This window comes from Perca flavescens, chromosome 12 (genome assembly GCF_004354835.1).
Source record: "Perca flavescens isolate YP-PL-M2 chromosome 12, PFLA_1.0, whole genome shotgun sequence".
In the NCBI taxonomy this organism is placed as follows: domain Eukaryota; kingdom Metazoa; phylum Chordata; class Actinopteri; order Perciformes; family Percidae; genus Perca; species Perca flavescens.
The window spans coordinates 15,239,851-15,311,939 of NC_041342.1; the positions used below are offsets into that span (position 1 = coordinate 15,239,851).

At 39.3% G+C, this 72,089-nt stretch overlaps 3 protein-coding genes across 3 annotated transcripts; all 3 read left to right on the forward strand.

Annotated features, from left to right (window-relative positions):
• The first annotated feature begins 25,999 nt into the window (after positions 1–25,999).
• Positions 26,000–27,258, forward strand: foxq1a (forkhead box Q1a). Its single transcript, XM_028593940.1, has one exon. It carries the CDS (start codon positions 26,147–26,149, stop codon positions 26,978–26,980), a length of 834 nt encoding a protein of 277 aa, XP_028449741.1. The 5' UTR covers positions 26,000–26,146; the 3' UTR covers positions 26,981–27,258.
• Positions 27,259–28,768: 1,510 nt separating this feature from the next.
• On the forward strand, positions 28,769–31,980 carry foxf2a (forkhead box F2a). The gene is made up of 2 exons (XM_028593866.1): positions 28,769–30,010; positions 31,463–31,980. The coding sequence occupies exons 1-2, from the start codon at positions 29,050–29,052 to the stop codon at positions 31,624–31,626; spliced, it is 1,125 nt and encodes a 374-aa protein (XP_028449667.1). The 5' UTR covers positions 28,769–29,049; the 3' UTR covers positions 31,627–31,980.
• A 6,931-nt stretch (positions 31,981–38,911) lies between these two features.
• foxc1a (forkhead box C1a) lies at positions 38,912–40,899 on the forward strand. Its single transcript, XM_028593854.1, has one exon. The coding sequence runs from the start codon at positions 39,226–39,228 to the stop codon at positions 40,645–40,647; it is 1,422 nt and encodes a 473-aa protein (XP_028449655.1). The 5' UTR covers positions 38,912–39,225; the 3' UTR covers positions 40,648–40,899.
• The last annotated feature ends 31,190 nt before the right edge of the window (positions 40,900–72,089 follow it).

Consider the following 72,089-nt stretch of genomic DNA (forward strand, 5'->3'; position numbering starts at 1 on the left):
CGCCGCATTTCAACCATGTAAATAAACAGGGCCACCCAAATTTCCAATTAGAGCTGGTGTGGAAGCAGGAAATGGGGTAGACAAGAGGAGACCACACCCCCTTCTCTCACTCCTGCGAAGCGTCCAGGTCCCAGGTCCAGGTCAGGCCAGGCAGTTCTTTTTCACTATTCGTATATACACCTAGGAAAAGTAATATGCTATATAACCCAGATAATCGTGAGCCAGGATGTGCGAGCTGCCTCTAAGGAGGAAATCAGGTGATGTAGCATAAAGAGCAACAAAGTAGGTCTAAGGAGGAGGTCGTTGGACATTCGTAGGATGACGCATGGAAAATTGTGCATAACATTTAGTAAGATATTAAGATATTATCGATATGTTGGTCAGGGACATGGGACAGAAGCAGAAGAAGGGGACTACAGCATTCAGCACCCCACTTAAGGCTGTTTTTGCATATCCCTCTTCAGCTCCACTATGCTCCTACTCATTATCCTTTCAAGGATGGGACTCACAAAGACTTCCACAATATTCAGATATGGGCATGGAACGAATGTGTGGGATTTGATAGTATACCTATGAAATCACTATAATCTTGGTAATGCATAAGATTTTTGTGTCTCAACCTCATGAACATTTAAATTACTTCATTTTGAGAAGCCAAGCCTTACACCAGCTTGCCTTATCAGTTCCATCAAGGTTATCAGGCCATTCCGATCTGGCTGAAATGAAGCATTCTCTCTGTATTCCACGTCTTCTTGGAACAGCTAGGCAATGTTATTACGCAACTAAGCGCTGAGACCACCCAGGAGCTGTGGTCCAGTTGTGCGAGGCAGGGTCCTTGTTGTGATAAGAAAGACAAGCCTTGGGATGGTGCTTTGATAGTGTAGCAAGGTTCGCTATCGCTGCCGGATCAAAGTCTGATAGAATCGCCTGGCACTCACTAGGTCGAACTCAATCACTGTTTCAGCTGTGGTCGATTGGCAAACATCATGGGGCCTATTAGTTAACATAAACATACAACTTAGTGAAATTACCCCAGAGAGTCAAAGAGCTGTGTCATGAAAGTCACTTTCTCTCCAGATATGGCTGTAAGGGATTTCACCACATGTCTTAATGACTATAATTCACCCGGAAAGGGCAGAGCTCATTTAGATAAAGTCTTAGGGAAGACTCTTAGGTAATAATTTACAGTTGGACAACTTTGACATTGTGTCCTGTTGAGTTGTCCTTGGATGGCACCAACAGATACCCCAAAACGGTGTATTTGGAGCAAATCTTCCCCCATTCATCATCCATTGTTCAGTGTTTATGTTTAATAGGTCTCTGACTGCTGTGTCTCTTCCCTTACAAGCTCCAAAACAGCCATACAGGAAACAGACAGTATAAACACAGGGCTCAGGAGATCCTCTCTTGCCTTCACTATGAGCTGCAGAACCTCAATGTACACATGCAGAGACACTGGCTACTCATTTTGAGAGAGTTTGTAAAACCATGAGCTGTCACTCAAGTAGAATTTTGACCAACTTCTGGTGAGGTTAACAGATTCACAAATATTTGCTGGAGACAGTGTTGTTCTCTTTTACTGCAGACTCAAACATGATGCATTTCACTGACAGATCATGCCATATTGCTCTGACAGATTTGTCTGATGTTATGTAAGCTGAGAACAAGAGTCTTTAGCCATGCTTGTGACTCTCTGAGGCTGCACTTATCTGGTACTTTGAGCTATACAAGCTAAGGTCATCATGCTAAGTAACATGGTCACAGTGACAATACATGCTGATGTTTACATGTTTAGTAATGTTCACCATCTTAGTTGCTACTTAGCGCTAGAAACCAAGTACAACAGAGGCTGATTGGAAGGTAATTAGTTTTCCAGGTATTTGGTCATGAACCAAAGTATTGGAGAAATTGAAAATTTGACTTTATGATGGTGCTCGTGAAAAAGTTATGAGATCACTAAAGCAACATAAATATATTAGAACCAAATTTCATGGCAATCAATCCAGTAGTTGTTGAGATATTTTACTCAAAACCACAAATGTCAACTTCATGGCGCCACTAAAGGAAAAGTCAGGAGATCACCAAAGTCATTAGGATTCATCATCAATCTGGGAACCATGATTGTCTGTAAAAGCATTTGTTATGCTTAATCATCTTTTAGGTGTTGACATATTTTTTCTGTATAAAAGTCCATGATAATCTATCAAATAGTTGGTGAGATGTTTTAGTCTGGATCAAAGTGGTGGAGCGACCGACTTTGTTATCCCTAGAGAAAATTCGAAAATGACAGAGGATGTCACATTGGAAGTTAGTCAGTGAGATACTTCAGAATCAGAAAGCTGTGTATCATCATGGAACAGTCACATCCTAGAGATATACAGTCAGGTCTCTCGGTTGCTACGTGATGTTCCACAGTTCAGGATTCAGACTGCCAGACTGGATTCAGAATATGGGAAAACACAGTAACGCAGCATTAATTCTTAAGTGCACCGCTGCAATTACATTCTTTAAGGTGTAAACATGAAAAGGACACGCTGCAAACTTTCCACTAATATTGACCTTCCATTAAAGGAGACTTAAAGCTTTCTGTCCTGCTTAAGTGTTAAGACCTCTGCAAGCCCCTGGCCCCGGGGGAATGTATTTTTAACAGCAGTGTGGTGGTTTTAACAACCTCGGTTAGAACAACATGCTGCAGACTGGTACAGCAGGGAAACACCCCGGCGCTGGATTAAATTGCCTACTGAACATCAGTGGGAACAACACCAAGATCTATTTGCCTAGAGAATATTCATTTGCTGTGTGATAATAAAGATTAGTGACAAGCTGGTCTGTCAATAACATATGAATGGAGCTCTTGTGTGCTTAATGTTGTTTGAGTCAATCTTGTGTAAATTGTGACTTTGTCTCAGTGTGTATTGCTACTACATGCAATAAGCTGTCTGGAAAACGATTCTCAAAGCAGAATCTTTGGGATATTGAAAATATGCAGTCTACTTGTGTTGTGACCATAGAAGGCAATCATGTAGTGTACTATAGTTGTGAGGTCCATTGCTAAGATTTTTTCTAAATATGTAAAACAAATTCCATTAACGTTTTAAAGTTTTATACATTGTCTTTAGGCCTAAACAAATATGGAATCAATCACAATTTGAGCCTAGTGCTGCTGTAAATGCCACTTTAATTATCATTTATTCAGATTTACCACAAAGATCACATACATAGTCTAACAGTGATTTACTTGTTATATTATTTTGGGAAACAGAGGACAAATTGTAGTTAAATTAAAATTAATTTAACTTTAAAATCATCTTAAGAAAATGATTTGCAGAGTAAAGCATTTCAAAACAATTAAAACAAAATAGTTGAATCTGGTGTAAGTTATTTTCTTTTGGCTTTTTGATTTAGTGGTACAGTAAATATAGCATACAGTACATGTTTTTTCTTATTTTCAGTGACACAGAATTTGCTTTCCAATGAATGAAAATGCATAATTTTTTTTATTTTGTTCCCAACTAACTTAAAATATCCCACACTAAATTTCTTGATATGGGCCCAAATGCAACTTTGTTCTTTTTCTGCAACTTGCACCTGGAGGCTCTGATGAACACAAATGTTTTTTTCTAAGTGAAAATGTAAGTACACAGTAGCTTATATATATATATATATATATATATATATATATATATATATATATATATATATATATATAGACTGTAGATTTTACATTTTCACGTGGAAAAAAACATTTGTGTTACATACATACATAATACCCTCCTAATATGTTTGTTTGTGTAAGATAATATAATAATATATAATAATAATCTTTTTGCCCTCTGACTAAATGGATAGGCTGGAGCCTGATCACTGTGCTGCATGTTGTTTTTATTTGTATTTGGGTGAAATGTTCCTGGAATTTTTTTTTTAACCCCACTAGTGTTTATTGATGCTTTAAAATCATTGCTTATCTATTGTAATACACACAACTAAACTTTTTAATGTAAATGAAATAGTAAAAAATACATAATCAATTTTACAATGTCTGTTGGCTTATTTTACATCTTCTAGAGTTGATCTTTCCAAAAACATAAACACTAAATACCTTTTTCTTTCTGTTCTTATATATCTTATATACCAGATTTCAGATCTTCTCACCAAAAATGAGCTGTAAGTTGGCAGTAGAAACTGGTTTGTTTTTTAAGAAAACCAAAGAGAACATGGATTATATGCTTTGCTTAAAGGTTTATTACAAACATTACCACTGGGCTAATTCACAAATAATACATATTTGTATAAACCACATTATTTGCAATTGGCCAAATATAGATTACCCAGCTGTCATTTACATAACATTTCCCTTATACAGACTATAATTTATGCCTAGTGTGACAACATGAAAACATGGCATACTATTATAAACACCTCATCACTGGATAATTTCAGAACGTTTAATAGATAACAGTTTTGAAGACCCACAGTAAATGTGTTATTTTTGCTTCATTTTATAGAAATTCTGAAATTCAACAAGTCATCAGCTCTTTTCCAGCTGAGACACATGGGACCATCCGTCTCTTCTGCCCAGCAGGGGGCATGGTTGAACACACCTATGTGACCATTTTAAAATGACATTTGGCATAGTGTATGCTTACATCAAAAGTTCACTGAGAATATGCAAGACTTTTCTGTGTACATATACACAACAAGTAAGCTTTTTTTTCACAAAATATAGACTATTTTTCCTGCCAATACAAATGAATGGAACCAACACAGAAGTCATAAATGTTATCATTCAAGCAGTTAATTTGAATGAGCTGCCCCCTAGTCTGCAAGCCTTGCCCACCCACATAATGTTCCATTGTGTGTGTGTATGTGTATGTGTGTGTGTGTCTGTGTGTGTGTGTGTGTGTGAGAGAATATGTGTGTGTGAGAGAGAGAGAGAGAGAGAGAGAGAGAGAGAGAGAGAGAGAGAGAGAGAGAGAGAGAGAGAGAGAGAGTGTTATGGTTATGGCATTTGAGTTTGGACAGCATCAGACCTTTGATCCTGCCATTGTGTGTCCACCTTGATCGGGCACAAACAAAGCTTATCTGCTGACTACTAGTGCCACATAACCACTCCTTCCTTCAGGTCATTAGCTTATTTACATAGACTGGACACTCAGACATGACCTTGCAAAGTCATTTGCAACGTTTCTCTAATACTTCTATCAACACTAAGTCATCAGTCAAATGCTTTACACAGGATTCTTAGGAGGCAATACACGTGTCAAGTTAACCTGACTTAGACTTAAAACAAAAGGGCAGGTTACATCCGACCCTGCAGGATTTTATAAGCCCCCAAACAAAAATCAAACAAATGTGCACAGAAACATCATTATAACTTTGAGATACTGTACACTCCTTGATTTTATTATACAGTAGCCGCCCCAACATGGCATGATTGTGGATTATCCAGAGCAACAGTGACACTGTTTCCAGGAAAAAGATGCTGCTGTTGTGCAAATGTAATTGTTCAACGCTGTAAACTGTACAAAATTCCACTTGCCTCAATGATAGTGAGGTCAAGACAGAAATCTCAGTTTTTTGAAAACCTGGTCAAATAGAGTCAAAACTATACGCAAGACTACCCCGAACAGAGAGTGAGCCAAAACAAAAATGGGTGAAATTACCCATTAATGCCTCCAGAAAACTCAAGCTCAAAATGAATTACAAAAACTTAAGTTTAGAAAGATAAATGCCTTGAAATATGGCCAAATTATAGAGTTCAGGAGTGCAAGTTGGGGTTCAGGAGTGCAACTTGTTCAAAGTATTTTCAAAACTATACCGTAAACATTAAGTCATGAGGAAACATTCCTGAAAAAGTATATTTTTTAAAGGTATTAAGCTGTTCTTGAGTGACTTTCTAACCATAACAAAACTAATGCAGTGCAAACATAGCCTAACAGTGAAAGTAAATACACTGACTAATCTACTATTCTGAATTGCTATTGTATTTTTTCACCTAATGTTAAGTCATTGTCTAACACTATGTTCACAGAAAATGAATACTGCATTTACCTAACTATACATGCTTTATAATGCATGTGAAAGCTGCACCCTCGCAGGTAAATACGTCACTTTCTGCTCATTAAATGTTATTTTGTCAGATAAGAGAATATTAACTACATTCTGTAAGACATATATTGTAAATGTGTAAATAAAACACACCCTCTTTCTCAATAGGAACAATGATAATAAAACAGACCAACAGAAATTTGTGCTTTCTCAGTGTTGAGTAGTTACATCCTGTGAGGTCTTCAGTATACATGGCTGTGCTGCCCTCCTCCCCTTCTTGTTCATCTGTTGAATGCAATTCATCAAGTTCAATAATGTGATCAAGAACCCTGTTCCATGTTGCTGATTGAGTATTAACTTGGCTCCTGTCTTTCTGGTGGTTTTGGCAAAAATTACAGGCATTTCTATATTAATAGTATGAAAAGTTCAGAAGGTAACTCAGAGAGTCTGTAAAGCTTGATCTCTTTGGGTAAGTTCAGTGCATCAACACAACAATTTTAACACTCTTATATGATGTTCACTGTTCACTGAGTGGTTTCTTCCAGTGAAAGATGTTATAGTCAGAAATCTTAAACCCTAAAAGGGGATACTGTATATCCTATATTTGATTTTCTCTTTTAGAGTACTGTGTCGTGCAAAAACATTTCATTTTGAGCTTTAAGGTAAAAATGAATAAATCAGGTTAATAAGCATGGTATTTTGGTTTATATTCATTTAACCTATTATTTTACACTAGGGTTTTATGAGAAGGTTTGCATTATTCTCCCTCTGCTTCTGTCTTCATTCTCTCTCTGACTGCTCTTTCTAACTTGATAAAATAAACAATATCTCGCTCAACAGAAAGATTAATAGCTGATTGTCAATCATTTATCATGTAACTAATGCAGCCATAATCATGTTAGGACAATGCAGTCTAGGATTAAACCAGGAAACATGCATCATTAATCACTTTATCAAATGCATTGTGTTGAAACTAGAATTGTCACTTCTGCACTGAATATATAATATGGTTGTGTGTTTGCCCATTAGGATGCCATTCTAATGTGGACATTATTAATCAATTAGTGCTGCCGAGGTTTGATTATTTACAAATGAAAAGAAAAAAAGAAAAGTTAAATATTCATATACCCCTAAAATAATTTTACTATCTTATCTGTAAGAATGTTGTCCCACATGGTGTCACTTTTCACGTGGTGAACTCCTAGTTTGAGAGTGAGACTCTGTATTTGTAACTCCAACTCTAGAGGGCCCTGCAGTCAGAGGTGGAGACCACTGCTGTGTCTTTATAGCGTGACTGGGCAGAACACAGCTGTCAAGAGGTGTGGAAAGGCCTCTCTGCTGCTCTCAGCTGTGAAAACAGTTAACAAGAAGCCCTTCACACACACCCACACACACACACACTGACACCCACACAAACAAACACAGAAAGATGAATTGCAATATTAAACCTTGTGACTTTTGATCTGTTGATGAATAAAGTCTGATCGTGTCATAGATTACTGTATTGTCTAAAGTCCTTTGGCATTGTAAAAGAGAAATTACTGCAGATCAAAGTACAATTCCAATAAGTATAATGCATCCGGAGCTGATTATTTTTATCAATTGGCCACAACACAGCACTTAAACAATTCCTCCTAGTGTTGTAAATGTTAAACAGTTCCACAGTAGCTAATCTTATACATAACACATGATGAAAGTGGGTATTAGCCACAGTACTGAGTCAGAGAACTTATAACACTTATATACACCTCTCATATTTGTATCTTGGTGCATTTGCTTATCTAAATAAGGATCACACTTATAGCATGACACAACAGATCACAGGTAACTTACACAAAATTGGTGGCAGTACAGCAGCTAATATGCAAATATCTTTAAATATACTAACAAAATAAGGCATTGCTCAAATACACATGTGCTTTCTATTTATTGTCTTTGCTGATAGAGCTATCTCCGGTCTATAAGGCAGTAGGTGACATATTTTATGACAAAAGTCTAGGACATCACTTAAAATTCCGTTTAGTGGGCTATAAAGTGGATATTGTTACACCATTTATTTAGAGACAAAGAGTTAAATGACTCCTCTGTATCAAATAAATACAGTTTAAGTTTAACCAAGGCACTGCATAAATCAAGCTATTTGAACAGAGGCTGCCTGACATTATCATCAAGAGAGAGGGCAAGGCAGACAGAGAGGAAAACACAATCAAATATCGTTTACCTTTAACTTGTCATCTTATCTATGGTGGTCATGAGTAAACGTATAGAGTAAGTATGATCCACTGATAGACAGGCTATTGTCTTGAGATGCTCATCCAGCATCTTCACCCTCTCGATGCACAAAAGAAAACATGAACAAACTCCTTCTTGTAGACCTTACAGAATTGGCTGTGTCTTTCCATCTTTCAGTGAGTTCTTAACAGGGACAGCAGAGTACATTAAATTCATTTTTACCCACAGGATGGATCAGAGTTGTACTGTAAGTTTTCCTCTCTGTCTTAATCCATCTCTCTCACTTTTATTCTATCATAATTTTGTAAAAGGTAACACAAACACAAAATCTCTGTCTGTCAATAGGTCAAATTTCTCACAATCGTATGAGGTATATTTAGGGTCAGTGGTTTGTGGTCTCAGATGGATCATGTATTGGACCAGTCTCTATCTGGACCTTGTGGGGTGTCTGTAACAGAAAGGTTGTGCACGTGAGCCTCGGGTGGAGCCAGATGCAGGTTTGTTTATGTCCTTAAGCCCACATTGCGTGCTAGACAGGAGTCACCCATGTCAACACCAATCCTAAAGCATAGAATTCCCTTCCATAGAGACATTAGTCATTACTGTTTACTATACTTTGTGTCTTACTCATCAGTTAGCTTATTAAAGTAAGCTTTAAAATCCCCAGAAGAATAACACTGAGGAATTTCAGGGCTGTTTGTAAATGTGTGCCTCGCTGCTTCTCCTCAGATTGTTTAGATATGGGCCTCACCCTAACTGAATGCTTCTTGTATTGCGGAACTATTCCACTGTCACCACTGAATGCATGTCTGTGAGCAGGTTTAATTTTTTAACTGACATGCACACTTCATGTGAGATATTTCAATTCCTCCAGCACACTTTTTGGCTGTCACTTTTTTTTTAGGTTGTATAAGGACAAAACTATAACTAAGACACGCTAAAAAATAACTTTGCATGCTACAGGGGTGTTAACCTTTGCCAAAATCATAATGAGAAGGTGTTTTAGTTCAACTAAGAGCGGTTGCTTAGCAGCATGTGTTTAACTGTATGTTTTGATCCAAGGTTAAGAAACAGTAACAAAACATAATTCAGTGCTCATGCACAGCAGTGATTAAAGTTTCCAGAGAGTGATTATACTGTAAAACATCAGTTACTGAATAACGTTTTTACTGTAGCACTGAGCACTGCTTCGTGTTGCCTGTTTGCATGTCTGAATGGACTGAAATGGTAAATGAACTGAGTGAATGTGCGTGTGCGCTTTTCTAGTGCATGCGCACAGTCACACACAGATGGGAATGGTTTGGGGTTCAGCAAGGACAACAAAAAGACTGCAGGGGCAAGGGATCGAACCCCCAAACTTCCCGATTGGTAGACGGCCGGATATAATGTGTTGATATTTCCTGTTGCTCCGGTCTTAAAACATATCGCAAAAAGGACTACAGTTGAAAATAAGCCAGCTGCCTATAGTAATACTAATGGGCATTGTCCTTACATAAATGAAACAAACCACAATGTTTCTATGCTATTTAAAGGATTATTCCACTTTATTACAACTTGTGTCTCACAGTTTCTGCAATTATTTCTATCAGTTATGGTAACACTTTACTCATCAAAGTATTTGCTGAGATCAGTGAACACGGCACCATTACCCAAGTGAAATCCAAATGGGAAAAAAAAAGATCAGTCAGACTAAATCACTTTGGAAGTACAACTAAGTGAGTCCACCCAAAATGTCAGCAAATTTCCTCATTGCACACAAGAAACCTGTGTGCACGCACAACTACCATATTACAGTTGGTTAAAGTTGAACTAGAAAGTTGATCTGTAAACTGTGATAGATAGACACTTTCGGTAATTATTTTGTTGTTATTTCATTTTCTTCTAACTGGGCTATCTGACGGCAAGGTAAAGTGGTGAAAATATTCTTAATACAGCGTACACTTTAACTGATATTGTTTTTTTAAGGTGCCTAAAATATGTTTTTGATGCTACTTCATCCACAGCAGTACATTGCTTAGCTTCCATGTTGGTACTCCGGTCTGTTTCTCCAAACGTGACGTGCCGACCGCCATACCATGCAGGTAATACACTGACTATGGATAAGTATCTCATACAACCCCACTCCAAAATATCCAAATAATCCCTTTAAGTAAGCTACTGTAAGGACGATGGTACCACCCTAGTTTGTTTGTTGTTGTGGACAAGAAGCTGTTCTGTTAAGATATGTGATGCTTATTTTTCTGGGGGTACTGGCACTGTGTTAATGGTTAAGGTGCCACAACAGAAGTAACACATACCAGTTGTTATGTGATAGCAGCTAAAAACAAATTATATTCAACACTATTCATTTTCAGTGATCTTATTATTCCACTCTCATTGTTTTTATCTTCTATTATTATGTTGCGAAACAAAACCTTTCCCCTGCATATCTGAAAGGCTTGCTTACTAAGGGAAGATACAGAGGACTTACAAAATGTTTCTAAAGTTGACCTTATGCGTCATGATGAGTCATACTGTGTTTACGGCTTTCTGAATGGACATTACAACCTCCTACACTCAGTGAGTGCTTGTTGGTTTTTCCCACTGTAATCACTTCACCAGGAGAAAATCTCATCTCCTTTATTCGGTGCACTGAATTCAGCGTTGTGCCAACATGTAGTTGTTGCGTGAAAAAAGCGATAAATCAACAAACATATTTAACATACTTATAATACTACTTGATTAACTTTTCGATGTTTTGTAGGATGATTTAAGAAATAATTCCTTGTAATAAGCTACAAGGTTTGCACCTGTGCTGTGGAGAATTTCAGCTATTCCAAAAGTCAGTTAGTTGCTAGCTCCCTTGAAACTTGATAGACTGTGTTAATTGTTGGCTCTCTGAAGTGCTTGAGAGATCAACATTTTTGTACTGTCGAGGATATTGGATCCTTTTATTGTTATTTCTTGTCTAGATGTTAGACAGACGTGTTCCTCTTAAGTTTAAAGCCTAATGTCAAATTGATCAAACCTGTGTAGAGAGACCTTAAGGAGTCCATAAATAAAAAAATAGAAAGGTGTGTCCAGAATGCGGATAAAATGCCAGTCTCCCGTGTCTGTTTCTGCAGTTACATAGGCATTGTGTTATGGCCCTTTCCCTGACTATTTTTGTGCCCTTTTACCTCACCGTTTGTTGTTTTGTTGGTTGTGGTTGTTTGATGCTGAATGTGGATCCGATTACAAAGGCTTTGTTTTGATCTCGCTCCATAGCACGGCGGGCTTGGAATGACAAGAGGTCAATGGACGGGAAATGCTTTCATCGTGCCTGACTCTTTGACTCCAGCCCACCATTGTGTTTATGGGCCAAGTTCACGCTTCTTGATGGGGTTCCCAGATCATCATTAGGTACCAAGCACCACATGATTTTGAGAGACATCTTTACTTAAGTCAAGACTTAAAGATGTCATTGATGTCATTGATGTCACTTCATTGAAGTAACAGTTACAGGTTTACAGAACTTGAATTGTAAGGACAGGTAAAATCAGATGATAAAACTTTTAAAAATGTACTTGAGTATTTTTTATAAATATTTGCAAGATACAAAGCTATTGCAATAGAATTATTCATCACAAAAGTGAGATTTCCTTTTCTTCCCCCTCTGGCTTGTTTGCTCTTCCTCTCTCATGTCACGGTCTGGGTAAAAGGTAAGAGACAGACCACAGACCCCCAAAGGATGGATGTCCCTGTCTTTCAAAGAGACTGAAATAGAAATTACAATTCACCTCCTCTGACCTTATCATAACCCACCTTCCCTCCTCAGACCTGACAAACACTGGGTGTAGTTAAGAAAACATCCTTTAACCAAGTTGTCCCACTGCCAGTTTCCTAAGAAAGGTGTACCCAGTCTCTTCCAGAGTGTCTCAGAAACTTGAACTTCCCTGTTCAGCAACAACAGCTGGTGAGTCATCACAGTGGGTTGTGAGATTCTCACTGAAGATTACACACTGAAAATAAGTTTAGTCTGTAAAATACAATTGAACAATCAGTAGTGTTTTCAGCTTTTTATAGCACACAGTTTGTAAAACAGATGTACTTTCCCTAGACTCTATATGCAGAAGAAGAGTTTAGTCTGTCAGGAAGTCACTGTGTATGTTTGACAATGTTTTCGGTCATCATATGTATGCAATTTTAAGACAATCCAGGCAACTGCTGCCCTCGTAACTGTCTGGAAACCATTCCTCTTTTGTTGAGCACTTTATACTCTGGCAGAGAAGTTTTTAATAAAAATAGATGGTGCATAAGAAATGATAGCTGTCTCTGTTTGGACTTTGGCTCTCCAATCCCTCAAAGTTCAGTGCAATCAGGACAGTTTGATATTAGCAAATATGGCTGTAAAATTGCATGTTAAAGTTTACCAAAGTTGAAATTGGCGGAAAGATTCGTACATATTGCCTTTGCCGTGCAAGTGAATCCCCTGATTGTGTTGATTCCATTGAAATAAACTGATTTGCTGCTAAATGTCACCATCTAATTAAGTGCTGTGTAGCTATGCCTTTAAAGGGCTGGATTTGATAGGTGTTTCTTGGCAATAAACAATTAACTTTCTCTAAGGTGTAAATGAAGGCCTTAAGAATATTATGTGAAGTAAACACTCTTAATATGGGGCGTTCAGCCAGCGCTGAGCTATCCTTTTCTTGCTTGCAGTTGAGCCGGCTAGCCAAATTTTCATCTGTCTCTCGAGCAGGTGTAATTTAGATTTGTCATTAAGTAACGAAACAATCGGGTTAGTAGGAACTCAACATCCTATCACATCAGATAGTATTGATGTTGTTTTATGCCAGAACTCATGCACCTGTCCACACTCCCAGACCATATGCAGGAAATTTCCAGTTTGTTCAGGTTGACAGAACGTACAATAGGGAGTGGGAATGACTTTAGAGACGTATCTCTTCTGCGGAGTCCAATATGTCCTATGACTGTGGGGCGTTTGTTGAGAAACATTTATACACCGCAGCACAGAGGAGATCTGACAAGGTCAGAAGAGACATGACATTTCTATTTACAATGGTCGGATTCCAGCTCATGGGTGCAATTCAAATTCCTCTCTCATCTGGTTTGAGCCTTACCTACATGAATCATGCATGGACTTGGCTCATTTATTTTTAATCGTGCATGTTCACTAGTCATAATCAGGAATGTTTATATAGACATCTTTGTTTATTTATTTGTTTATTTATTGAGAATCCCATTAGCTGAAAGTTTGTGCAATCAGCTAGTCTCCCTGAGGTCCATTCTAAAATTGATTCATGCTTATCTATTTGATATTATTGATCAGATAGATGCGGAATGATTCATTAAATGGGGTGGAGCAGAGTCTTTCACGCAACTTTAGTGGCATGGGCTGATTGTCCATGCAAGATTCTTCAATGTCATGCCCAAATTCTTCGAAAGTCATAATCTCAGCCTTTGGATGCATACAATTTAGGTAATTATTATTTAGCAGTTATAACGATATGGTAAAACCAGCTTTAAAAAGACAACAATCACTGCTGATGACTTCAAACATTGTGTGCATGCAGGCCTAATCTCTCTCAGATCTCTGAACCGGGAAGATTAAAACAGAAGAGATCATATTTCAAACACAGTTTACATTTTCCTCATTGTAGACATACCACACACCAAGACACATACAGTACTTGCTTTGCTGGAGAGTGAAAGAAGCAAACAAGCATTTCTTGGTAAGCAGAGGCATGTGTTTCTTACAGATGAATCATATGAATGTTTATTCTTTTTTTTTTTAAGTTCTTAATGTTGCTTGATATGAGTTACATGACTGACAAGTTTAAAGTGGTAAAAATGGGTGAGACATCTGAACTAGTGACATTCTTTTAAATGACATCTGCCATCTGACAGACAAACATGAATTTGAAAAGATTATGAGGAAGATATGTGTGGGATGGTTCTTTCACTGACTAACTGCTATTGTAATAGACTAGCTTCTGTAATAGATCCTCAAGTCTAAACAATGCTTGAAAGACTGCTCTTCTGGCACATGAGGGAAACTGTAATGAACTTAAACATGATAACTTGTCTCTTTCCTTCTCCCTTTCTCTTTGTACTTATCTGTCATACTAATATGGGAATGATAACTCTTCTGCAACTATTTGCTGTGTGAACTTCAGCTTATGAAAACAACTCAGGGTTGCTGTTAGAGGGATTCTTTCTTTCTTTGAGTCCTTACATGGAATCACAGCTGGTTGTTAAGATAAATCGTTGCCACTGAGACGATAAAGGTGCTGTCAATTATGGTCCACTTAACACAATTACACCTTATTCCTGTTTTGTGCAGTAAAACAATATCTATTGTACCATAAAAGAATCCTGCAGACCACCAATGAAATTCAGGTGGCACATGATGTAAAATGGAATGTGGAGATTTTTCTAAATGTCTGAAAAGTATGGTGACAGATTTAGGTGTTAAAGAATAAACCACATGTGTTTCTGACACGGCAGCTGATTGTAGCTCTCAGTTATAAAATCAGGGTGACTTTATCAAAATAAAAGTACACCTTGTAAAACCCTTAAATACACTTTACATCAAAACAACATTGCTTAAAAGCACCTACACACAATATGTTTTGTTTTATATTCAAGGAATTAAGCTATGATGGCTTTGTTATACTTAACTCAGTGTGCATTTAAACTTGTGCTTACAAGATCAAGATCATAAAATGCTGTAAGACCATGAGGTAATGGTGCTATTGCACACCATCTGTCAGTTTGTGACTGATGTTAAGTCATCTTTGGAAAGTCCACCAATGATTCTTGTTACACAACTCAAATCTCAATGGAATTGCCAAGTTGAGATGGCACAGTTATGTTTCCAATAAAAAAAAAAAAATCCCTCAGCATAATTCATATAATTACGTTAGTAATAAAAGAAGGAATTGTTTGAATGATCACATTATGGTGAATATCCCTGAGGTTATGACTAAACAAGGTATGGGCTATAAACATGGTTTCACTTCAAATTGGCTTATATAATAATGTAAACCCATGAAGTGTTTATGTGCATTAGTTTCCACTGACAATCACTTTTCCACGTTGTCAGATTTGGAATTTCAGAGAAATAGTACCTCCTAAGCAGAACCTAAACTAAGTTGTTCATTTTTTATTCAACAAGAAGAGTCTACTCTACAACCAGGCTAACAGCTCTGTGAGGCTGTACATAAGCACAGGTAGCCTACTTTGAGCTAATTCTAAAATTAGCATGCAACATAATCACAATTTCAATGGCAGATATTATGTTTACCATGTTCACCGTGTTTGTTTCTAACATTTGTACAAGTAGTTGCAGGTTACTTTAATCGTTAGTTTGCAGGTATTTGGTCATTTTTGACCTTATATAAAAAGTCAGGGGATTGCCAAAGTCATTGCAATTTCTTCAAATTGTTGCTCACAAACACAAATATCAACCTCATGGTGGCACAGGAGGAAAAGTCAGAAAATCATCATATTAGGATTCATTGTCTGGGATGTCTGCACCAAATGTTGTGCCAATCTATTTTAGCCTACATGTTGAGGTATTTCACTGAATAATGACCTGCTGGTGGTCATTGAGACTCATCCTTTGGGGACCTTAAGTAAAATATTCATAGCAATCCATTCAACAGATATTTAAATCTGGACCACACTGGTGGACTGACTGAGTGCCATTGCCATCACCAGAGCCTCACCCCAAGGAAAAAAATGATGGCTGGTGTTGCAGCTTGAGTCTGTGAGACTTGGCCTAGTCTCAAACTATCGCTGAACGGAGCGCTGATCTGATCAGCCTGTTCTCGTGAACCATACGTTCGAAAAGTTAAGCACTGTAATTTATATGATTTACACTTTTTTTTTGCTGTGTGCACCACATTGACGGCAGCTGTATAAGAACGCGGCTGGCCTCCAAAGCTGCCCAGGTGGTCGGGGAGGATGGGTGGGCTTTAACACACAGGACTTTCAAGCCAGGGAGCGGCGTTTGCTTCCCGGGGAAAATAAAAGACTTTCACCCAAATGCGTGTTCCTTGGGAGTGTTTTGATACAAACCACAATATTTTCCAAAACCTAACTACCAAAACGCAACTTTTGTCGCCGCATAACGCTCACTTTTCCTGCTTAAACCTTACCGTATTCGCCGCAGCTTGCGGTGCTCTGTACCCGGCTCACAGTCACCTATTCTTGGATAACTGATCCACCAACTACTGCTGACCTGATGGAGCATCATGCAAGCACTGTAGTCTGCGGTACGAAGCTCTGTAGCGGCTTAAACAGCTAACAACTGCCGCTCTGTAGCATGGAGCTCTGTAGACGATGTCACATGACAAGTTGGAGGTCTCCTAGTTTTTGTATAATATCATACATTTTAGCATGCATAACTTTTTGTACAATATCATACGAACCCGTTCATGAGAATGTGTTGACTTGATGCAGCTCTATGGTGGGGCTAAAGGACCAGAGATGTGTGGACCGAGTGCAGCCAAGATTGCTTATCACCTTGGGATGGCAGGTGGGAGCAGGCTAATTCACCTACACAAGAGTTTGGGTGTATCCAAACTGTCATAAAAGATCCATTACTGCTGTCTGCTTTTGTGCAATCACACTCTTATAGAGACAGTACGAGGAGTATGTACACATACTGATGGCAATGCGCACCCACTAGGGCTGCACAATATATCGTTTTTTTATTGTCATCGCAATATCAACTGCCGCAATATACACATCACGAAAGGCTGCGGCATATCGCAATAGACACAAAACAGTTTTTTGTGTTAGTTGAAGAAAATTATCAGTAGAAAACCGCACATTAAAATGTAATGTGTCTTTTATATTCAATTCAACGTTCAATTTGTTCAATAAAAGAATGTTGGAAATACTTTTTTTTCAATACAACAAGCAATGTTTTTTGTTTTAGAAGAATACTGAAAGCAACAGAACTGCAGAACTGAGTACACTTTAATATGTGTTATATAAATATCGTTATTGCGATATTCAACAATATTATCGCATAATGCACATTTTCCTCATTTGCAGCTATAGCGCCCACACACCACTTTGTACACACACTCATCAAACGTGCTGAAAACACTTCCCATTTACGAGTAAACGCACCAAGCTTGAGGCATTGAGCTGAGCTGAGGTCCAGCTAAGAGAACAGATCCAGAACAGGTCTGGAAGCGTGTGGCTTGGATATACTGTAAATATCATTAAACTCAGCTGTCAGATTGCATTTTGCTCTGCTGAGTGTGCCGGCATCCATAAGAGCTTGACTTTCCTCAATGCGAGTGCTGTTTTTCTCTCTTTCTTCCCTCTTAAACACACACACACACACACACACACACACACACACACACACACACACACACACACACACACACACAAACTCAGACCACCTGGGAGATCTGTTTATGGAATCCGGCAGAGACCACACGAGAAACAGACGTAGCTTTTATTTCGCTTTGAGCACAAAAGATCTAAAAAGCCTTATTCATTTACATCCAAAATGTAGTTTTGTCATTGTGGAACATGGATTACAAAATGATGCTGTGATCACAGACAAAGACCTTGTTGTAAGCAAGCACAAACAGTGAATTTACTGTTCTGTAGCTTAATGCATGATAGTAAATTTTTTAAGTTTTAACGTCTACCTTGCCTTGTGGTGTTTTATAGAGATGAGCCAATCAAATAAGGAAAGACAACCCTGGTAACAAAAGCAACAAATAAATAATGTGGTAACCATAAACCTTAAAAATAAATGAAAGTATGAAGATTATTATAACCCTGGATCCACACTACATTAAATCTTCTTGACAAGGTGGCATTTGCCCTCTGACTGACTCCAAACTGCATAGGTGTAAATAAGGTGTGTGCCGGTAAACCTGTGTTGGTTTCGTGCAAAGCCAACATTTTACAGGCACTCACCTAGAAGGAGTTTCTCCCTGCATTTGCACGCAGGGCCCTTTGTTGAGTACGCTGTGAGCATTTTTGTCTTTTCTCTCATTTGAAAATAACCCAAACAGGTCCTGTAGACGTAGTAATGGTGATATCATCTAAGCATACTTCACCTGAAGGGGATCCCATCACACTTTTTTTCTTCTTTTGCACGAATGAGGCCTGGAGGCCTAAAAGCAGGCAAAACAAGTTGAGCATAGTTGGGGCAGGCTAAGCCCTGCAAAAGCTTTTAGATTACAGTATGCTTTATCAGGTTGCTGTAATAGACATGTTGTCTGGTTAATACACACAAAGTGTCAGAACCTTTTGGTTTGTCACCTTAAACGAATAGCAGCTATATAATGTTGCAGGGCATGTAATAATTCTGACAAATCTTTTCTGTAACATGATTTTAAAATATCAAAATCCAAGTCCTGTGTCATTTGAAGCTTAAGATGATGTTGCACTGAGACTGCTAAAGTAGTCTGTGTGTAAAACTTGAAAGACCTCAAAAACAGTATGATTAAAATGTTGATGGTATCAGAACTACCGTCAAGATCCTACATGTTGATTTACAAAGCAGCCTTAAATGTTTAGGCACAGGGCAGCAGAGCATGGCCTCACACAACTGTTGTCCTTGCAAATAAAGGCTGTAGATTTCTGGTCAGTAGTCATGCTAGCATGCAGACTTGTTTGTAACAAGGGAAAAGAATCAAACTTACAATCATAAGGTTCCCATTTAAAACATTCTTTTGCAGAGATAATGGATTTTAAATATATGATTATATCATATTTTTTCTCTTCATTGTAGTTTACCATAGAACCATGTGGAACTCCTCTAGAAAGCATGCTTTTTTTAGTTTTTTGAAAATCCCAAAAAACAAAATAAGTGTGACATGCAAAAAATCCTGGAACAAAATGTTTTAACATTTGTGACCCTATTTTACATTGTAAAATTATCTAAACTAATTTAGGAGGAATGTACATGATTATATAAAAAGTTTCCAATCATTATGCTTTAGCCTACATGTGTTCCTCTAGGTAGCCGATATGTCAGTTTAAACATAACCAGTTTTGTGCAAATCGCCCTGATCAAAAAGGGAAATAAGTGGAAATTGTTGTTAACAACGGTTCAACTTTATCCTGTTTCCCAGGGACAGCTGACATGGCAGCATCATCATGCAAACAAGGGAGAACAAACAGATGAGCAAAGATCCATTGATGTCTTTAATAACACAGGGCGTGGAGCAAACTCATGTCAAAGAAATGCAGTTTGATTTGGATAAACATTTTCATAATGTTTAATATCCTCTTTCAGTTTACAGAAGGTGCTGACTCAGTGTAAGGATCCGCCCTGTTACCTTGATAATTTAATTCCAAACTTAAGCTTGTCTTTCAGGTGTGGTTTGAGAGAGCTTCCTTTTTCAACCTCTTAATTTCATGTGATGGAACTTGATGAAATGTACCCATTGCCATGTCAACATAAGTTATGTACACAAGAACAAAAGAGAGAACCTTGGCTTGTTTACAGCTTTCTATTTTAGATATGTGGTGCCATGTTCTGAAGCGTAGGCACGGAAAGAGATGGCAACAAAAATGTATCAAGACTGAAGACAGACTGAGAAGAAAAACCGAGTGACGATAATTACCTCTTCTGAAGAGTCCATCATGTTTTTTTAATCCTCCGTGTCCTCCTTGGCTACTAGCGACAACGTGGAGGAGGGGTGGGGGTGGTGCACGATCACGGAAGGCTTGTATGTTGTGGATGCGCCGACAGTTTTGTTGTCATTACTTGGAATTCTTCATGGCAGAGACAGAAACTACGCACTATAGCTTTAAACATGCAAAGAAACATAACAAATATATAATGTCAACCTTTGCATCGCTTCAGCCCCTCCCATAAAGAAACTTAACATCCTTGGTTATCTCTGCTTAATATGATCTGTGCACTGCATACTTAAGCTGATAATTACAAACAACTAATGTGATTTAGTAATGAATATGGTTTTTAACAAAACATGGAAGAATAAGTAGTGACCACTAAAAAGTTGAATTACAACTAAATCTGGGTTTACAGTGTAGGGAACCATTTCTGACTCAGAACGGTTTTGATTCTATGTTCTAAGCAGAGTGCTAAAAACTGAAAAGTTGAGCCACCTATAATCTGGCCTTTCTCTCTACTATAGTGTGATGATGTTAACAGTTTTGTAGCCCTGTTGCTTGTCAGTAACAGCTTATGAGACTCTGTCCGCTTACATACGAGGCCTCAACGCGGACATCAGTACCCAGAACCTTGGAGAGGATAAATAGAGAAAGGATCAACCCCTTTTCTTAAAGCTTTCACTGTCATCACTCACACTGTTATGACGTTATACCCCCATTCAGTGTGGAAACTGTTTCCCCATTTGTGAGGTAAACCACATCACAACCCCACCCTCGTTGCTGCGTCTCTGGCAGTGTTTACCCCCATTCCTCCTTTTTGTCTAAACATGCTAGAGGAGTTAAGTGTATTCACACAGATGGCTTGCATGAAGTAGACTAACCCAGTCTCCGAGACCTAACAGATACCTGTCCTCTCAAACCTTGTCCCATGGTTCCTGTAACTGTTTCAACTGGCCTCTGATGCAATTATATAAATGAAATAGGAACTGCAAAAGACAGTTTTCAAACCTTTTCATCCTCAGGATTCTCCCCTACTCATATTTATTTTAATTTTTTACTAGTAGACCTATTTAGTTTGTCTGCTTTTGAATTATACTATCAATATCAGTTTGTCCCTGCTTTTGATTGATGATGTTCACTTAAAATACAGCTGATATAAATGAGGCTGCAGACAAAGCAGTGTATTTAAGAATGGAGAAGCTGGGTTAACATAATGGAATGCAATACTAGAACACATGTAAAACTGTATCATTGAAAAATGCAAAAATTTATGTACAGCAGAATATGCAAAAAACAACAGTTAATCAAAATGACAAGGTATAAAGTAAAGAAATGCGAAAATAAAAAAAAATACATACCCATATTATTTGAGAAATTAGAAATTAGAAAGGGAAACAAGGGAAAATTCTGAATTATTATGAAAGTTGTACCAGAGAAACATATTTCTTATTGAGTCTTTGAAAGTATAATGCTAGTGTCTGTAGTGATCCCCACATGCTAAGAACAGGAAAAGGCATTTCTAGCCTTTGAAACCTGTAACCTCTCTTGATTGAAATGTTTACTGCTTCTTCAATACTTTTTTTCCTCCCTTTTGTTTGGCAGCTCATTTGCTTTACCTCAGAAGTGAAACTAGAAAAAATAGAAACTTCCCAAACCGGCAAGAGGCAAGACAGCCTGCTTTTATTCCTTGTTTTATTATTGCTACGTCTCCTATCAAGAGACATGAGAGAACTTGAACTGTGTGAACTGTCATCTGTACACCTTTTTTACCTATATGTTAGCCTTATTAAAGGGCAAAGAAAAAAGATTAAACTTGGTAAACAAAAGCCAAATGAACAGAATTACGACAGAATCTTATATAGGTATTTACAGGTGTGCATTTAGAGGGTGGAACCAGGTGTACATGAAGAAACATGTGGAACCAAATATACATGAAGAAACAGACAGATGATGACTAAGACCACGCACATGTTTGTGCAAAACCATAATGCTCCAGTTAAGTACTGACACGCTGGCAACATGGTTTCAAAACAGAGCGGTCAAAATACTATAATTAGTGGCTGATGAAATATTTTGAGGTGGGATGTATTGTTCGGCGATAATAAACACATGGCTGCCATAAATAGCATAAAGGAATGCCTTGAAACAACGTGAAATTCAGTTTCTATTTTGAACATGTGAATACATCCCCCAACGCTCTCAGCAACATAATCCTTTGCAAAACATCTGAACAGGGACACGCACACGCACACACACACACACACACACACACACACACACACACACACACACACACACACACACACACAAGCCTTGAGTGGGAGTTATGCAAACTAAAGTCAGGTTAACATCTTCACAGGGCTATTTTTTTTAACAGTTTGCATTACTGAAATGCTAAGCGGGGTTTCAGATTTCTCTCACACATGAAGAATTAAGCTGTCCTGCTATGTAAGACAATTATCTATTATTTAATATTACTTCTAAATGGATTAAAAATAAAACAGAATGATATTATGTGCATGTAAAATAAAAACTTATAATACAGTACATATGGAAAAAAGTACATAATAGTTTTTATCTGATTTGACATACTGTAAATCTACACTGTTTGCTAAATGTAAAAAAAAACACATGAACCAGCTTGTAAAGAATAGCTTTGATTTAATTTAATTTACTCCTAATGGGAGACCTTTTTTAAAAACAATGCAAAACATATCTCAAGTGTTTTGAAGGCTTTGTCTTCATCATCTAATTCCTTATTCCCATACGTGTGGTGCAAAATAATTTCAGCAAATGTCACTTGAAGCTACAATAGCATTTCGGAAATTCAACGTAAGGACCCATAATTCAGTACAACTCAACATGAATTCTACAGACCCATCAAACAGCATTTGTTGTTATCCTTCCTTTGCAGCGTTTAGCCACAGCTGTGTTCTTTACACCTGCAGTCAACTAAGAATATATATTTCTTCCTCATGCCCTCCAACAAATGACTGGAAAACTATTTTCCTTCACAAACAACTGCAAACAGAGGGAAGGTATTAGAAATCATGGGTTTGTGACTGTGTCTCTTTCATGAGTTACTGTTTACGACCGGCTCACAGGCCACAACAAAAGAGGGAGATGCACAGCAGACTAAGTATTAACAAACTGTCATTTATTAAATAAAAGACAGAAAGACAATGAGTTGTGCTAGTCAGGATCAGTGTATGGATGCAGTGAACAATGTGTGGTGCATGTTGTCAGTGTCTAACAAAGGAAGTAACTAAACAAAGATGAACTCATGCTGGTACTGGGTGACGGGAATGCTGCACACAGGTCTCCGGGAGGACTGGCCAGGTGCTCCCAGTCCCGTTGTTAGAACCTCAGCTACAGACCTGCAAGTGCACAAGAAAGCCAACAGTACACAGGCACAAGGTAACAAGCTCTAGGCCTTCACCGTCAGAAACTGCAGGACTCCAATATATTATAGAGACAGGCATAAATGTTAGTGCATTGAATTCATGAATCTGGGCATGCAATTTATTATGTTGGCATCAGTTTGTGATTCTTGAATGTTTATGAACTGAGCTCAGTGCCAACGAATCACTGCACTGTATCAGCAACACTCAGGGTGTTAGTCACTGTCTGACTATGTGCTTCACAGTGTTCCTCATTCCAACCTATCAACAAGTGAAACCTCAAGGCCAGAGTCAGAGGTGCAGCGATTGTATCTCGAAGGTCTAAATCTATTTCAATGTGACAAGAAAGAGAGCTGCTCTGAGATTGGTGTCATTATTCATTATTCATACTGAACTATGAAGGTTTTCCATTTTAGGTGTGTGCTTTAAAACTGAGTTAATAAGAAAACTGAAAGGTCTTATCTGATCTGGTGTCGGCAGAAAGACAACATGATCTACAGGCTCTGTACATCTCACAACAGTGATCTTGACAGAGAGTCAAAAAAGGGTGAGACAATAAGAGCCTCTAGTAAAAATACTTTATGGCAGTGAGTCATTAACTGAGGAATATGTAACTGTGTAGGACATATCTAAACACACATCTGTAAAAAGCAATCTATTGTCTAAGATTAATATGCTTGCCAAGCATATGAGCTTCAATACATATACTTGGAACTTCTATACTATGTTTGTAGTAGCAAGTAAAGTCAGTTAAACAAGCTATTTTACTGTTGTTAGTTGTAGAATGATACACATGACAAAATTGAACAACACATTTTTTTTTGCTACCACTGTCTTATGAAGGGCTTATAAATTGTAACTAATGGCTTAATTAATGTTCAATAAATGATTTACTAATTATCTATAGATAATTTATTATTAGCTATTCTAATAATGCAGTTATAATTAATTATATATTAACGAATGAGTTTCTCACTTTTTAATGAGACATGAAATCTGCAGATATAAATGTTAATAAGTCATTAACAAAGAGTTTTGAGCACCGGGTCTGCAGTTGTAAGTGCTTTTAAAATGTTCATAAAAGGATTTTGATCCACATTGTCTTTAACCCGAAATAAATGATCAAACTAATAAAATTGCCAATAGTTAAGAAGCCAACAGTTGCGTACAACACCTTTATAAAAGGTGTCTTATTTTTTCTTCATAATTTACTTTTGACAGTATATGATGCGCACATATTCCTCTCTGGTTCCACCTGTAAAGCTGTTATTAAGTAGATCCTGATGTATACAAGAACACACACAGGCACATGACAAGCTGCTACATGCAGTGACCAGAATGAATACAGGGCATTTAAGCTCTTGTCATTGTGTGGTTAGCTTACAGGAATCCATCTTTCACATTGCCACCTTTCAAAATAGTGACTTCACCCTGGATTGGGTGTCACAGACAACAAAAACAGATTAGTACCTGAAAATCATTCACACCAGCACAAACATGTGTAACCTAAATGGAGAAAAACAGCTTGAAAAGTACCGTTTGCGTAAACAAAAGTTAAGCCACTTGTCACAGTAACAACAAATCAGTGGCTGGTGTGATCAACATTGGTTTCCAGGTGATGTATGAGATTATTATTGTTTTTGTCCATTTGTCTATTTATTGACAGTGTTGCAGGACAACCAATGAAACCAGTGATTTGGTCTGATAATTTGGAGGAAGTAAAACCACCAATTATACAAAGATGTGTCGCTGAGTTCAACGTGACTTCCAGATGAACCTGAAGGAGTGAGTGGGAGGATAATGTATCCGGGCTGTGGGGCGGCACTAAATGATAATGGAACACTGACATTAGCTATTAAAGGCATATTTGATAAATTTCTTCATTCGGTCTGCTCACCTGTTGGCCTTATTGTCATAAAGACACTGTGTTCCTTTGGAATCACATGACACCCCCTGTAACATCCAAAACCTCAAGGAGTTTCATTCAGAAAGAAAATAAATCACAATAAGTCATTTCTTAGGTGAATCCACTGTCTTGGCACTGAGCGACAGGAATGACCAAACCCACTATTTGTTTTAAGAGAGAGAAACACAATAACAATGGTTTATATGTGAGGTGTAAAGTTGGCATGATCATCTGAAGTCCAAAAGTAGAGAGCTTTGTGTGTGTGTGTGTGTGTGTGTGTGTGTGTGTGTGTGTGTGTGTGTGTGTGTGTGTGTGTGTGTGTGTGTTTGAGTGAGTGTGAGAGAGATGTGACACATGGAGCCACTTTTCTCACTGAGTTCTTTAAATATTGCACTCCAAAAATAGTATAGGACATGGTTTTCAGTAATTAGAATGCACAGAATATATATGAAAGAAGTTCTGGCTACAGTGCTGCCTGAAATTGTCAAATGGTACTGCACCCCACCTTTAAATACAAAGGAAACATACGCCACCTGGTTGTCTCAGGTGAAATAGTCCCAAGGTGTCTGGCAGCTCACATTTCACAGGTGAGAACGTAATACATCTGCACGACATTGCTAAATACTATAGTATTGGCTCATGGGGAAATTTATGATCACAGTTTTATTATAGACTTTCATGCACGCAATGTGAAGATGTTTTGTGCTCCAAATCTTTTGAAATCATTTAACTCCGCCCTCTTGGGTTGGTCCTGAGGTGAGCCGATTATAAACAGCTGCTCACACGGATTGGTAGGTGAGACTGGCTTCAGCACTGGCAGGTATGATAGCTAAGAATAACTTATTTGGATTCAATTTAAAGCACTCCGCGTCTTGACGCACACAAGGTCCGGACTTTACGCGGCAAGCATATTGGATAGGTCTTATACAAAGAGGAACATTTATCAAACAACATGAAGTTGGAGGTATTGTGTGGAAGCCACTATGACATGAAACATTTCCAGATGTCCACTGATGCAAAGGGGATAGTGCGCTCTCCTCTTTCTGCTGAGGAGGAGCTAGGGTCGGATGGGGACTGCGTGGCGCACAGCCCTCCACCTGTTACTCCATGCACCAGCAACAAGTCCAAGCCGTACACAAGGAGACCCAAACCCCCTTTCTCGTACATCGCTCTCATCGCCATGGCTATCCGGGACTCCTCTTCTGGACGTCTGACTTTGGCGGAAATAAACGACTATCTGATGAAAAGGTTTCCGTTCTTCAGAGGCAGCTACACCGGCTGGAGGAACTCGGTTAGACACAACTTGTCTCTAAATGACTGCTTTCTCAAAGTACTGCGGGACCCGTCCAGACCTTGGGGAAAGGACAATTACTGGATGCTCAATCCTCACAGCGAATATACTTTTGCTGATGGGGTGTTCCGGCGCAGAAGAAAGCGCATCGATAATAAAAAGTTCAGCAGGGAGCCAGAGGTGTCCGTGGAGCCGCAGAGCATTCAGCAGTCTGCACCCGCCACCAAGACGGATTCATGTGTCAAGTTTACAAGTTCATTTGCGATAGACAGCATCCTCAGCAAGCCGTTCAAGAGGGACTCAAACAAAGAACGTTTAGCACTCGCGCCTGCCTTCACCTGGCCGCGCTACAGTGAAATTGATGCCTCGTTCAAATACACCTGCCTCATTTCACACGTCAAGCCAGCCTTCTATATGGATTCCTGTGCTGCGCATGTGTCAAACGCCTATGGCTGTGGGCTGCTTTCACACACAGTCTTGCAATATCAGAAATAAATACATTTGATGATTAAAAATCATCAATGTGCACTGATGATGGACACAGTGGAGGGAATTCAATTGGAATTCATTGTGGTGGCAAGGTGTTACACTTATTTTTTTGTACTTCTTAAAGCATTATCAGATTTGATGTTTTATAGACAAATGTTTGTTGTAAATGTTACTGAACTGACCATTGACGCTGTTTGTTTAATATATACCGTGTTAAAATATGCACTTTGACTGTTGTCTCTTTCTTTCAAAACTACGCAACGAAATAAAAATCTAAATAATGATGGTCTGCGTTTGCTATTGTTGTAATATATTTTGTATTGAAATAGATTGTGGTCATTGGTTCTTGTGGAGACAAATTAGGACTGACACCTGTACAAGACACCTGTTAGGTGCCAAGGCAATAATGGTTATCGGGGCGTGTGTTCATGTGACTCCACCTAGCAAAATCTGCTCTGCTAGGGATTTGTTGCAAGTGTGCCAAGGGCCTTCTATATACACTACCTCTATAGCCTATATGTAAAGGCCTTACGGTTGGCCTTTGCAGCCAATTTTGTTGTACATATTATGTAAAAGATCATATATTTATTCTTAAGTAATAAGGATTCTTCCTAGTAGTATCTTTTCCAGTTTCTAGAAAGAAATGTGTAGGCTACACTGCTTATAGTAGTAATAATAACAACAACAATACTACTACTAATACTACTACAAACAATAACAATAATAATATAAAACACAATAAAATGATAATAATAAATGATGAATGCAGTATATTATTAGTATCCGTTTCTTCTATAATTTATGATGCAAAAATAAATTGCCTTATAAATATTTACTTGTCAGTGTTCATGAAGCTCGCTGCAGCCGGATAGGGGCATCCAATATTTATGTTTTCTGTCTCGCGCTGCAAATAGCTGTCGCCTCAGTCACTACACATGCGCAGGAAAGGGTTTGTACAAATGGTGCATCCTGAGCGAACTCAACCCGAATCCACAATAGGATAGGAAGAAACATATTCCAAGTAGGCCTATTCTTCTGAGGCTAGAAAGTAAATTTCCTTTAAACCAGCTGTGCATCCTGGACGCAGCGGGGTTACAGGTTTGATGTTGCTGATATTCTGGGTAGATTGTGAACTTTGCTGGTGTGGGAAATTATTTCACGTCCTTATAATAATGGTGACTTGCTCTTTAATGACACCTAAAACTCCACCAATGCACAAACAAGATATTTAAACTTTGCACAAAATATACTGGATTATTTAATTATCTGAATCGTCCTTTTAGACTTTATTTAGAGATTCTAATCAGTCCATTTCTCCAGGGATGGAATCCAGGCTCCAAGAGGTAAACTGACACTGAGCGCTCTGTGTGGCACGTTGGCACGCTCTGATGGAAAAAGCATGCTTTCTCTCATGTCAAAGTCCTAACCCTCAACAGATCCCATACACATGAACACTGCAGGACTCTTTCTGCTTTATGTCATACACCTTTACAAAATAAAAGTACTAGAAAGCATTGCCACCCTGCAGGTACTCATGACAAATAGAAGTATTTGTCCAACTTGTGTCGTTTTGTTTATCATGGTTTGCCAAGTTATCGTGCCAAATATTAGTCTAACAAATGTATTCAGAGGTGTAGAAAGTAAGTCGTGGGAGGAGATTTGTCTTACTCCACTGCGCCGGCTTCTAGTCTGGATCCTGGCCAGATGGGGAGGGAGTAGTTCCTGGCGATTTCTTGGAGGGAGTTTTTGGGGGGAGGGGGGGATACTGTAGAGGGGCAGAGAGAGATTTAAGAATTGATAGGTGGTCGAGTTGTGTTTGGCCGGTTGGATAGGCGCAAGCAAAGTCGAGGAGCTTTATTCCCCCTCTCTTGTGGGATTATTGCCAGCGATGGACAGAGAGAGGAAGGAGGAACAGCGGCTGGTATTTCTTAATTTCCACGGTTATAAACGCGCAGAGCATCGCAAAGGGACACTGACCTTTTAATTATCGCATTAGCCTTTAATCGCGTTTGAAATATAGGAAACGTTCGTTGCCCACGTCCCCACGGTGAACGAGTTCAAAAAGAGGCGCAACCATGACGACCGAGAGCTCCAAGCAACATTTGGATCCATCTAATCCTCGCTCCAGTTCTGACGCTCTTAATGCAGCTCTGCTGAGCGCACAGCCAGGGATGGAGAGCGCGCACAATGCATCACCCAAGTGGAAAAAGGGAAACTCTGCCTTGAGGCGCCCTGAAAAGCCTCCCTACTCATATATCGCACTCATTGTGATGGCTATTCAAAGTTCACCGACCAAAAGGCTTACTTTGAGTGAAATCTATCAGTTCCTGCAGGCCCGCTTCCCTTTCTTCAGGGGATCATACCAGGGATGGAAGAACTCTGTCAGACACAACCTGTCTCTGAACGAGTGTTTTATAAAGCTGCCTAAAGGTCTCGGTAGACCTGGCAAGGGTCACTACTGGACCATCGACCCGAGTAGTGAGTTTATGTTCGAGGAGGGCTCCTTCCGTCGCAGACCTCGCGGGTTCCGTAGGAAATGCCAAGCTTTGAAGCCAATGTACAGGATGATGAATGGAATCGGGTACGGCGCGTCCATGCTTCCGCAAAACTTTGATTTCCAATCACCGCCAGGCTCATTAGCATGCCATAACAGCTACAACATAGATCTGATGGGTAATACAGTGCCAGGTGGTTTCGAGGGACTCGGAGGAGGACATCACGTCCCACATATGTCATCAGGCTCCGGGTCATCGTACATGGCCGCATGTCAGGTGGCCTCTAATTCGGACTATTGCCCGGACAGCAGCAGCAGCCCCCTGCAGTCCTCCCAAGCGATGGTAGGCACATTGGACTGTCAGTCTCCTTATGCAAATGCAGCCTCACACTGGAGTTCACCTGGTGTATCTTCATACATCAAACAGCAGTCGCTGGCATCAAGCAGTCCTACCTCTTCTGCTCTGCACACAGGGATGTCATCCTACTCTCTGGATCAAGGCTATCTGCACCATAATGCACGAGATTCCTCTGAGTTTTCAGGTAGAGCCTCACTTTATGTGCATATGCATAAGCTATAAAACCTTGTATTTATGATGCCTGCACGTGCACAATGAAGAGTCGTATACGAATCAAAGTTTAGGCTTTCAGGCATCACATGCCGGCCTACATTAAACAGTATAACTATGAACAAATCTACAGAGCTCAGGTTTTCACAATACATTTGTTTAGGCTATTTAATGAAGGTGTATTGGATGAGCAAGACAATGCAAGTGCGAGTCCGTTATTGACTGAAATATGAATCAACTGTCCACATGTTCCAAACTTAATTGAAACACACAAAAGTATCGCTCAAACTGTGATGTGGAGTAATTGATCAGATTGTAATGTCGCGCAGTTTCCGTTTTTATCATGCATCATACCATTGTGTGTGGAGTGTGCACGATTATATGTGCCTCATATAGCCTATTGTTTAATTTAAATTTCTTAGAATTTGGTTGCATTTTCAATCAAGCTTTCTTTAGAGGCCTCTAATGTATGAAATAAAAAATAGGCACAATAACACAATAAAAAGGACGATATTATGGTAAAGGCCATCGTGAAAAAGTAACCAAAACGACATTAAACACGCCGTCACAAACATAGTCCCAGCAACGCAAAAGTAATGCCTTTTATTCATTTCAGTGCAGCTTCATTAAGGCCTTTAACATGAACCACAGCAGATATTTACAGTACAGGGTGTTGATGTCTTATTTTGTTTCAATTATTTCATTTTGTTCATGTTGTTTACTGTCGTTTAATGCACATAACAAAACACATTGAAACAACTTCTTAATAAAGCATCCTTAATCTTCTACAGCTTGTAAGATTTGCTATCGTTTAATAGATCCATTCAAGCCTACTAACAACATACTTTGCCATATTGTGAAAAATCCATTTTGCTGGTGTTCAACCTCTTTCGCCACGTTACTTGCTTTATGTTTTTATCTTTTTACTTTTAATGGGGATTGCTGCCCTCCATAAAAGCACAAAATGCATTTTTAATCATAAAGTGTTACCACGATTTATTAGCATTTAAAACTGCAGACTTGAAGGATTATTGTAAACAAAAACAAACACACCATGTATTCATATTTTACTAACATGTATACCTGCAGACTAGACTGGTTAATTAGTAATAATGAGTCTAAAATCGTCTGTTAATGGATTACCAACATTTGCATTATTGCCAAATACAAAGGATAATTTTGCTACCTGGCAACCCAAAAATTGTTCTATGCCAAATTGTTTGTAATCATTAATAAAGTCATTAGACACAACCTAAAACATTACAGGGCACCTTATTAACAAGTAGGGCCAACGAATTTGTACCTAGGCCTATGTCACAGATTTAAAAAAAACGCACATCATCGTTGATATCCAGCAGTCGGAATAAAAAGAATCCAGATCGATCCTGAGAAATGATTTGACCTCATGTGTCCTCTGTGTTTTCAGCGGGACTGTCTCGATACTCAGCTCCTGTGTGTGACAGGAAGGACTTCGTTTTGAACCTAAATGGAATCTCTTCTCTCCACCCCAGCACCGGCGGACCTTACTACCATCAGCTCCATCACCATCACCAAAGTGTCTATCAGGATGTAAAGCCATGTGTCATGTGACAAAACCACCGAAGACACAACTGTCGAGAAGGTTTCTGCTAAATGTAGCCTATCCCTCGAGTGGAGTTACTTTAACACAACCTCTGGTGAAAATGGCTATTACATGATTCCCTTCGGGTCAGTGTCAGTGAACTTTGACCTCTTCTTTTTTTAACCGTTTAATAATGACCACACACTCTCATTACATGCTGACATTACACATATAAATAAGCAATAGCAACATTTTTACGGGAAAACTACGTACACGTACCTGAGTTAATCTCTGTTAATGCACTCAGTTTTGTGTTGGAGTTGTTGGAATTGTTGCTGATTTACTGCAGCAGGCCATTAAAGAGATTTATTTTTAAAGGATCATTTGGAAGTGTTTTCGCAATAAAAGTTTTTTTTTGTACACAAAGTATTTTCTTTTATAAGCACTTCTCTTGTCATTCGTTCTTTCTTTTTTATTTTTAACTGCTACAAGAGGATTGTTATTATTATTATTATTATTATTATTATTATTATTATTATTATTATTATTATTATTATTATTATTATTATTATTATTATCATCAGGCTATTATTATCCTCATTATTTTCATATCTAACTGAAAATTACGCAATACCTGATTAGTTATGAAACACATTTAAACCGCGCAGTTTGTGGGTGATTTCGAATAACCCGATTAATCTCAGCCCTTCATAAAGGTTGGGTTTGAATCACAAATCACAAATCATTTCAGAGATTCAAGTTTCAAAATCATTAATATGGGTCCCCCAGAAATACTGTCATCGCATTGAGCTTAACATATGATCAAGGATATTGTGTAGTTTTTTATTTACATTTAGAATCACATATTTTGAATAAGACCACATTTAAAATGATTTAAAAGAAAGTAGCCTAATCCTTCTTTGAGTTGGTTCACACGCTGAGGATAGTTTAAGTGTAATTTGGGTCTTAATTATCCAAAAACAACTGTCTATATTGTTGTTATTAGATAATAAGGCTACGTAGGGGCAAAGAAAGAAAGCAAAAGGCACATTCAATACTCAACTCTGACATGAAAACGGAGATAAAAACGTACCGTTCTTGTTTTGTGCTGTTGGCTTTCACGTGACTGTACCGCCACCTCGTGGTGATTGAAAGTTGAAGGGCTCAAATTATATTTCACTCATTCATACGCTATGGACAGTTGCATGCGCATAACTTCATGCTGTTTAAGAGATGAACATGTTGTGCAGAGCAGTCAGTTGGTCATTTTTTAGTTTAGTCATTAGAATATAGAATACAGATAAAACTGATCTTTTTTTGTCAGCATGCACTGGAGTGAATGTAATGTCTCCCTGATATGGACCGACTACAGATAGGTTGAGTTACCTGCGATACAGTATAACAAAAAGGTTTGAGTTGATGAATCCACTTCTGGATTGCCAAGTCTTTTCAGAATCTGATAAAAGATGTCGACATTTGTATTCTCATAAAAGCTGTAACATTGATATATTGAGTGAATGACAAATGATTGATTACAAAAGCTTTCAAGATAGATAGATGGATTCATTCTGTGAATCTGTGTTCATTTTGTCTTTGGAAGGGGCTGGATATAACCTATGAAAAAAAAAATCAACTAAGTTTCAACAAATGGCTGTTAAGACCAACACACAACCGTGCAAGTCCATTACACACAAAATCCCACTCATGAGTCCAGGTCTGACGGACATTTAATGTCATTTTTTAATAATTTAATGGGTATGTCATGTTGTACAGTGCTACACAGATTGGAACGGTCAGTCTAATTTCGCAAAACCAGCTTTTAAGAGTGAGCGCAGGCATGGTTGTTATTACAGTAAAAGACTAGAAGCTTTTTAATGTCTCTGTTGTCCATGGTGCTGAAGAGGATAATGAATACATTTAAGCTTATTTGTGATCCATGTTATATTCAAAATACACCAAAGCATGCACCGTCAGGAATTATTGACAGGAGGACAATATTTTTCATCCACAACTTCCAGCACCCCCCACCCACACACGCACGCACACACACACACACACACACATCACACACACACACACACACACACACACACACACACACACACACACACACACACACACACACACACACACACACACACAGGGGTCATCTGTACCGTTTGACCCCCTTGACAGAAGGCCTTCACTAAAGTAAGTAAACATGGCAGTCAGTGCATGTTAAATGAACATTAGATCCCGTTGCAAACTAACATTTCTGTGTTAGACCGCTGTCAGCAACTGGAACAAGGAACAACAATCATCACACACACACACACACACACACACACACACACACACACACACACACACACACACACACACACACACACACACACACACACACACACACACACACACACACACACACACACACACACATCATTCGGTTGTCTTGATACAATCCATAATGACACACCATTGTAACACATCCTCAGTGAGTTAGTAAGTCATTGGGCAGAATGGCTGCTGGTCCTTAAAAATGTAAAAAAAAAAAAAAAAAAGCTTAATTCAACTAATATTTGACAATTAGTCCTACATCTAATCTATGATATTTTGCAGTGAACATGATTAATGTTTAAAAAGAAACTAAATCGTTTATGGATTTTATTGTTTTAATTTTTTTTTGTGTGTTTTTAGTTTATTTCTTATCTTATATGATTTGTTTTGACCAAAACCCCTTTTGTACAAATACAATTGTTATTATTTGTACTTCGTCCTGCTGGGATGTGATCCTTCATTTTCATGTTCTTGATCAATTTTCTTCTCTTTACTGATAACAACCAGTCTGCAGAAAAAAAGGACAGGCTGAAGGAAGGAATAAAAAATACTTTTCAGTCAAGTCAAGCACTGGCAACAAGCCAAAAAAATAATTCATACAGAAAAATGAATTACAATTCAACCAAGAAACAAATAATTTTCTTGCGTGACCGACCCAGGAGGCCAACTGCTAGACTGATGCCACATCAAGGGTTAGTGTATGTCACCCATATTATCCCAGTAAGAGCACGGCTCTCATTGCTCTAAATGTGTGTCTCCTCTAAAATGTAATGAAACGCATGTCCTTGCTAAAAACACAGAATAAGGGCCTAGTTTTACATACATAAAAGTCTACAACAAACCGGAAAACCTTTCTGACCATGTCACCTTTGCACTTACTTTCATCATGGATACTAGGTTAGGCCGGCTACACACTGGATGCGTGGCTTGAGCGTGTCTGACGCGGCGCTGCTGCTGCTAGCCTTGTCTGTACACATGTATGTATGTTTCCCATTGATTTACTGCACTCAAGCAGTAGGCCTAGTATACTTATAGCCTATATACTGATTTGACTACAGCAAAGACAACGTCGGCAGTATTGACGGCAAAATAGCCTAGGCTACAGAATATTTCGTGCAATATTTGAAAATCGATAATTATTTATTATTGTTTTTTAAATTACATTCATATCTGCATTCATGTCAAAACCTAAAGACTTTTAAACATAAAAATGTACGAATGTATTCGTATCAAAATGACATATGCACATCTTTTTGTATTCTATTTTGCCTGCAACGCTTGCGTGTCGCGTGAAAAATAGGCGTCTGTTCTATTTCTAGCATGCATGCGTTTTGAGACGTGCATGTGCAAGCTCTAACCTGCTCTAACCTGTTAACGTGGGAGCCGAAATAAAAACGAACACACCACGCAGCTGACAGGGCACACTGTGCGCATCACATTATCTGTTTAAACTGTCAAGTATAGCAGGATTGAGGTAAGTGTCTACTGAGCAGCACATCTCAGTATTGAAGTTCATGTATTTCTCTTCTCTGATAACCAGTGCATCCTTAATTACTGATCCCTAGTGTCCTGTCAGGCTGACCACACAGGAGGGATTGCGATACTGACTTCAGACTGTAGTACTGAAATAAATCGTGAGGTGGCAGTAATGTCTCACACACACACACACACACACACACACACACACACACACACACACACACACACACACACACACACACACACACACACACACACACACACACACACACACGGGTAGGCCTATATTACTTCACATGAATGGTACAGCACCATGTCAGTTATCTATAAAAAATATAAATAATAAAAAATAAAAAAAAGTCTCCTGAAATGTACTACCGGTCAAAAGTTTGGGGTCACTTATAACTGTCCATTCCACTCCATTCCAGACAGAATACCAGCTGAGATCAGTTGCATTGTTTTTTTAATCAGGGCAGCAGTTTTCAGTTTTACATTATGTGCTTATATAATTGCAAAAGGGTTCTCGACTGTTGAAGAAACGCTTGAAAGGCCATGCTTTTTGGTCTAAGCGTCATACATAAATTAAAAGTAGTACAGCTCCCATATACTTTGACACTCAGGGGTGTGCCTGATACCATTGGAAAGGAAACACGCTCAAGTTTTTCTTACAAGTGTCAGGGTGATTCTAGGCCTTACCGACACAGCGTTACAGAGGCTAGAATTTTTATGTCCGTCCAAGTCATACATCTGTAAAATGATTAAAATACACTGCTGTAAACACATCTGGTCAGATACAGACAACACAAGGCCATAGCCACATGTCTCAGCTTACTACAGAAAAAATCCAGAAGCTAAAAAAGTCTCAAAAATGGCTTTTTTTTTTTACAGATATGTCTGTGCGTTTTTTTTTATTTCCATTTGAAAAGTGCAAAGAAAAAACAAACAAAACAAAATACAACACTTCTCAAATACACAAACACACCCACATTAGTCACCTTTCCAATGATATCAGGCACACCCCTGAGTGTCAAAGTATATAGCTGTACCACTTTTAATTTGGGTATGACGTTTAGACCAAAAAGCACGGAATTCCAAGCGTTTCTTCAGCCACTTCTGTCTACACCAGTCGAGAACCCTTTTGCAATTATGTAAGCACATAATGTAATCTGAAAACTGATGCCCTGATTAAAAAAACAATGCAAGTGATCTCAGCTAGTATTCTGTCTGGAATAGAAATGTATAAGTGACCCCAAACTTTTGACCGGTAGTGTAGGTTTCACAATTTATTAAATGGTTGGTGGCCTTTTAAGAAGAAGAAGAAGAAGAAGAAGAAGAAGAAGAAGAAGAAGAAAAAGAAGAAGAAGAAGAAGAAGAAGAAGAAGAAGAAGAAGAAGAAGAAGATGTTTGCACTTTCTGAACACTAGAGGGAGCCAAAATCATAGTTATAATGAACCTTTAACTTATCTCTCTCTCCCTCTCTCTCCCTCTCCCTCTCTCTCTCGCTTTCACTCTCTCTCTCCCCCTCTCTCTCTCTCCTCTCTCTCTCTCTCTCTCTCTCTCTCTCTCTCTCTCTCTCTCTATCCCTCTCTCTTCCGCTCTCTCCCTCCCTCTCTCTCCCTCACCCTCCCTCTCTCTCTCCCTCCCTCTCTCTCTCTCCCCCCCCTCTCTCTCGCCCCCTTTCTCTCTCCCCCTTTCTCTCTCTCTCTCTCCCCCCCCTCTCTCTCTCTCGCCCCCTCTCTCTCTCTCTCTCTCTCTCTCCCCCTCTCTCTCTTTCTCTCCCCTTTCTATCTATTTTAAAAATGTCAGCATTGTGAGTTTAGTTTTATTTCCAATCACGTTATTTGGTTTGTATGTGTTTATAAGTCTGATTTAGTAAATACCATAATGCATTGCTTAATTTTAACTTATCCATATTTGTAATAATACATTTATTACAAATATTGTATTCATTCATTTTTTCTGATTATTTGTTATAATTTCGGCCTTTTGTTTCAGGAAAAGAAAAACTTTGCAATGAGAAAAATTAAATTGGTAGTCTACGAACGCACCAAAAGCAAAAACAAAACATTAAATGACATTAAATCCAATTAAATTGTAGAACAAAAAAAGCATAGACCTATTCGAACAAGTGTCTCCCCCATACCATAACATAGGCTATATTTTATTGATAATGGTGTCCTCATTTTAAGCTCTTGTAGACAAATAGCAACAGCCCGTTGTTTTGTTTTATTATTTTGATATCCATTCATGTTTTTTCACCGCGCTTCAGTCGTGGATACCTTAAATAATAAAGGTTATGGAGGACTGGGTGGGCAGGCCGTGGTATTAAGTAAAAAGCCCGTCGTGAATTGTGTAAACAGCCCGTGGCGGTGGAAAAAGTTCATGCCCGGGTCCATGTAAGGAGAAACCGGCGGAGCACCAGGCCACTGCACGGACATTTAATTAAGACGACCTGCAGAGAATTACATCGATATTAGGACTGTAACTTTGCCTCACAATGACCGTTAACAATTTCATGCACAGTCGCCTTTGACAGCGGGTTATACAGAGGCCTTATTGAACTTTTGTCTATCTTTGGTCATAATCTTCTTTCAACCCTCGGGCCTTAAAATTAAATACACCGCATAGAATTCCATAAAACACCTTCTAAATCTCCAGGGACCTTTTTATAGAGATATAAAGATAAATGAATCTGTGGAAGAATGAAGAAATATTTAATATTTTGTTTCTTCTGATACAGAGACAATACATTGTCCATAGGCCTCAAACACCCCAAGACAACAGATATTCAAACATTTGGATGAAAAGCCCCTCGTGTGAGGTGTCATGCTCATCCCATTTGGTTCACTGGTCTTTAAATCCTTTTCTTGAATAAACTCTGACACCTCTGGCCATTCGCAGCCCAAACTGTCTTTTTTATTCCCGTTGTAATGAGATCTCACTTAACAGCCCACTGCCAACGATGCGAGGCTCTGCCTGCTTTGATCTCACAGGGATCTGCTGCTGTTGAGTATTTTCACTAATGAAATGCACTTTTAAAGAGGTTAAAACTGGACGTTTTACGACGCCATTTGGTTTGTTGCTGTTACTATCTTTCCCCATAAAAAAAGGAAATAATGAACTTCATATTAGGAATGGCAGCCACAAGAGAGCATGCGATATAAATTGTGATTTTTTTTATTTTTTCATTTAGGAAAAAATATCTGATGAGTAATAATGCTAAAATATCCAGATTAATGTATATATAATAAGCATTTAAATTGGAAAGTCAACTCGTCTTTTTCTGTTTATAGCCAGCCACAGGTCTGATAGAGGATGTCTTTTTGTAATAAAGTTTGCAAGAATATGCACTCCATGATGTGATTGTGTACATTGTGAGTTCCTCTGTCACGTCTGAAGTCTTGGCTGGAGTGGGCTGGGAGTTACCGACACCTCCTCTCGCTTTTCTAAAAGCCTGAGTGTGGCCGGGAGCATTCTTGCTCTCTATGCACGGCCTCACTTCCCATTGGACGACTCGTGCACTCTTCGGGGAGGAGCTTCACTGGCAGCAAAAAGGAGGAAAGAATTTAACTGCGCAAAAAGTCTTGTGTGGTGACGGATGTCCAAAGTTCAGAACTTTTTCAATGTGCGTTTCATAGAGACAGAGATGGGGACGACTTAAACACTGCTGAGATCCACCACGTTGCACTGTTGTTACGACTTTCCTCTCGTTTTCTTTTTGAGTGAGCAGTGAGGAGCTGTGATTTGAGCGCCTCGGCATTCGGAGGAGGGAGAATTGGAGCTCTCCGTCTGCGTATTTTGGAGTTTTATTTTCGCCGAATCAAAGTGAAGACATGCAGGCTCGCTACTCCGTCTCCAGTCCCAACTCACTGGGCGTCGTGCCGTACATCAGCAGCGACCCGAGCTACTACCGGGCCGCTGCCGGTGGGGGATACACCGGGATGCCAGCACCTATGAACATGTACTCTCATGCTGCTCATGACCAATACCCTGCCAGCATGGCCCGGGCGTACGGACCGTACACCCCACAACCTCAGCCCAAGGATATGGTCAAACCCCCCTATAGTTACATCGCGCTCATCACTATGGCTATCCAAAACTCGCCTGACAAGAAGGTGACCCTGAATGGGATTTACCAGTTTATCATGGAGAGGTTTCCATTTTACCGAGACAACAAGCAGGGCTGGCAGAACAGCATCAGACACAATCTGTCGCTGAATGAGTGTTTTGTCAAGGTGCCCCGTGATGATAAAAAGCCCGGTAAAGGCAGCTACTGGACCCTGGACCCGGACTCTTACAACATGTTTGAAAACGGGAGCTTCTTGAGAAGGAGACGACGGTTCAAAAAGAAGGACGTCATGAAAGAGAAAGAAGAGCGGCTGCAGAAGGATGTGCCGCCGAGGCAGCAAGGCCGGGAGCAGGAGCAGCCGGTGCAGGGCTCCAAGCCTGTGAGGATCCAGGATATTAAGACTGAGAACGGGACAGTCACGCCGCCGCAGGCCGACTCGCCCTCTTTGAGCACCGTGCCCAAAATCGAGAGCCCGGACAGCAGCAGCAGCATGTCCAGCGGGAGCCCTCACAGCATCCCCTCCAACAGGTCCATCGGCATGGACAGCTCAGAGCACCACCAGCACCACGGCCAGGCCTCGACGCAGGGCTTCAGCGTAGACAACATCATGACCTCCCTCCGGGGGTCTCCACAAGGGGACACTGAGCTCACCTCCGGCCTCACTGCCTCCGCCAGGATAGGTATAACACCATCTTTGTCCTTAAACTATTCTCCAAATCAGACATCTGTCTACAGTTCACCATGTAACCAGAACTCCATCTCCACTACCTCCAATGCAACCTATCATTGTAACATGCAAGCCATGAGCTTGTACGCCGGGGACAGATCTAGCCACTTGGCACCGAGCACCACCGTGGACGAAACGTTGCCAGATTACTCAGTCACTACCACCTCATCCTCCATGAGCCACGGTAATCTAAACTCTGGGCAAGAGGGCCACCTTCCGCACCAAGGGAGGCTGACCTCATGGTACCTCAACCAGGCCGGAGACCTAGGCCATCTTGGCGCCGCGTACCCAGCACAGCAGCAGAACTTCCATTCAGTCCGAGAGATGTTTGAATCCCAAAGAATTGGTTTGAATAATTCACCGGTGAATGGGAATAACAGCTGTCAGATGTCATTCCCACCGAGCCAACCCATCTATCGCACTTCGGGAGCTTTCGTATATGACTGCAGCAAGTTCTGACCAAAATAAATATTCTAATATACTCAATATTTTCCTCACGGTGTTTGAACTCTTCCAGTAAAATCCAACGTCCACCACCTCCCCCCACTCACCTGCCCACACCATATGGACTAATATGAGACAGAAAACAAAAAAAAAACAGAAAAGACTTGATGTTGGTTTTTTCTAAAGAACAGTGTTACTGCAAATAACACGTAAGTCAATCTTTGCTTTTGTGGCTTTTTATGTGATATGTTAAGGATATGTCAGTTTAAATTGCATATAGTAATTTATTTCAAAAAAAAAAAAAAAAAACAATGTAGCCGGATATTATGGACCAAACACCAAAAAAAAGTGTTTCTAAATTGAATTGCCTTAATTGTCCAAACAATTGTTCCATTATAAAAGTAAGAAAAGGAACGTGTATATCGCCGTACTATTTCAAAAATTCTTCATTTGTTGAAAAGTATTCTGAAGGATTTGTTTGTTTGTTTAATAAATTGTCATTTTATGTGAGTTAAAGTTAACGCCTCGTTTCTTACAGACTTGAATACAGACTAGTGATATTTTACACTCAGTCTGGCCCATGTTGGCTATGCTGTATAGGCCAGGCCTCTTTATAAATCTGATCTGACCCTCTGAGGTTCAGCTCTTCTTTAATGGTGTGCGTTCGTCACAATATGTTTGGACTGTAATCTGCTGCACAGATTCAGATATTAAATATGTTTACTCTCACCAAAAAAAACAGTAGCCTATATAGGCTATACGCGACTGTCCTAAAAGCATTTTGCTTCGCGAAAAAAAAATCTTTTAACAAAATAATTGAGGAAACATGAAAAATTGGAGGCAAAAAAGCAAATTTGTATCCGCACGTCCAAAGAGAAAACGCCTGTTAATCACATGTTTATTTCTTGGCTTTTTAACATTCATATCTCATTTACTGTTTATATTTGTATTGTCATATTAGAAATGCTTAATATACGAGATGATTAAGTTGATGTTGACCTAAGGCCTAGACCTGGGGACCAGTCTGCACACAGCACAACTGTGTTTTGGATTGCGCTGTGTGTTTACTGGCGCATGCCAGTGCTTACTTAATATCACACCACACATACCAAAGATAGTCCCGTTGTCACTTCAGTTTTGATGTTTGAATTCTCACCCGTCTGACATGACGCTGACGTGAATGGAGATATCTACGACCCGTCTCGTTCTTTTTGTACGTGACTCATCCTAGTTTTTCAGAGTATGTGGATATTTAATTGCAAGAATGAGTATTTATTAAATTGGCTTTCTGTACTCAAAATGTCAGATTGATGTTTTATTGTAATCCAAGTTGGCAGTTTCCCTCAGTGACATTCATGAATGGGAATCAATCTATTTTAATCACGTTCAATGGAAACTAATAAATCACTTTGAAATAGGCATTTATTTAGTTATACATTATAATATATACGAATGAAAATTGTTAAAATTAAACAAAATACACGTCTATGTCCTTCATCTCCAGCCGACAATCAAAGCAGGTTTTTATTTTTATTTGATCTTATTTTAATTTATATTATTTTTTATTTATTTGTAATTTTATTTTAGGGATTCTAAATATGTAGTAATCACAGATATGTTTATTTGACATGTCATTAATATTTACAGCATGTAAAAAATAAATTAAAATAGTTTTTGCTTGGATAGACTTGTGTGTGACGTGCGTAAAATTGCGCATGCAGTCCGTACAAAGACAATATTAATAATACGTCAATATTACTAATAATAATAATAACAACAACAACAATAATAATATTACTACTACAAATAATAATACTTTATGACAAACTCAAGACTATAGCCGTTATTTATAAGAGTATAAACACAAATCAGAGTTGCTATTTAAATATTATAACAGTAATAATCATCTGGTACATAGGATTAAAAAGAACAACTGTTATTACATATAATCATTATAACAATGATCAAGATCAAGTAGCATGTCAAACTACAATAATGCATAGTGAGATTCTGAAACACTGTTCTGAAAGATGGAACGTGGGTTAGATTGGGCGTATTGCTCATATCGTTTCAGTCAGCTTCAGGCCTCAACAGACCAACAACACACATCAAAAGAAAACATGTTGAGAGATAGTTGCAGGCCATGTGCATATTACTACACAGGCCTCGTTGGCATGGTGGATATTTGGGAACAACGACAACAAAGAACAAAAAGAAAATACATGAGTTGTTCAGTAACCGCGATGAAATGCTGCTCTTATGTCTTTCCCAGCTCCCCGATTGCACCAACTATAATCAAGCTCATAAAAGTCAGATACGTTCCCAAGTATCGGCCTAATAAACAAACGTCGTGTTAGTCAAAAGATTGATGGCGCCCTCGCAGAATACACCAGGTCAGGAAGGAATAAAATTCAATCAGAGAGCTGGAATCGTTTTTCATGAGACGGAAAAGGCTGAGAGGGAGACGGGGGTCAATGAGGAGGATGTCGGCCGCCAGAGCACCATCAACAATAGAACAGGACGTAGCACACACACAAAAAGGCTAGAGCTTAGCTTGTGTGTGTGTGTCCTTAAAATTGTAAATAATATAATTCTAAAAGTTTCCAGAAATAAGCTACAAAATGCATTTGCAGAAAACAGTTGGAATGGAGGATTTTAACTTGTACTTTTGCACTGAAAATGAACTGATACTGTAATTAACAATAAGACCCTCATCCTGTCCCGAGGGGGTTCCACAGCAAAACAGGTACACATTTCATTTCACCTTCATTTCCCCTCACAGTAGAAGGAGATAGAATAAGGTTTACTAGTTTTCTAATTTGTATAGGACTACTGTCCCCAGCTAGGCTCCAGACGGCTGTGGTTGTTATTTCTCACAAACAGCAGCAACAACAACAACAACAAATCTAATCAGATGTTGTTCAGGACTTAATTTCATGAAGCAGGGGCCCGTGTCTGTTTGGGGCTCCTTAACACACGAAGACATCTGCGGACCCCTGCTTCATCTGTATGAGGCTTCACTCTACTTTCTCCTTAAACGTTCCGCTACATTCCTGAAAATGCGCAACTTCCTTCACTGCTTTGGGTCAAATAGCAAAGACAAAAAACGGCTGTGTTGGCCAAACCTTTACTATATGACATATCGAAACGGCATATGGGCCTATTTGTTCCCTTGTTGGGTTTAAATCAGATAATAGCTGCATGATTTCAAAATAACTATTATATTTAATAATATATGTTTTTTTTCGGCGACCACATCGCCTATTATTTTCTGAAACAGCGTGTAGGTGTATCTAGGAAAACAATAATTATCTAATCATCATGTCATCTGAATTTGATTTGACACACTTGAGGCGAGATGCACTGTGGGCCAGTCTGCGTGTGTGGAAGTCAGGTCAAAGTAAACAACTATTAACACAATTGCTGTTGTTGTTTTATGGATAAATTGTCAACCTCATTTAGAATAATGTTATTATTTACAATAGGCCTACACAAAGAGCAAAGCCGTGATGACTGCGACTTATTTGATGAGAAACAATCACGTCAGCTGATGATGAACAAATCGGATGTAAAACTTGACATTATTATTACCTCGTAATGAGAAGTGGGTGTTGACCGGAAACATGCATTTACATTATACGTATGTCCTTTTAAGTGTTGACGCAAATATGCGGTTATTTAGGCCTATTTGATTGACGGTTAATAGATGTGTAGAGGTTTATCTCAGCACAGACAGGAGCAGACGGGATGAAACATGGATGTGGAGTCTCGGTTAGCCCCTGCAGACTGTGTGCACCTGTACGGCTGAGTGAGCGGCTCAGCTCAGTATGGAAAATGCTGTGTTTTAACTCTCGGTTAGTGCACAAAACCCGAGCTCCGAGCGCCATCTGTTTCTAATTAGGTGTCCATAGACGCAAATTCTGTGTTTGCACTGCGGCCAAACGAGTGAAAGGTTGGAGGTCCAACACTTGTCTCTCATAAGGGAAAATAATGCTGCGTGTCACATTTTAAAGACAAATGATAATTTTCAAAGAAATGATTCACTCGGCTTTGTCAAAACAGGCAGAGCGACGAGGGGTAAACAAGGCTTCTGTGTGAAATAATGAGCTAGAAATCGTGCAGCATCTTTAAGTCAGAAGTAAGAAATGAAGGGACGCAGACATCGCGTAAGCGCTGGGATGGCGGGATAATGGGGTACTGTGAATCCAGGCCGACGGGAAACGGCCGACCTGCGAATAACCCGACTGCCTAAAAAACGAACAGAGTTGCCTTTAAGTTACTAAACCTGCTTTTCTGCTGCTCGGGCCTGCGGTTTCTAATTATAACACCTTTTAACGCACCGAGCACTTGAATGTCCCAATTATACAGCGTGGCATACAGCAATGTATTGTCAAGTGTAGCCTAGTTTAATTCTATAAATGTATATTTTCAAGGTCTCATACTCCACGACTCTTACAACCTTCTTTTAATTAAATCTGAATGGCCGGTCATGAATAAAGCTTCATGCGGATTTTATTATTTATTTATTTTAATATTTTTTACTAATTTCTTGATTACTTTTACATTTTTTCGAATATATTAAATCATTGCAACACATGCATGTAAGGTAATTAATGCAGTTTATTATTAAAACACTATATAAACAAACAAAGGTGTTAAACAAATGAACGATTTGTCAGCTCTTCAAGGGATTTGACGCCCTGATCATTATGCTCTTTTTTATTTTTTATTTTTTTATTTGACTAAACACATGGCGTCTTGAGCTCATAGCAAAATAAGCATTGCAATTAAGTGGATTAGAATTGAAGAAAACAATTCGAAAGAACAGAGCAGATTTCTTTTTTCACCTCAAATAAAAAATACTCACACTGCTTCATGAAATAAGTAGCCTACTAACATTGCAATTTAGCATAATAAATACACACGGCTAAACACAATATACATTTACACAAATTCATGTATATACATGCTATGCATGAATTCATAGCATGACATGGGTTTATACGAATAGAACACAATCCTGATAGCAGGGAGCAAACATCTTGAACTCTGTAACTTGTGAAATGAGAGGGGCACTTCAAAGCTGTCCAACTGCTGCTATTTGAGCCACAGTAGCAGTTGTCTGTGTCTTTCGCGGGTGTCTTCTCGTTTTATGGTGCAAGGCGGCCACTGGGCTATGAAAACATCAACAGCAGACTTAGGTTGCTGTTACATGAGACACCAAACTACCTCTATTTTTATTGAGAAGAGATGTTAACAGTCAGACATTTAAGATACATGTATAAACACCCATTTTAATATCATACAAATATAAATACTTTTAATGGATGATTATTTATTGTGTTGGTTCTTCTATGGCATTAGTCGTTTTGAACATTAAACAACCGAATACTACAAAATAGGGTTTATGTATGAAAGTAAAAATAAAATAAAAGCAATATAAAGAAATAGAGACGATTAAGTCTTATATAATGTTAATTCCATGCTATTGTTTGAGGACGTTAAAGACCATGTTGTCACAGAATTGATCTTAAAGTTAACCTATTACTCAACAATGAGAAGAAGAAAAACACATTTAACATATTGACACAATATGATTAAATGATTAAATGCAAATTCATTTTCAGTGAATGTAATATGATTCCTGCTTCAAGGGCATCCCTGCATAATATATAGGTTATATGCACACGTACATGGCAACGTCACATCAGTTTTCACCAGACTCTCCACTGATCCTCACATGTTTTTAGCCCAGGGAGGTGGGTGTCATCTGCACCAAAAGAGGAGGAGACAGAGCTGGAAGTGACCCATCTCAATTCTGAGTCCTTTAGTCTGTCCAAGGAGGAGAAAAGAGGGTGTCACGTCAACCAGAGGGAGAGACAGTGATGAATTGGGCTGCAGAGCAAATGTCATCTTTATTTAAAATAGAAAAAGGAAAAAGTTGCTTCACACAGGAGGTGGGTCACTGAGGAACTTAAAATGTGATTTTAATAGAGGGAGCTTTTGTTTGTGTATGCATAGAGGTAAAGCCATCCCTCTGGCAATTCATTCCTGGCAGAGACAGTGTAGCGTGCTCCTCTATGCAGTGTTGAGAGAGTGTGGAATCGTGTGTGAATGAATGGATTTTAATTTGTGTGGTTTTAAAAATACTGTCAACAGACTTCCTCTTGAATTATTTCCCACTAAACGCTTTGTCACATCTTCCCTCTGCTGCCTACAGTGATTGTGTAATCAAAAAAGAAGGCCATGTTGACAACAGCTCGGTGGTCCCTGGGTGGACCCATCCAGTAATTGATTAATTAGAAACAGATACATGTGCATTTTTTTTTACAACCGTCAGTAAAGATAATCACATATTAGCTCTGTCAATCATACAAAGAGGTCAGTAGGTCATGAAATGATCTGATCACTAAAAAGTGCAAAATTCAAATCAGAATGTCAACAATAACACATCCATTTGGGGGAAATGCTACTTCATTCTTCCCCTTCTCCAAATCTCTAGTCTTTCCGGCCTTTCTGATATTAGTGACAGATTTGGTAAGTCATGATTAGATAAATGAGGTTCAAAGGTGTAAATAAAAAATGTAATTGACCACATCTCATGGATTCCTTGCTTTATATTCAACTCAAGAACAAATGGAAAACACAGTCTCATTGAAATCATCAGATACATTTTAATTACTGACTGTAGAATAAGTTAATCATGCATTTTTCTGATTTATATGATGACACTTGTCATCATGATTAAACATTATTTCAAGCTTAAAACATAATCAAGGATTAAAATGTCTTTCTCAGCAGGCATTCATCAGTTTCCTTGTAGATTGATAACAGTGTGACTAATTCACTTTTCCACGGTTGCCATTTTATTTACAACACTGCGCTTCTGACAGACCGAAAGTGACTTTGAGTGCAAGTAAAAATAACGTGTGTGTGTGTGTGTGCGCATGTATATGTGTGTGTGTGTGTGTGTGTGTGTGTGTGTGTGTGTGTGTGTGTGTGTGTGTGCATGTGCATGTGTGTGTGTGTGTGTGTGTGTGTGTGTGTGTTGTGTGAGAGAGAGAGAGAGTATCCAAAGGCATGGCTGTGTTTGAGTGACAGTCTTGCTTCTCCATGTTTCACCTTGATTGTGTTCGGCCCATGCAACCAGAATAGCAGGAAACAGAGATTTATCTGCAACCCCTCAACATCACCATCACAACACACTGGCAAAAACACAAACACACACAAATAACATGCTTTGATGGAGAATTACTATGTAGAATGGGGTGTGAGGTGAAACACGGGCAAGGAAAAACAAACTGGGTAAAAGAATAACACTGACCTAAGCAACAACTATTGCACATTTTCACAGTTTCTCAGGAAAGGCAAGTTTTCAGTTATTTAAAAATAGAACTTATGTGCAGATGGGAGAACGCGTAATCATCACTTGCCTACTTGCCTACTTGCAGCATCAACATCAAATAGACACATATATCCTGTGACTTGAAACAGCATCAACATACAGTAAGAGGTTGTCTAAGCAATTAAATATTCAACATGAAACAAAAACAAAATCTACAAAATCTACAAAATATATAGAAATAAATGAAAACATTTTATCATTGTAAAACGTTCTTGCAAAACAGGTAATGAAGGGCATGACGTAGCTCTATGGAGTGATCCGAAATGTATCTCAGATGTCAGCTGTCTGAGCTTGTGTCAATGGACAATCTACCCTTTGACCTCTGAGAGGAAAACTATTCCTACCGATGGTCTTTTTCAGCGGCCCATTGTTTACTCTTCAGGCAGTTAACTAATTTTCTTTAAGTCGTCCTTTCTCCATTTTCTTGCTTGGTTGCACTGTAAAGAGCATTCTAACACTTAGGAGGAGGAAGTCAAGGAAGAGAGTCTATGGAGAGCACAAAAAGGGTTTGAAAGATTAAAAAGCAACATGAGTCAGTAGAATCAGATCTGTAGATACCAAGAGAGAGAATTAGTAGAAGGAAATGTCTGAGCAGTGGGAGTGAGGGATTGATTGATCTTTTCTCACATATCCAAGTGGTAATACATAGTTCTCAGCAAGTGTTGTTAATAATTTACCATTAAAGCTTTTTTTCTTCTATGTCTATGGAGATGATGTGATAGGGATGAGGGGACGCCCTCATCTCTACATCACACCAGGCCATGATTCAGTGAAATACCTCAATTTAGTTTGCAAAAAACTTTAGATTCTGCTTTACTTTGAACAAAATTCTAAAAGCTAAAGAATTCATGTTAGTTGATCAAGTCATGCTCTCTACAGTCTGCAGCTCAAAATATTCTATGGCCTTTTGTAACAAACGTTTTAAAAATGTCCTAATATAAAAATCTATCGTGGCTCACAAGGCAAAAGCAGAATATAAATAAGCACATATTTAATATATTTCCTATTATTTACTGTGTTCAATAAACCCAAGCAAAAGGCAGTACACACACAACCCTCACAACACATTCATATAAAATCAGTGGTTCTTCTTGTATTTCTGTGAGGTGTGCAGGTGTGAGGTCTTCTCTGTCTGGCGAGAGGCAGCCAGATGGTGTTTGTGTGTGATGGCGAGCAGCAGCGATACAGCGGTGGTTCCTTTCACAGATCAGCACTCATATCTCTGTTCCATCTCCAGGCTCTCGGCTCATATAAACATCCCCAGTACATGGGCCTCTGATGTTTTCGCCATTGTGTTTACAGTGAGAAGTCAGGCAAATACGTGAACTTTAAGACAAAGAGAACAAGGATGAACAATGGACTGAGGCTTGAATTGGTTATAGGGAAAAATTACAAATATTCTAAAATGCAATTCTTGATACATTATTAAAAATAAACTTTAGTTGGTAAAGTGTCCTTTACCTACTAAAAGAAATTGACTGTCGCTCTGCTTCTACAGCACATTAGCATTATTTTCCCTATGTATGTATATCCCCTGGAGCGGCAAACAGATCTTCTACTGGGATCAAACAAACAGCATTTAATCCTGTTGAGGTGTTTATGTGTGCTCTGCAGCCTCAGTCTGCGCACCATACTCTGTCCACACGCACTAGGAAACAAGTTCAATTACACTGATTCAGCATGGACATGGGCGGACCCGACACCAAAAAAAAGAAATCACGTTTCAGCCTTAGGGTCTGTGGCAACCGAAATAAGAGTTCAGGAAAAGTGGAATGCAACACACAAACACACACGCACACACGCACACACACACATACGCACGCACGCACGCACGCACGCACACACACATAAATGCTTACTCATTCTGCCCAAATGTTAAATTGTCTTTGCAATAGAGCAAATGAGATGTATCATTCACGTTTGAAATGGAACTTTGTCTAAAATTATTCTCACTAAAAACAATCATGCACATTTCCAATCAAACCCCATGCAATGCTATGACCCCAACATCAAAGCGTGCTCAAAGCGATTGTCTCCCCCTGCTCCTTTTAAACTGCCTGTTTTTCAACTGTAGAAAGAAGAAAAATCCCCTGAACATCAAAGACGGAGACAGAGAAAGTAATTTAGCCTTATCTTAATTGAGCTGCAATTTTAATAATGATCTTACACATTGGGACCGAGGAGGAGAGAAGGAGCAGCAGTGCTGCAGGACGAGAGGCTGGCTTCCCTGCTCTGTGCTCTGCTGCTCTACTCTGGTTGTCTAATCTCAGCTCCAGACATATCATTGGCCAGTGATTTATGATGACCTAATGTTTTGTTTACTTCATGCTCATAACAGGCGGGCAGATTGCATGGGGCAGACGTATGGGGAAACATGAAAGCGTAGGGACTGCTTGCAGGGCTGCAGTCCCCAGCAGTTTGCAGAAATAAACAGCTCTGAACTTCAGCCACCTGGCACAGCACCTCCTTCAAGTTGAAGGCCAGGGCTGCCGACACTCTGAAGTGTACAAAATCCCAGGCTGCTTGTTTCATTAGCTGCCATGAGGCAGCCATCCCTCTGTAATGCGGAGGTTACACACTTGATTTAACCTCTGGAAAAACACATTGACCCCTCTGTTCATGCATTTTCTCAATAATTGACTTGCCTTTGCCATACAAGAGCGCAAATATTGTGGGTCTCACAACTGCTTGACAGTAAGGTCAAGAGTCCAGTTAGTCCACTTTTAAGTGTCTTGGATTTGGCTTCTGTTGGTGCTTTAATGGTATTTAGCGAAGCAATTGAGAGGGATGTTACTGCGAGGGAAAATAAACATAGTAGTAGCTATAATAGTAGCTTTGTGCAAACAATTTAAATGATAAGACTATACAAGTGTGTTGTGCCTTTATTAATAAGGAGTTTGTTACACATTTGCTTAAATCTTTTGTATCTGATCTGGACTATATAATATATAGTGTTTTCTTCTCGCTTCATAAATCTTTGAATAGCTTCATGTACTAATTTAAGTCAAGCAGTAAACACAAATATTTGTTGCAGATTCTCTGTTTTTAATTTAATTAAATATTACATTTTTTAAGTTAAAAACTTAAAAATGTAAAAACCTGGAGAGAAGAACAACAGAAGAAGAGAAGAGATTCTAGTCAAACACATCAACAAGTTGCCTCTAGCCAAATCTCACCCGTGTTTCTGTTGTTTAGACCACTGCCCAGAGGTCATACCTACTTGTTTAGACCACTGCCCAGAGGTCACCTACAACTCCAAGAAACGGAGATGTCAAGTGTGTAAATATTTCTCCTCCCCTGTCTGGCCATTCAAAATCCAATTTGAAAATCCCATCAGATAGGCATTTCCTCCTTCTGCACCAGCAACCAGAGCAGGCGACTGCTACATTCTTATCTTATCAGCAGCAACAATCTCGCATCTCGTCGTGCCCAAACAGGGAGAAACTGAATTATATTGAAAGTGGTAATTTAGCTCCCACCTCCACCACAAATAATGCACATGCTGAAACTGATACAAAGCTTCTTTAGTCATTGGCTCCGATTGGATATTGGCTTTTTGTCAAGCAAAAGAGTATAAAGGGAAAATCCTCTTCCCCCTGCTTTCCTTATTTTTCTTCTCTCCTGGCACAGTGACATGCATGATAAGAGCAGCGAAGCAAACTGTGAGCTCTGTCTAGGTCTGTACAGGAAGTGCAAGGGATTCAGTGGTGCTGTCAATCAACGACAGCTCTGCTGCCGTCAGGACCTAGAACAATGGCCACAGCCTGGCATTGGGAAAACTTAGTCAGCCTGCAATCTCACTAGCACAGAGGAGATAAAGTTAAGAGGAAAATGAGAGAAAGTAATCCAAAAATTACATTTACACAAAGGCACATTTACATCCACCTCTGATGTTTAAAAGCTAATGAATATCTTATCAAGTCATTATGTCATGAGAGTGGGTTAGAAAGCTTGACCATGAGTCAAGCTAACATTAGCTCCATGGGTTGGGTGAAAACACTGACTTTGTAATGTTACCAGCAGACTTGTTTTAAAATAAGAATCCTGTAAAAAGGGTCTTAAATATGCACTTAATGCATGATGTGTCCCATGCAAAAAAAGTCAGCATCCTCACCAGTTAATGATAGCAGGCAACGCTAAATAAAGAAACAGAATTGTTCTTGTATTGTGATGTAGAGCTAGTGATTTCTAGTATTATAAGCATGAAAAAAAGGAGATTAGACTTATTTTGTTCTAACATAACCCTTTTTGGCTGCTTAGCTTACATATGAATTTGTATTGTTTCCTAATGTTAATGTTAGTGCAGATAAACATACTGTTTAATCCATTCCTTACACATCCTCCAAACTCTTTAGATACCCAGTAAGGCTCTTATTAGAGATACATTCACACGGTTTCGGCAACTGGAGGAATCCAAAGTTTCAAATGTAAACAGGCCTAGTTAGGGTTGCTTAGCTATGGTCAATCAATGGACAATCACTGTTCATAGGAAGGGTTGATTCCCCCATTGAGACATCACAAAGATATCACATTCAAGACATTTTTTAACAATGTCAATGTGTCTAATACACAGTTTGGTTAGAGAGCAGTAACATTCCTGCCTTGGCTTTCTTTACACAGCAGGAAATTCAAACCCAATCACCCAATTGCAATGTAAAGGCTTGATACGCTATGAAAACAAAGAAAGCATAGAGACTTGTTATTGTAATGCCATGGCATATATTATTGCAGAAAAAAGTTTTTTCACTGCCAACATAAATACATTCCACCCTCACATTGCACATAGTGGGAATACAATATTAACAATAATGTAGTAACCAGTGTAAACAATAGCCCTCAGACCAGCTGTAATGATGATAGATCTAATTGCTTCTGTACAGAAATGCTTTCAGGCTTCTGAAACTTTATGGACAATTAGGAAACGTGGGTTACTGATGGCTAAAATCCCCCCAAATCAAGTCTTCTTACATTGATGGAAAGTATGGAACACACATCTCGGACACACACACACACACACACACACACACACACACACACACACACACACACACACACACACACACACAAGCCATCTGTCCAGGACAGGACACAGCGAGCACAACCTTCAGCTGACACTTACTAGAGGGAAGTCGGGCCTTGAGGCTGTTGTATGACATCAGCACAGCATTTATCACCGGCCACCGAACATGGAGACATTCATAACATCCTGACAGGAAAATCATGTGGAAAATAATCACTTGGGCTTTGATAACAACTTGGCTCCTTCTTTTGCTCCTCTTTTGGACAGTGTCCTGTTCTCATTTGCTATTCTTTATCTGTGACCTTATTCATTCATCATGCATTGATGCATTGTTTGTTATTTAGAAATTAGGAAATTGCCATTAAAGGCAAGGCAAGGCAAGGCAGCTTTATTTGTATAGCACATTTCAGCAACAGGGAAATTCAAAGTGCTGTCTGTGACATAGTCTTTGCTGATGCTTTAAAGTTACAGAAGAAAACTATTTGGTCAATACAAAAAGGCAATGTGCGCTCTAGTTGATCATGTATCATCTTCTGTTGGGAAGACAGTTATCAGTGTGATATCCATATTATGGCAAACTCATAAAAGAAGAAAGCGGAGATGACCAAATCTTTCCAGAGCACACTCATTTGGGACCAAAGGTTAGTCAGCCCTTTCCCGTTTAAGCAAAGCATAGAGTTTCTAGCAGCTCTTTGTAAATGACCTGCTCTCACTTTTGGTCTTCCTTTTGTGCTCGCGGTGAGAGTGGAGCTTTTGTCATATGTCAGACGAGCATGGACAGCAGCCAAGCCTGGCCCTGGGTCTTCCTATTTTGACACCTTGAAGCACCTGCCCTCACTGGAGCATGGCAGGGAACATCGCAAAGAGAACAATAGAGAAAGGGCCTCTTTCCAGCCACTCATCACTGGCTGATCCAGCACTGACTGCCTGTCACTCAAATCCATTAAAGGTCAGTGTAGCTTACTACCTTCCAACCCTCAGGAGGACACACCCTAATGGGCCCTGCCAGTTTTACACTCACTTTTTCCTCTCCACCATCTCTCCTTTTCCCCTCAGAGGTCATACGAGGGGGATATCCCAGAAGGAAATGCCTGAGCTCTGAAGGAGGTGCCTGTGCTCTCTATCTTTTTTCCCCCCATTACTTAAAGCATAGTCCTGGGTGTTATCGCTCTCATGTGATAGAGTGCTGGGTGCTGATAACAGGATAACAGAAAAAATTACATTCCTCCGGAATAACATTGCTCCTATTTAGATTTTTTCTTCTTGGCTAAAACAGGATTACTTGAATGTGCAGTCAATCTCACAATACCAATATTATTAGCAATCTATATTAGATCAGATTACATTCAACTTTATTGTCATTGCACAGAGTACAGGCACAGAGACAACAAAATGCAGTTCAGCATCTGACCATAACTGCAAAAAGAAGTTAAGTGCAGATAGAATAGAATATAGAATAAATATGATGTGGAATAAACAGGGGAATTAATACACTAGATATATACAACATGAGCTGTATTAACAGAGTCAGCAGTGCAAGTATAGAATATATAGTGCAGAGTGTTATTACAAGTAATACAGTAGACTATTATATACAGAATGATATGAATATGGTGTGTATGTGTTGTAGATGCGTTGATAATAGCACTTAATCAAATTGCATACTTCTCAATCCATTTGTTGTTCACCTTTCTGAAGGATATCGTTTTGAAACAAGACAAATATTTCCTCTTCGCACTCCTTTGTTTTGAATTAGTTTACATGACCTAGGTGTCACCATGGTGCATCTGTAGACATAAATGCCTCACTTCAAACAGCAAAGCTGTACTTCAAGTAAGATAATAATTCTTGATATGACACATTTAAAGTTATGATGGGTTAATACACGGTGGCATATACCACTTGGCAATAACACTTTTGCACAAGCAATAATTCACTTTTTTCTGGAGTTACCAATTAGCGTCCAAAGGTTGAGATTTATGGAACATTGTGTGGACCATTTTTACTTTAAATCTAACTGCCATTCAACAAAGGTGCTTGAAATAAGTCCACATAATTAAATGTTGCCAAAAATGTCACAGAGAATTGCAAAAATTGTGCAGGTCTGGTGGCTTTGTATCATAAATGGAAATGGAAATGGAAGAATTTCTTACCTCGGTTACCTGGAATCATCTCTCACATCCATTAGACCACACTGAAGAGAAAACCTGAACAGCAAGAAGACATGCTGCGCATAAGCAGAGGCATGCGCACAAGCAAGCATGCACACTCAAGCATAAGTGTGTTCAGCCATATCAGCCCTGGCTTTCCAACCCCTAGCTTGGGTGCAAGAAATGATTTAGGTCTCTTCCTCTTGATAAATGCATACCTTCACTGTAGTAAAATGAGGGGGTGCAGGGAAGAAAATATGAGGCACCTGAAGCTGTGAAACTAGGAGAGAGGTCGTTTTGGCGATACTTCATGCAGCACCTCATTCGTCTCTGGCATAGCGAAGACAGATAAATCTCTTTTTTTATGGCAACTCCATCATCAAGCGCAGGAGATAGAGCGCTGGCTGCCATGGTAATGACGACTCACCCCTATCACTGCACCACACAGGCCTGAAGTACAGAGAGTGATGTTTGACTGCCTGGCCACCACATCAATCAAGACCACATATGAAAGGACTATTTGTGATTGACGAAACATGTAAAACACATTAAAAAACTATTTTCTATATATTGGTAAGACAGTCAAAAAAATAAACATACAATGCACACCAAGAGCACAAGTTCACCAAAGTATTGAAGTAATCCAGGCCTCACTGGCTTTCAAATACGCTAGACCATTGTGGACTTACAAAAGTTTGAAAAATAGCTACGTAATAAATGTCCTTATCGTCGTATATTGGATTACACATCCCATGACGGTGGAATAAATGGCTAACCTCAGCAGTTATCTTAGTCTCCATTTTTAACAGCTGAAGGACACGAAAGGAAAAGTAACTCCTCCAATGATCTACTAATAGCCCTGGGCAAGCTTCAACCACAAGGCTGTCCATCATCAAGCTACAGTTCCTGCCTCTGGGTTAATAGTGAATGTGAAGATAGTGTCAGTCAGTTTACCTGCCGCAGTGACAGCTCTACTGGGCTATGTTTGCTCCTAACTCAGATTTGTGGATTTGCAATATGTCTTTGGCTGGTCTATGTTTTTAAGAAGTGTAATGTTAAAAAATAAAGTACAACGTAAACAAGTCAAAGTAAAATTGTATTTTTCTGAAAGAACAATGCAAAATAGAAATGTGGGTAAAACATAGTTCTGTTATTTTATCGCTCAATCTCTGCAATGTATAAATTCTAGTCAGCACAGATGTTTGCATTCATCAGTTTTTCTTCTTCTTCAAGATCATATTGGTTTTGAACTTGCTAGTGTAGCCAAAAAGTTATAGAACGGTACCTAAATTAAATACATGCAGGGTGAAAGTAATATGAAGAGGTTTGACTGAATACAATTGCTCAAGATTCCAAAATAATGTCAAGATAAGCCATTCAAAGTAAAGTAAAGGTAAAATCATAAATGTGCTAGTAAACGTGCTCATAACTATGTATCATATCAACAACAAGATCAGTCAGCTCATCTGAGGATACTGAAGCCTATTTGGTGATGATACACCAGCGGCATATTTTATAGGTTGCCTGAGAATTGATGAACATGTTAGCTCTTCTTGTTTTTGGACGTAAACACAATTCCAAAACATCAAAGAACTTTTTTATGACAAAAAAATCTAAACCCGGACAAATAAAAACCCATACTGAATACATTGTAAATATTTGAAAGCAACTGAGTAGATCAGAGCTCTTCTGAAACTTTTGACTTGAGTCGTAAACCATGTGAGCCAAAGAGATAATAGCAGGTCGCCTGCCTCGTCCATGGCAGCTGTCAGCCTTGGCTCGTGGTTCCCTTGTCTGGGTCAGAGGTCATCCAGCTGTGGCCCATCCCCTCATCTCCATCTCCCCCTGACACAGCAGATGTGGTTGGACCACCATGGTGAGGGCCTGACCACATCTGGCTCTGATTACAGCCAGACAATCCAGCTTTATCAGCTCCATCCACTTTGCTGAGCTCTGCTACACTTATTCTCCCAGAGGTGATGTGTGACACATTCTCAACTCACCAATTCTGGCTTTACAGGGTGATTTATACAGTATTTAAGTCACCTAAAAAGGGCTTATATGCTGTTGAAGTTCTATTTTAGTTTGGATATAACACTTGGACATAATATAAAAAAGTAAAGACTATAACTAATTACACATTTCTTATCTACCTACATAGTAAACCTTTATGTTCTCATGCCCTATATTTTCCCTTACTTTTCTCTTAAGGACATGTGATAAATCCCTGCTTGTCAAAGTAAACTAATGACTAATTACTTCATGATAAACTGCTGAACCTTCATCAGTTTGTCACTGTTAGTGAGCTTGTGTTTAAGTATTTGCCTGTACTTGAACATGTCCATTCAATTGACGAATTGTGTGATAGCGTCAGCTTTCACACAAAGCATTTTGTTGCTCATTATACTTAGTACATACCACCTTTATGTGATCTGGATGAGAAATATGTCACACTTGCAGATTGAAATCCCAACATCCATAAACAGGGGAGTTTGAGAAAGGATTATGTTGCATACAAGGATCACTGGCTGCAGTTTATTTTCCCAGGATGCCTTTCCCAATATCTCCACCCCTTTGCCAATGAAATCTCCACAGCCCTTAGTTCCTGTGGTTAAATTGGGATATCTCAAATCACTTCAAACAAACAGTTGACAGATGAGATGGAATTCCACATCTATGAAAATATGAACCTGAAATCTAGTCTTCCATGAAAAATCTGTGAATACTAAGTGAGGGGCAGAAGTGTAATGCTTGTTTAAAGCATTCAAATCCAGGTCCATGGCAGTGACAGTAGTGCACTTCGCATCTCCTACATCCATGAAGCCTGCCTCAATGTTTAACACCATATCTACATTTCATGCCATGTCACATTCATTCCATGTCTCCTGTGGCTCGCTGTCCTCGTCACATCTTAAGGCTAATGGGAGACATTGTCGGGGTGGTTATCACAATGCTTTAAACCCTCTTCTAGCCTTCCAACCATCATCACCCACTTTAACCCCACTCAACCCCAATGGCAGCCCAGTGCCTGGGCCACTCTCTGCAGGCTTCCGCATGTCAGGGGTCCCTGCGCAGTCCACTCGCAGGGACACAGGCATGTGCACTAAAGCTGTCACCGCCTCCTACTGCTGCCAGTGCTGGAGGTTATCTTCCTCACAGAAGTCCCAACTGGCCCACTGTGGCTGTTTGATCTTTAATACTACATAATGACTTTTGTTTCCCCCCACTTGTAACCGTCTTTGAATTGAGATTGGCAAAACGTCTGGCAAGGTATCTGCATTCGTGACAAGAAAACATTCACTATTCCAAAGGTCAAACTTTGATGCACATGGCAACAATGCGGAACAGCCCACAACAATACATGACAAGAGCTTGGCTACAGTGTTACTGTAATTCTTGCCAAGCCAGACTGCTGATGAGACTCTGGGTTTATGGATCCTATCAGCAAGCGGAGGAAATGGGTGAGGTTTTTTTTTGCTCTTGAACTGTGAGAACAAATAAACAGAATGGTAATTAGATAAGTTCTGTTGTAAATGGCCTCCCACTTAGGGTGAAAACTGCTAATCAGTGAGGAGGGTACATCACCATTTTATTATGAGGCGATAATAGCCCAAAAGGTCTTTCAAATGTATTGGAGTAACATTAGTCATAGTAACAGCAATAGCACAAAGGTAATGTAATGGTGGTTAAGCTTGAATCACAGGTTAACAAAAGATCACTTTCTTTAAAGAAATAGTTTGACATTTTGGGAAACAATTTAACCTACAGATATGAGAATGGTATCAGTGTTCTCATCTCAATTCGTCACCAGAAAGAGAATAAGCGGATTTCACAAACTGTCAAGTTATTCCTTTGAAGATTAGATAAGACCATGAAAGGTTTTGCTCCAGCTTTCACGCATATTATTAAGCCAAGCGTTATGTGCCTTTGGTCTATTATCTAACGCTAACATCACTCCATGTGCATTTGCATATGACAAACACCTTAGCCAGGAGAAACTTATGCAGATGGCAGTTCAGGTCTGCGAATCATTCACTCACATGGGACAGCTACAGTGTGAAAGCCAACTTGCACCAAATTGGTAATCAGGTTTTACTGACACTGAACTCTTTCTCTCTTTTAAAGTGGAAAATCATTCAAATCAGACGTGCTGCCAACTGGCCGAGGAGTTTGCTACTTTTTAAAGGTGTCATCAAAGTGACCCAGTTGGTTAAACTTCCAACATGTGTGAGAGTGTTTTTCTTTTGGGGGAGGAGTGAAGGTCTACAGGACTGCAGGGAGCTAATTAGAAGCTATTCTCTAACTCAGAGCCAAATGGAGCAATTATCTGGCCGAGTGAGTAGATAATTCCCTCCCATTCATCTCCCACTGTCAGGGTCTCACTACCCATCAACCTGTGCTGAGGATTGGATGCTGGGGCCTGTTGACACCTAACCTCTTTGTCCTAGTCCCTACGTCCCTTACTTGTAGGTCTCTTAGCAATAGCCAACATGGTGGATCACCTAGTAAATAATTTCTCCCATGGTTGTCACATACCATTGCCTACCCCCAACAGGATTTATGACTACCACATCTTAGGTTCAACCTAATGAGTCTGTTGAACACTGGTGGGAGAGCTGGCGTAAAGGGATGATTAATGCAACAGCCTGATAGGTCCCATGCTTGAAACAGAAAAAAAAGAAAGAGAAAAAAATGCAACGTATGGACTTGCTGATTGAATTAAACACGGGGTTGGCAAAGGGACACAAAGAAAATCTGATTACCTAGAAAAAACAAAAGTTTAGCAGTAGTGCTATGTTCTACAATCCAAGCACACTCTTACTCTATGCATGACTTACCACAGGTGACCAGTTTATTTTCATTCAAGTTCAGTATTTTGGAATGCTATGTGAGAATTGTAGGCTAATAGTTTTTACGCACTGGGAGTTAAAGACCTCTGTCCAAAGTTTAACGTTTCATTGCACATCGAAGGTTAGCAAGAAAGTTCATGCTGCTGACAGGAGTTGCCATTTATTATGGTGAGTACCTCACTTATGAGCAACAGAAAGAAGGCATCCTTTCAACACGTATTCTGTACTGAAAAGAAGTGTTGGGAAAACAGGACTAAAAGACTTAACTCATGCAGAACTTAAGTATGTGAACGTACAGTTGTTAGTGAGGGTCCTAAAAGTAAAAAATGAATAAGACTAGGAAAAATAAGTAAACATGAATTGTTTAAAATGTACTTGGCTTTTACTTGTTCTCTTAAGAGTCCTTCCTCTTAACCCAGGTAATAATAGTTTACAGCATAATAGTTTATGCCAGAGTATTTCATTTTCAATATGGGGACACTAGTTAGTTGATTAGATTTTTATTTAGCATGGGCGATTCGAGGATCAGGGCTTTAGGGGTTACACCCTTTTAATGTAATTATTTTTAACGTAACGATATTCTACTGTGCTAACTGTGAATTTTAACTTAATTTTGGACCATCGTGGTAAGGGAAACACTATTGCACACATTATGCAACTTGAAAGACACCAACAATTAAGAGAAAACTTACTTTAATGCTGAGCCACAGGGCCATTACTACATTTTTTTTTATTTTCTATTTTCTAAAAATGGCTCAGAATTTATTTGAATGATATTCTGGGTTTAGTTTCACCATGGTGTGATTTTCCTAGAGCAGAACTCCTTAGCTCACAATAGATTATTTTAAACAGTATTAACAAGTTCAAATAATCAAAATAATGCTGTTGACACATTGAAAATGGTTACTATGAGCTGACATGTGTCAGACATGGCTGTAAATGACTCTCACCAAAGCCAAATACAGCTCATTCAGATATCTTGATGTGAGACTTTAATGGACCTTTTTGAAAATGCTCATGCCCATTTAGGTTTTAAACAGCTTTGCCTACTTTGAAGGCATGTTACGACCACTTCCCAACATGCTAGCTTAATACGGTTGATGCCTGTCTGTGCAGTTTCAGGAGCTCCAAACACAAACTTTTTTTTTCAATTATTTTTAAGGGGTGCCAGGATCAAAAAAGGGCTTAGAATGTGTGTTAGAATGGGGATTCTAGAGGTGGTGCGATTGCAAAGAAAGTCAATGGAAAGACCCAAGGACACAAACAGGTAAAGTACCTAAATTAAAATGTTGTACTTATCCTAATGCTATATAGACAAGAGGAAGTAGAGTAATTTGAGGTAAATTACAGAATGAAGTTCCTGGCAAATTTGAGTTCTATAAAAATCTGTGTCGCAAAATAAAGGCATACTCTGCACATACAGAGTTGGCAGGTACGTTGCTAACTAGCTAGAGCCAGCTAAATCTGTACTGTTAACATACAGTAGCTGTTTGTAGTCAACAAAAATGTGCTGCACCAATTGTAAAGTGGCCAAACTTATGCATATAAAGCATGAATAATAATTAAATAACAACTTGTGTATGCAAGGTTTGTGCAAGATAGATTTTTATGCCAGCTTGACTTTTATATCATCATAGAACCGATGGCATCTTTAGTTTTCGTATTTTTTCTCACACATCTGCAAAAGCAAGACAAATTTTGGTCAAGCCTCCGTGTATCCAGTGGAATCAGGTTAATAGAGGCCATATCTCTAGCCTCCGCCACCAGAGAGGGGTCACTGAGGCGAAGGGAGATTTAGGAATGTCTGGGCGCCACTAATGAAATATTCAATCACTGAAGATGGAGAGAGCTAAGAAGACAGCACCAGGCCTCCTCTGTCCTCCCACCTCCAGAAATACATGCCCCATCACACCCGAGTAAGCTGTGCTCTCAGATCTGTTGCATGAGAGAACTTCTCACTTCACAGCCAAATGTTTGTGTGACAGAGCTACTTTTGAAGGCCTCACTTTCTCCGTCTTCCTCTACCCTTTTCTCTCCCTCCCTTCCTTCTCTTGCAGCTGAGGTAAGAAGGGGTGAGAGGAAAGGGGCTGACGCATCCACATGACCTTGGAATTAGTAGAGCTCCAGGGACACAGCTTGCTGGGTGGGACTGCATTGGCAGCTGCTGGATTTTTTCCCTCCTGGGTGTATAAGATTAATGTGTGCATTGGGGTTTGGGGGTGCTGAGGTAGTGGGGGGCTTTTGGGGCATGTGCAGTTAGAGTAAAAATGATTCAGGACAGGTCTGCACACTGTGAGGGACTCATGCAGGACATTCTACAATGGGACAATAACTTGCTATGAGGCAAATGTCAGGAAATATTACTAAGTGCAAGCTCCAAAGTCTGTAGTGAATTGCAACAGCAAATATCCCATTCATCTATCTAATAAAGCGAGACGTAGCTGTATGCATGCGTGTGGCCGTGTTTAGGGGCGTGTTTGGGGCAAAGGTATCCTGCTTTTTAAGATGTCTAAAGGGATGATAATTGACATTTTTAAGAAGTATATCTCAAGCTTCAAGGTTTAAGGTTCAATTTATTCACAAAAGTTAAAGGACAAGTACAATCATAAGACATATTTCGGATATGTGAAATGGGACACCCTACTAAGCTATTGAAAGCCCGGTCTCGCGCCAGGTCGTTATATAGTCACGTTATTGTAATCTATTAAGTCGTAGACAGGTTACGTAAATGCCGTTTTTTTCGTGTATATGCAACGACTTTTGAACGTGTACAGGTCACGCTTTTCGAACCTGCTGCTCTGGGGGACGCGACAACAGGGAAATGAGGCGCCACACAGCGGCCAAAACAACGGAACGGGCGCCACTCGCAATCGGGGAAATGAGGCGCCACACGCCGGCCAAAACAACGGGACGGGCCGCCACTCGCGACCCACGCAGGGGCACACAACAACGGGGAAATGAAAAACCACAACGGGGAAATGAAACGCCACAATAACAAGACAGTGGGGGTTAGGAAAAAAAAAGAACGGGGAAAGGAACCGTCACACACGGGACACGCCGACAAAGGAACTGCAACACGCGGGACAAAGGAACTGCCACACGCGGGGCGCGATCCCCGGTCTACAATAACATTTACAACCTACACAAAAATAGAAAGAGAAAATAGAAACCATAACTACCCTAACCCTACTTAAGTGGTCCAAACGCATTTAGTCCATCAATATACACATTTATTCCATCAATATTAAGTATTGGTCAAATATGAGATACAATAAGCAAACAATAAAACAGGTAAGTATAGCAGTAGAAAAAAGTACCACACTGAAGCTTGTGCATTTCAGTTTCAGTTTTTTTTTTTTACCATTAATAAGATGCTTTTTCCTTGTCTGTATGCGATGGAGAGTAGATTTGAATGAGGTCACAAAGACATTAAGCATATTTACAATGTTATACATTATACAGGCATTGTAAAAGATATGACATTCAGCAAGATTCAGAAGACTGTAGATGTGGAAAAAAGGGTCAGTGGGAGCATTTACCTGATCTCTTGGTCTAGATGCGGTTTTGTTCTATATGTCAGCAGTGGATGTGCAGTGCATTTTGGATTGTATGACCCTTGCATCACACTGCTACACAGGACCTGTGTACTGCTTCCTGTAAGACCACACACACCAAACACTCTGGAGACAGAGAAATTTCCCCTTTTCTCTTCTTGTGTATTATTTTCCTTGAGGTAGAACAGTGATCCATCCGCATTAGCCCATTTACTACAAATCACAAGTAATCTGCAAATTATCCTGTAATGTTCCTCATTGTTGTATGTAGGCTATTTGTCTAACTTTTTTGGCAAGTTTTCCATCCAGTTATTTATGAAACCCAATTTAGTTGACACTTTTTTTTTTTTTTACAGGGTTACAGTAATATGATGGATCAACTGCATGTAGCAATTAAAAAGAAATGTCCACAGGAACATACGTTATACATGATTTGCAAGGATTTAAAACTTGCAAAAATCATGACATAGTCCTTTAAAAAGACAGAGAATCAAGCAGTTTTACTAATGAATTTAGCACCTACTGTACCAAGAAGTTAGGAGTACCATGTGTTACTTGATGCCCCAGTAACACATTTCAGCCTTTTTCCCAGAGTTCACCACTACAGGAGGCACCTTTACCTTCGGCTCCACCACAGTAGCACTTTAAAATGGAGCTTCCAGACCTCAGCGTAGCTCAGCTGCTCAGGCGATCAGTGCTGTGAGTGTGACTGTGTGTACACGTGTGTTTGTTTGTACACTGTGAGTATTTGTAGTGTGCGGTGTGTGAACATGATGCATAACATATTAGTGTGACATAAATCCCATGGCCTCAGGTCCTGAGTGTCACCAACATGGGAAAATAAATCCTGGAAATAAAGGTGCAGGCTGACTGACGTGTCATCCGCTGTTTGACTTCTGTATGTGTACTCAGGCCACATATATCTATTTATCCAACAGTATTTTGATTAGGTGAACAAATGTAGAAAGATAAATGCTGAAACAGTTGAGTCCGTCGCATAAGATGTATATTTATCCTGGCGCTGGGTACTTTTGTAACATTAATCCTGTGGAGTTTTCATGTGTAAACAGCATTTGAGATTATGTAAAAACATTTTAGGATTATGTAAAGGAACAATTAGTCAGCAAAGCTGCTGGCTCTGCTGCATGCACGGACACAGCTCAGAGTGGCTGTACTCAACAAGCCCTTTCATCTGGTATTAATTGAGACATTTCATTTAATTTTCTTTTCTCGCATGTAAGTTTGTCTGTCCTTCTGGCAGGTGTTGACAAAGGAAAGCTACTACACATTCTGACAAAGCCATCATGTCTGCCTTGCTCCTTTCAGTGATTCACTCCTTTTATTCCACAATTTTTCTCTTTATTTGAATTCCCACTGACCTCACAACGTAGTGTGGAATCAAGGTATTAATCGGGATTTAGGACCAGCCTGTTCCCGGCCTCTCATGTTGGGAGTGCCTACAAAGGTGCCCGAGCAGACCAAATCCTGGCTTCATTTCTCCATATGAACTCATTTCCTTGTGGTGGTTCTCGAGTTCATGGTAATGTAACCTGAGGAGAGCATGGACTGAGGGCCTCCAGGGGATGAAAGCATCCAAAAAGCCTGAGAATTAACCCCTTGGGTCAACTGCATTATCCACCTCTATTTATAGTTAAACTTTAATTTTTACCGGGTGAAAAAAGGCAAAAAAACAGGATTACAGGGGTCACAGCAAGAGATTTGCAGTTAATTAAATCAATCGCAGAGATTGACAAAATCTGTGTCTTTTTCCCTTCAATATTCTATCCACTTAGTGATGCCTTAATTAGATTACACGACTACATTTCACAATCAAGTTTTGTAAGAGTGCCCAGGGTCTTTTTCCTTTGTGTTTCTAAAAGCTGATTTATACTATAAATCTCCCATTTTAAATCAGAGAAAAAAGTGTTTTGTCAATAACTCTGAGTTTTATGCTGGGTATTTTATGTTAATATTGGTTTATGATTAATTGATCAGTTGCCCCCTCACACTTTCTCTCATATTTGCTGATTGGTCGTGAGGTAAAACAGCTTCTTCAGAACAGATTCCCACTGAACAGAAAAGCTTAGTGGGGCTTTTTTATCAACGTTTCCATCTGGCCGTTCAAGTCGTTTAGACACACCAAAAGCTCCTTAGTATTGTGTAGAAAAAAATTATACATGGTTTGTCTATCCATCAAAAAATGTATACTGATGGCAGCTTTGCTGTGGAGGAACATTGACAACAGTGTAAGCTATAAACAGCCATATCGTAGGAAATTCACTGAAATATCTTGACAGCTATTCCGGAATAATAAACATATCTCAAAATGTTCCGTTTTTAACTGTTCCTGTAAATCTTTTTGAACTCCCAGTCAGTTCTCTTTGGCAGGAAGTAGATCAGTCTGGCCAGCTATATTTACTCAAATCTCAGAATAGTCAGTTACAGTGATCGTATTATCAGTTTTGTTAAATGTATGTGATACAAGGACAAGTACAAGTGTGTGGATGATTGAACTAAATACAAACGGAAGTAAAGATGGAAACTGGTATGCTTGTGTTTGTTTATGTAAGAGAGAGAGACCTGATCAATGCTTGCTAAGGTTTCTTTGTGCGATCAATCTAAATATCTCATTTAATCATACTTTAATCATTACAAACTGTCATTCTGTAGACTGAAACCTCATACAACATATTAAGCATTGCATTGCATAGTATTGCATACTTCAATGCACATGCACTTATATTTTCACAATAGATATTTAAGAAATATCACAAATCTATGCAATCATCCAATAACCAGATCTTTGATTGTTGATTGGCAATTAATAATCCTCCACAAACTGAAGTCAAATGACAGCAATTCTAAAATTATTTGGGGCAACTGATTTGGGAATAAAATCAGGCTTACTATATACAATACGGTCTCTGGCTAGCTTAAGGTGTATAGCTTGAGTTTGGCAATCGTACAAAGATGAGTTATTGACTTGTCATAGCAAGAAAAGCACAAGTCTAATCAATAACATTTATTATGGTTGTGTTTCATTAAGGTGTACCAGTAAGCCTTGCCAAGGAGCCAGTATGGCACAACCACATAAAACACAGCCATTATTAATGTTATTAGTTACACCTGCAGGTCAAACTGTGAAAAGCTGCACTGGTTGCAGGGAAGAAAGGGCTGGGTCCTATTTGGGATAGCTCACAATATAATGGATGGTTATTGAGTTGAAAATAAAGACCAGGTGACACCTTAAATGAGAAGATAGATGATCATCTGTTCGAGCATGATAATGACCAAGTGGTAATTGCTTCAACAGTACGGTCTTCTGCTTGTACTGCTCCCATACACCCCACCCATCTCTCTTACTGCAGTTTGCAGCTGCCCCCTCAACCCCATAGTAATGTAAACCCCTGCCCTGAGCACAAAGGGAGCCTGTGTGAGGTGTTCACCTAACCCTACCCCCAGCACCAACCTCTCCGCTCCCACCCCAGCCAAGCTCTCTTCCCCAGTGTGGCTGATGTGCTCCATTTGCTGGTTGATGGACTGAGTGGGACAAGGCAAAAGTTCACACACCTTTCCTGTTCACATGGCAGGGAGGCTGGCTTGACCCTGCTGGGCTTGCTCAGGGGCCACCTCCCATGTGCCACTGCTGGCTGCTGGCTGCCCTCCTCTTTGTACTACAATTTGTCCCCTTATTTAGGGCCAGCCCCGCCTCTGTTGTGCTAATGCCATAACTGCTCTCAACTGCGTTGGAGCTGCCATTTCCTTACAAGGGATGGAGAGAGGAGGGGATGTAGGGGGAGGTAAAGTGAGGAGTTTCTTTGTAAGGTAAATAGTTACTACTATACAAGCACACAATGAACATACTATGATTTAGCTAATAAAACCAATTTTGCCAAGGCAAAAATACTTGTGTGCTTGTTCTTTTTCTTTAATACCTGCACCACAACATCCTGTTATAAAGTTGTGGATTGCACTTTGCAAAGGCCACAACTTTCAGGAGTAATTCTGTCCACATGCACAATGACACATCTGATAGAAAAACGTGTGTTTGTGTCTTTAATCAGTATGTACTCAGCATGTCTTGGCAAGAGGCTGCAACAAGCAAAACAAATGGCAGAGCCACCATGCTTCCTCTTTTCCCACAATTCAGCTGTCTCAGTGAAAACGATCTGCCAGTGACTGAGCACAATTTGGCATTCCCGCCCCCTTTCACCACCACCTTCCCTTGGCACACAGACACCCACCCTCTGACCCCCACACATGCGCGCCGCCCTCACTTACGCCCCTCGTGAACACGCTTCACTTCAGCCCAGAGGAATTCATTTTCTAATTTTCCTTGACTGAGAAAACAATACACATGCCTTAACAATGTTGACATCTGTAATGCCTTAAAACATAGTAGTAATGGAGCTTTGATTGGTAGTAAGTGGATACAAGATTACAAACACATAGGGAGCATTTTCACTGTACTGTAGTCTTTATGACCTCCTATGATCAAATATATTAGACCTATTTTAACTTGTTGATGTTAAAATAGGATGGAACCATTGTAATGATGAGTGGAGCAACAATGTGTTTGTGAAGGTATAATATAATCCCAAATGTACCTCTCACATGAAAAAAATGTCATGGTACCTGAAGAACCAAACATTCTAACAAACAATAATGTGTTGTTGTTAGGATTGGATTTCTAATTTCACAGTCTTGTGCATTCTCTGTTTGTGGTTATACACTAACTATGCAGTAACACATTTAGACTTTATATGTGATTTATTTCTTTTGCAATGAAGGTCAGACGGGCCTGGCACACATGACTGAGGACTCAATCTCAGGACACACACAAACTAGGCTAACAAATCTGAGCTGGATGACTGAATGGATGATCCTTGTATGATGGGATGAGATTATTTTACAAAGTATTGTACACATTAAACTGTAGTCAATAAACATCAACTGCTGGCAGCCCACTTAATTTGAAGCATTTTATCATCCTTTAGCAGATTTGGTTCACAGATGTCAAAGTGATAAAAGTCAGAAGATAGCAAACTTAAACAGGGGACGCGGATTGATTCATTTTTTTTCTACTACTGCTATGCCATTAATGCAATTTCCTTAACAAATGATCATTCAGATTTTAGTATTTTAATCTTCAATTTGTGTTTGACACATTTCTAATATTTGCGTTTGTTTCCAAAACTGACCAACCTTATATTACAGTATAAAACCTTATAATGAGAATTTGTTTTTAATGATTAACAGCAAAATTGAAATGGAATATGGAGACCATTTGTCATTTTATATCATATTGTTTGTCATGTGTTGTGTTTGCAGCCAAAAGTGACTGACATGATTTTCTAATTCTCTTTTATAAATAAAACACAATTCTTATATTAAATTATAAACATCCATTTGGTAGACATAATTTATTGACTCTCTAAAATGGTTACAATATTTTTTATCTAGTTGTGGATTAAAAAACTGTTACATGTTACAGCTGCAAGTATGTTTGTGTGTGTGTGTGTGTGTGTGTGTTGATTCTTCACAGTTTGTTGACTGGATCATTTTCACTTTCCTAATCCTTTTTAGGAGCTTTCTTTGCCACAAGTTTCATATTCTCATTCTCTGCAGGGCCGTGATCCAAAAAGAAATCAAGCGCCTCATTCACAGTTTGTCGCTCGCTCATTGTGGTGCTACCACAGAATGACATGTGAGCAAAATTTGTAGGCCAAAGTTATGAGAACTCATCATAACTGATCAGTGTAGTAACATATCATGTTAGTTGGATGAAACCTGGTTAGCATTCACCCTTGTGTTCATTTTATTATGTTATCTTTCAAAAGAAAGGTCAATGGCATTTTAACTTTAGTATATTCAGACACCTGCACTTGGGTAACCTTTATGTGAACAACCAAACTGATTTCTATCACAGTCATAGTTAAAATTGCATAGAGGGCTAAGTCGCTGCATGTGCATGTGACGAAAGAGATTGCGTGAAATCATATGAGGAGTGTGCATGATGCAAGGTAGTTTGCAGACTAATGCCATTCGGTCCTTTTGTTATCCTTAATAAAATATAATGAAATCTGCACATGCCGGAATTTACAGTATTGCATAATGTAAAATAATGTTCCTTTTTTATAAAATGCAACAATTATCTTGTACTAAAGTACAGGAAGGCAGCGAAAGCATAGATGTCCTATTCAGACTGTCTACTATAATGGAAATCACCGATCTAAGGTTACATTCTTCAGGCTTCCCATGACAGGTCCTTGTCTGACAGCACTCATTAACTTGTTTGTCTCCCATGAACACCTCTGTCTGTTATAAAGGCTAATTGTTAGCCAAGTTAACGGCAGCAGCAACTTCCCTTCCTCAGCCGGCCGATTTATAGCGGTCCACATTTTAGCTTGAGACAATTCACACCACTGCACCTGTCACATTCCACATAATAAAGAGGTAGTGGTGGTAATACTTTGACACTTGCTATGCCACTCCATGCAATACATCAACTAAACATAGTTAAACATCAAATAAATATACTCGTTTTTGTTTCTTAAATAAACTGAATTATTTTAAATTTTCCTTTTTATTACTCAACCTCTTATTTTTTATAATGACAATAGGTTCGGAAGAAACCAAACCACATTAAGACTAAAGTTAGCAAGCATAGGTATATATATTATCAATTGCTGATCATACAGACTAATTAGTCCCCCGTTTAGTAAAAACAATAGCATTGTGGCTCATGTGACTGGTTTACATAAGGAAATGGTTCACCAATTATTCAGATATTATGGACACAAGGTCTTAATTTCTCAGTGCAGAAATGGACCAAACATTTGCTGTGATCTCACTAAAGCTGTGAATGTTCAATTCAGGCTTAATTCATTATTTTGGGAAAGACTTTTGACTTTCTTGCTGAGAGTGGTATTGATCTTCTCAACTAACTCTTGGCAAGACAGCAAAAATGTTGACGAATGTCAACGCACCTCAAGTTTAAAGGTGATGCCTGGAAAAATAGGCCAAAAGTCATGCAGTCATTTAATAGTGTAGTAAGGCAAGCCACCACAAAACACACACACAAAACACTTTCTGGAGTAATGATATGAGAATTCTGTGTGACCCTTGGAGAGATGACATGTCCCCCCATGTCCACGATTCCCTGACTTCATCATGTCCCACCATTTATGTGTTACCATGAAATCATCTGTTTCAGGCAAACAAGCTGCTGAGTGACTTATGCCCGGCTCAGCAGCCCAGAGGCGGCAAGAAAGGCAGTCCAATCCTGGAGACAGGCTAGTTCTAGTTCAGTGGCCCACACACCAAAAAAAGACCCCTTCAATCATTCCCATGGTTCTTATTCTGGGCAGCAAGCATGGTGTCTACAGTTTCCCAGGCCCCTCCTAAAAAATGACACATTCTCAGACCAGATGCTTCAGACAGCCAGTACAGAGCTGTGATTATTAGCAGGTCTCTCTTTTTCTGTCCGAGAGAGGGGGGGCGGGCTATTTTTAACCCACGATGAAAGTTTGAATATCCTTCCACCCCTTGAGCACACCAACAACCGCTGCCAGATATTGCAGGGTTTCAGCCCAGACAAGGGATGTCTGGAGGGCATGGCTCCCATTCAGCAGCAAGACAGCACTGTGTCATTACTGGCAATGCTAGATTTACTTTCTCTCAGTTGAATGCTAAAGAGGGATATCGATGAGTGATTGAGAACGCTGTAACATCGGTCTGGAGCTTTGTGAAGGCTTGTGACTGCCGTCTTGTTCTTTTGTTAGCTGGCGGTGATTGCCAGTGGCATTCCAAGAAGCTGTACTTCCCATACATTCCTTCATGTTTGGAGGGGGTTTCTGCAGTGTGGGCTGTCAAGAGCGAGATGTGGATGACAAGCTGGGATCGAGAGCAGAATGAGGGCTGTCAAAGCTCCGCTGCATTAGATCTGATGAAGACAGACAAACGCTTACACACAGGACAAAATAACGCCTGGTGCACAGAGCAGGCAGGATTCATTGTTTTTGGTGCTCAAACTCACTTTGAATGGGGAAATGACTTGGAAACCAAAACAATAATGTTGTGCGATTCCGCTCTGCCTCTCTGATCTGCTGTTCTACTTACAGTTGCTTGTCATCATGAAATCAGTTGATGTTGCACACATGTACTGTAGCATAAGGAATACTTGTTTGCAAACAACTATATTATGAGTGATCAAGCTCAATTGTTCACCATATTTCTGATTTTACAAAACTGATCACACACAGCTTTAAAATCCTTCGAGTCCTGTGTGCTTTCTGTACAGTAGGGGGAGTGATGGGGATTTAGTTTTGAGGTCAGACACAATTACAGTGCATCAATTGAGTCAAAATGGACTGTGTCTAGAGATCTTGGCTGCAGTACAAGGGGTGCACAATTCACACAGACTGTCTGTGCCACATTAGTTTCTCTGAACACTTAATGAAATAAGTATTTGCAAAA

Excerpts from the sequence above, each read along its gene's own strand:
- foxf2a (XM_028593866.1), top strand. The coding sequence starts at position 29,050 with ATGACGACCGAGAGCTCCAAGCAACATTTGGATCCATCTAATCCTCGC. Across the intron at positions 30,011-31,462 it reads AGATTCCTCTGAGTTTTCAG|CGGGACTGTCTCGATACTCA; the intron begins GTAGAGCCTCAC and ends CTGTGTTTTCAG.
- foxc1a (XM_028593854.1), top strand. The coding sequence starts at position 39,226 with ATGCAGGCTCGCTACTCCGTCTCCAGTCCCAACTCACTGGGCGTCGTG.
- foxq1a (XM_028593940.1), top strand. The coding sequence starts at position 26,147 with ATGAAGTTGGAGGTATTGTGTGGAAGCCACTATGACATGAAACATTTC.